We start from the raw sequence: 52,461 nt of genomic DNA, 5'->3' as shown, positions 1-52,461 counted from the left end.
TGACATGATAGTCAAATCCAAGCTACAGACGGATCACCTAGCAGACCTGCGAGAAACCTTCACCACACTCAGGCGGCACCGGGTCATGCTTAACCCAAAGAAATGCGTATTTGGTGTTGAGTCTGGGAAGTTTCTCGGATTCTTGATTGACCAAAGAGGCATCGAAGCTAATCCGGAAAAAATACAGGCGGTAATTGACATGAAGTCTCCCCGCACTGTAAAAGAAGTCCAGAAGTTGACCGGTTGTCTGGCGGCATTGGGGAGGTTCCTCAGCCGGTCAGGTGACAAGTGCCTTTATTTCTTTCAGGCAATCAGGAAGAGGTCAAGGTTTGAATGGGGTGAAGAAGCAGAGGCGGCATTCCAGAGGCTTAAGCAGCACTTGCATTCTTTGCCAAGGCTAGTGAGCCCCCTACCCCGGGAGGTTCTGTACATGTACCTAGCCGTCTCTGATCACGCCCTTAGTGCCGTTCTCCTCGCTGAGAGAGACGGCATTCAGCTGCCGGTGTACTTCATCAGCCATGTCTTAAAAAATGCTGAGCTCCGGTACCCCATGATCGAAAAATTTGGGTTGGCCTTATTCGTAGCAGTCAAGCGGTTGAAGCCTTATTTTTTGGCACATCCGGTTGTGGTATACACAGATCAGCCGCTCAAGCGTACGATGACTGCTATAGAGTCATCCGGTAGAATGATCAAGTGGGCTGTTGAAATACAAGGCCTTGAGATAACTTTTGAACCCAGGCGGGCAGTGAAAGGTCAGGCGTTTGCCGACTTTATTGTCGAGATGACTAGGCCGGTGCACCCGGAAAACCCTGATCAGGTCTGGAAGTTATTTGTAGACGGCAGCTCTACGGTGAACGGCTGTGGTGCAGGTGTTATCTGTCATTCCCCGGAAGGGGATAAGTTTGAATATGCACTACGGTTTAAGTTCCAAGCCTCCAACAATGAGGCAGAGTATGAAGCCCTGCTAGCCGAATTGCGCATGTGTAAGGCAGCCGGTGCAAGAAAGGTCGACGCCTGCTCAGATTCACAGCTGATCGTTAGCCAATACCTCGGTGACTACGAAGCCACCCATCCGGCTATGATCAAATATTTACAGGCGGTCAAAGAGGAGGCTGGGTCCTTCGATGAATTTCATCTGCGACAGGTGCCCCGGTCTGAAAACAATCAGGCGGATGCCCTCTCAAAGTTGGCATCATCAGCCTCCGGTGATGCTCCTAGGACGGTCTTTTGGGAAGTCATTGAAAAACGAAGTATTCAGAATGATCCCATTGGAGTCTTGGACATAACTGCTACCTGGATGGATCCCATCCGGTCCTTTTTGACGGATGGTACCTTGCCGGATGACCCTTCAGAAGCATCAGCGCTCAAGAAGCGTGCTTCAAGTTTTGTTATGCATCAAGGGGAACTCCTCCGGAAGGGATACCTGCAGCCGTTTTTGAAATGTGTAACCCCGGATAGGGGGAGAGAAGTTTTGGAAGATCTGCACGCAGGGTTTTGTGCCTCGCATATTGGCGGCAGGTCCCTGGCTAGAAGAACTAGACGACAAGGGTACTTCTGGCCCACTCTTGAAGCGGATGCCATGGATCTAGTAAGGAGATGCGACAAGTGCCAAAAATTCGCTAAGTTGATACATCAACCGGCAACAGAACTCACGGCAATCCATAGTCCGGTTCCGTTTGCTAAGTGGGGCATGGACATATTGGGACCTTATACGCCTGCGTCAGGCGGCCGCCGCTACATTCTTGTAGCAGTAGACTACTTCACCAAATGGGTTGAGGCAGAGGCGGTAAAAGGGATTAAAACGAAAGACGTGATTTCTTTCATCTGGAGAAACGTCATCACCCGGTTCGGGGTTCCAATGTCCATGGTTTTCGACAACGGACCGCAGTTCGAAACGCCTGTCCTGAAGACCTGGTTGGGAGACCAAGGAATTTCCCATTGTTTTGCATCCGTTGGCCGTCCTCAGGCAAACGGTCAAGTTGAGGCTTTTAACAAGTTGATCTCAGACGGGATAAAGAAGAAAGTAGAAAGAGTCGGTGGACTATGGGCAGAGGAATTATCTCATGTCCTTTGGGCTATCCGGACAACCGAAAAGGGGGCAACCGGTGAGACCCCATTTCTCATGACATACGGCACTGAAGCAGTTCTTCCCATTGAACATTATGAGCCTACTCTACGCATTATGTTATATGATGAGGAGGCTAACTGGGAAGCCATGCGGTTGGCATTAGACGCTCTTCCAGAGCGAAGGGGGAATGCTGCCTTGCGTCATGAGATCTACCGTCTGCGTATGACTAGAGCCTACAACAAGCGGGTTCGTAAAAGACCTTTGAAAGAAGGAGATTTTGTGCTTCGCAAAATGGAGGCAACCGGTAGGGCCAATGAACAAGGCAAATTAACCCCAAATTGGGAGGGACCCTACCGGATCTTTGAAGAAGTACGAGACGGCACTTACCGCCTGGAAACTCCAGACGGAAGAAATTTGCCTAGAACTTGGAATGTAGATAACCTCAAAAAATACTACTTCTAAGCATTGTACATCTTTTGAAAATTTTCAAATGATTAATGAGAATTACATTCAATTTTGTATACAGCCGCCATGTCTTGTGCCTACCACAAGCGGCACCAGTAACTAATTTTTTCATCCGGTGACACCCATACGGGTGAATTCATCGAAGAGAACATCTCCCATTTGGGTGGTAAATTGTTCTAAGCGATCACACAGGCGGACAAATCCGCCTGACGATCCTTCGCACCAAAAAAAGGGCCAGGCTAGCAACCCCAAACTTGCAGCCGGCTCACTTTTTGGAAGGACAGCCGGTACTCAATACCGCCGCCTGACTCTCTAAGAGCAGGCCTAAAAATTTTTCATCCGGTGACACCCATACGGGTGAATTCATCGAAGAGAACATCTCCCATTTGGGTGGTAAATTGTTCTAAGCGATCACACAAGCGGACAACTCCGCCTGACGATCCTTCGTACCAAAAAAGGGCAGGCTAGCAACCCCAAACTTGCAGCCGGCTCACTTTTTGGAAGGACAACCGGTACTCAGTACCGCCGCCTGACTCTCTAAGAGAAGGCCTAAAAACATTTGGTCTAGGCCATAATTCATTCAGGGGTATGCTTGCAAAAGCCCAACCGGTGAATGGACATCCTAATCTGGCGTGATTCTTTTGCGAAGTCCCGACCGGTAATTCAGTATAAACCGACTGGCTCCCGAATCTAATGTTGGCACTTAGTGTATATTCGAGCTATATCATATGGATAGTCGCCTGGCTTGCAAAGACCCAGACCGCTATCCAGGGGCAATAACCCAGACGCCATCTGGTTTGGTTTTGGGTCGAAATTTCTTCGCCTAGTTTGCGAAGACCCAGACGGCAGTGTTACCGGTGGGGTCTTCTTGGCAACCCTTGCAAATTTCTTCGCCCAGTTTGCGAAGACCCAGACGGTAGTGTTACCGGTAGGGTCTTCTTGGCCTAGTTTGCAAATTTCTTCGCCTAGTTTGCGAAGACCCAGACGGCAGTGTTACCGGTGGGGTCTTCTTGGCAACCCTTGCAAATTTCTTCGCCTTGTTTGCGAAGACCCAGACGGCAGTGTTACCGGTGGGGTCTTCTTGGCCTAGTTTGCAAATTTCTTCGCCTAGTTTGCGAAGACCCAGACGGCAGTGTTACCGGTGGGGTCTTCTTGGCAACCCTTGCAAATTTCTTCGCCTTGTTTGCGAAGACCCAGACGGCAGTGTTACCGGTGGGGTCTTCTTGGCCTAGTTTGCAAATTTCTTCGCCTAGTTTGCGAAGACCCAGACGGCAGTGTTCCCGGTGGGGTCTTCTTGGCAACCCTAGTAAATTTCTTCGCCTAGTTGGCGAAGACCCAAGCGGTAGTGTTACCGGCGGGGTTCTTTTGGTTATCCTCGCAGAAATATGTACAAAAAAAATATAACAAGAATTCTAGTATTGAAGTGCAGAAACATAAAAAGCATTCAAAAGCCGGCTCAGCCGGTGAAAATGTTAATATTCAAAAAAAAATTATTACAGCTTAGCCCATCTCATCCGGTGCTATTACAAGATAATACAAGGCGCGCAGGCCGGGAAGTAGTTGCTACTCCAGGCGAACAGTGAACCGGTCCTATTCCGGTTGGTTCTGGGTTGGATCAGGGTGAACGGTTGCGTCGGCTTCAGGAACGACTTCCTCCTCTTCAGCAGCCTCCGCCTGCCGTCGCGCAATCTCCTCCTTAACCCAAGCGTCATAAGGTCCGGGCCCCGGCTCATTCGCCTCCTCGGCCAAAATGGCAAGATCAGAATATTTGAAGGCGAGTTCCCAGACGGTGAAGTCCGCCTCCGGGTGGATGAGGGAAAACGCCTGTTGCATCCGGTTTGCACAGTCATGCTCATTCTCTTCAATGAGCCTCTCCTGCTCCGACTCCAAGGTGGCCTTGAAGTTCTCATTGGCAGCAGCCGCCTCTTTGCGCAGGCGCTCATTCTCTTTGGCAAGGCGGCCATTTTCAGTCTCCGCCTTGCTCAGCCGTTGGAGGGGCTCTGTCTGTTCCTCCAACTTTTTATTGGCATCATCCAGGGACGCCTGCAGTTGATCAACTTGGTTTTTCAGCTGATCAATCTGCTGTTGGAGGGCCTTGGTCTTCTCCGCTTGTTCCATGCGTATAGATTTAGATTCTAAGCCATGCATGTACAAAGAGTAGTCAGCAACATTATGGGCGTCATCAACAGCCCGTTTGCTTCTCCTTACCTCCTCAGACTTGCGGGTATAAGCTCGTTTGAGCCCCTCTACGCGCAGCATAGCCTGCAAAAATACAGCCGGTTAATACTGCATATTTAAAAATGCACGTCAAGAAAATTACCGCATGGTTGTTGGAGCATACGTCGGCCAGGTCGACCAGCACCCGGTCGGCATTAAAAGAGTTGATCCCAGGGATCGCCTCCTTCTCGTCCCTGGGGACGGCTTTCAGCATGGCCCGGGCATATTGTGCCCCGTCCGGCCAGCGGGGAGAATTATCTGCACCAGAAACAGACGGTGAGAAACTCGCATATGCTCTGCCTATAGATTGTCGGCTGATTGGAGAATCCCCCGGCTGCGATCGAGACTGTGAGTAAGACTTGACCCGCATGGGCAGATCAAGCAGTGTAAGGTCGAAGTTACCTTGGCGGCCCGAACGGCCTTCAGAGGGACCGGTTGCGGTCCTCAATGGGATGGCAGAAAGCACATCCGCAGATCCAGGCCCGCTTGGGACCTTTATTGATTTGCCGCCGGTAGTTTGCCGGTCGGCTGTCTTCTGCACCTTGGATGCAGACTCTTGTTGGGTCGGCGGAGGCCTGACCTGTTTTTGAAGGGACCGGGGCATCTGCTTCCCGTCCTGTAAACGAGAAAAATATAAGTTATGGGTTAAAAGGATTGAAATAAACGAGAAGGATCAGACGGTTATACCTTCTTCGCCGCCTGGGCAGCAAGTTTTTTCTCGAGATTGGCTTTCCGGATGTCGGCAGCCGACCTAGCCGGTGTCTTCTCGGTGGGCAGCATTTTCTTGGCTTCTTCTGCAGAGGAAGGCACACGGTTAGAATAATAACTAAGCAAGGAAATAAAAGCATCCGGTTCGAAAGAAACCGGCTGAGTTCCGAATACATACGTTTTTTAAACATGCTGCTTAGACCACAAGCGGACAAGAAGCATTCGTCCCTAAAAAATTCATGTTTGGGCACCCAGTTTCTAGGTACCCTTACTATCTCTCCGGATGAGAGGGTGTCAGGAACTAACTCAAAAAACCCGGAGTCAAGGATGGTCTCTCTATCATCCTCCGGGACAGGGGGCAGGCAGCACTTGGTCCCCAAGAGTTCTGGTTTCCGGTTGTAGATCCGGAATTCTCTGTTCTCTGCCGTAGTTGGGGCCTTAACCAAGTAGAACCGGTGCTTCCAGTCCGACCATTTGGATGGCTTGTCCAAGGTCATAAGGTATTTGGGCTGGGTGGTCAAGGTATACCAGGCTCTCCAGCCGCCTGGGCTCCTACTCAAGTAATGCATGTGGGCAAACGCCTCCCAGCCGGGGTTGAGGCCCTGCATCTCGCAGGCGGCGATATACCCTAAAATATTTACCCATGAGTTGGGGGTTAATTGCCAGAGACCTAGGCCATACCCCCTAAGTATGGCTTTTATTGTGTCGTGGAGAGGGAAGCGGACTCCGGCCACGAAGGTCGCCTCGTAGCACCCGAACCAAGCGTTCGCGTTCGGTTGTCCATCCTCCCACCATATTGTTCCCAGAGCAGCCGGGATTTTTATTGAATAGTCACCCCCCAGCGACCGCCGTTTGATAAAATCTGGCAGCGCAGCCCGCATGAGCTCGCGGTCCTTAGAGGAGACGGCGATCATGAGAGGATCGTTCCTATTGTCCCAAGAAGGCCTCTCCGCCTCCTCGCTATCCTCAGATTCGGTTAAGTAGCTGCTACTGCTACTTTGAACGTGACCGGCATCAGAGCCGGCTGGGGTGTTGGAGACCTCCTCATCAGAGCCTACCTGCTCTCTGGTCTCCTGGAGGGGAGCACTCTCTTCGTTTAAAATGCTATCACCCGGGGTGCTAGGAGCACCCCCGGGTGAGCCTCTCTGCTCTACCTCTCCATGCTCTACTTCACCGCCTGAAGCTGGGACCTCAGGCGGCTGCTCATCTGAGCTCCCACTTCTGTAGTTGGGATCTCTGGCAGTAGACCGGATTCTGGCCATTGTGTCCTGCACAGACACAGAGTCGGTCGATATGGGTGTTGAAAAAGGGTTGTCCCAAAGAACAGAGGCGGCAGACCCAGTTCTAGACTCAGCCGTACTAATAAACCGGCTGAGTTCACAGCTAGGTTCCGGGTATGGGTATAAGGGGTCCATCTACTTATGGGACCAATGAACAAAAATGCGAGTAAAAGACTCAAACGGAAATACATGAAAAAGCTAGAAAGAATAGAGACGGTACCTAGAAGAAAATCTGGAAATTCTCTAGGATGCTTGCGAAGACGCAGGCGGTTCAAAATCCGGCTGGGTTTCTCTGGTTACCCTCTCGAAAACCTTTGGCTAGCTTGCAACGACCCAGACGGTCTGCAGACCGGTTGCTCTCAACGAATCTCAACTCCGAATGCTCTCAACTCTCAAATTGCCGGCTGCTCTCAAATCTTCAGAAATTTGGCAAAGTTTGTAAATGAGAGCTCGGGGAACATCTTCTCCTATTTATAGAATTTGTCCCCAAAGGTGAAAAGTCGTGACTCTTCGCCTTCTGCTTTTCTATCCTAAAAAAAAAAAAAAAAAAAAAAACCTTTCACCGGCGCCACGTGGCACCCTGCCACGTCAGCACCAGTGAGGGGCAAATGTTTGGGGTAAAAATATCCTAAAACACGTGGCCCAATGGCCTAGTGACACGTGGCATCCAGCCGTTGGTCAGCAGTGCTCCAATCCTCTGCTGACACGTGTCCTCTAAACCCTAAAAGGGAAACCATCCCTTCCCCACTATAAATAGTGGAAGGACCCTCATTAATGGGAGGCGGGAACATTTGTTGTTCACATTGAATACTCTTCAAAAAGAGAAACACTTACCCCGAGCAATATTAATTGCAGAATTCTCCCATTACGCGAGAAGTAGCTTCCACATTACGTGCATTCTACCTCCCGTATCTTTACTAACTTGATCGTCTGAGGCGGAGCTCCTACCCCCAGGAGTCTTCGTGATTTTGCAGGCACAAGCGTCGAAGGGCATTCTTGGAATTGTAACTCTCCCGCAGGACACATCAAAAAACCCCGAAACACCTATCATGGAAAGACCAAAAAACGCAAATGTAAGCGCAAATGTAAGAACATGCACAAATAATCTTCCCCATCAGAAATTCTTGCGTGGACCTGGTCCATAATAATATTATTGTGGACCTGAGATTTATATACACGTAGAATTAACGTTATTTGAAACATAGTGACCGTAATTTTAACATAACATCCTTATTTTTTAACGTAGTAACCTTTATTAAAACTTGTGTGACCTTTAATGTTATTTTTATTTACATTCCAAAAATTAACCTCTTATAAAGAAGCTTTTATAACGTCACACTTGCTTTTATTTCAACATAATAACCTTTATTTTACGGCAATTTCATGAAATGCCACTAAGTGATTAAAAAATTCAACAAATGCCATTGAGGTTTAGTACAATATCACCAAATGTCATTTCCTTTTGTTGACCGTCAGTGTCCATTAGTTGACCCAACCACTTGCCTCGTGTCACCTTCTAATTGGTTCGTTTTTTAAAAAAAATATTTTAAAAAAAATTATTTTTTTAAAAAAATAAAGAATTAAAAAAACCAAAAAAAAATAAAAAAATAAAAAAAAAGAAGCGGAGGAGATAGAATGAGGAACAGCCGTCCTTCCTCCACAATCTCCCCCTCCGGTCAGCCTCCTTTCTTCCCCCTCCACGATTTCCAGCCCCCTTCCTCCACAATCTCCGGCAGCCGTCACCTCACTCCGACCACCTTCTCATTCCGTCGACCTTTACATTTTCCTGCTCGCGTCTCTCTCTCTCAGTTCTCCATTGTAGCGCTTCCCCCTCCACGATTTCGAGCCCCCCTTCCTCCACAATCTCCGGCAGCCGTCGCCTCACTCCGACCACCTTGTATCCCCCATTAAGCAGCTTCTGAGGTAAGTTGTTTCTTTTACCATTTCCCAAAACTTAACCGACCCCAAACCCAGATTTCTCATCCCGATTCGCCGCTTCTTCTGCTTCTGTCACTCCTCTGAAGTCGCCGGGGGATTTTGGTAACGGTGCGGCGGATAGAAATTGGTTGGTGTCAATTTGAAATTGGAAATCGGTCTTTGGGTGGAGTGGCTAGAAATCGGAAAGGGAGAGGAAGGGTGATTTCGGGGGTTTTGGGTTGCCAATTTCAGGGGGTTTTAGGGAGGGGTTAAGGTGGTTTAGGGGAAGGGGAGGGTGGTTCGAGGTTGAGGTGGGTGTCGCTGGATCTGGCGCGCGTTTTCAGGGGTAGTACGGCGCCGGCGAGAGGTGGTCACGGAGGGGAGCAGGGTGGCTGGTTTTAATTTTGTGGTTTTTTTTTATTTTTTTAAATATTTTTGGTTTATTTTTTAATTTTAAAAATAATTTTTTTTAATACGGACCAATCAGAAGGTTACACTTGGCAAGTGGTAGGTCAACTAACGGACACTAACGGTCAACTAACGGACATTAACGGTCAATTTACAGAAATGACATTTGGTGATACTGTACTAAACCTCAGTGGCATCTGGTGAATTTTGAAAAACACAATGGCATTTGATGAATTTTCACTGAAATTAACGTTTATTTTAATATAGTGAGCTGGTCTATTTAAGAATTTGTACTTTCCCATTCTACTTTAATATTGTAAAAAATTAAATTTTTCTCATTGCACAAATCTTCAATCTTGGACATTCAACTATTAACAAAAATTATACAGAAATATATTGAAGTTCACTCCACGATCTCCATTGATATTTCTATCCTCCATTGAAGCAGCTTCTCAGGTAAGATGTTTCTATTTCTACTCATCGAATATCAATTTCACATTTTAGGGTTTATCGTTAATTTTATTCTCAGTATACTCATTTTAAGGTTCTCGATTATGGGACTATTGCTTATATAATTACTAACCAGCGAACTTGTTGCTAGAGATAAACATCATTAGCTTAGTTTGATATTTGAATCAAATTTGCCTATAATGTTAGGATGAAACTATGAAATTGGCTAGGATTATGAGCCTAATTTGATATTTGAATCGAATTTGGCTGCTATTTTGTTGCAGAACTCTTTGATGTTAGGATGGAGCTATGAAATTGGAATAGTTGAATTAAATTTGGTTGTTAATTTGTTGCAGAACCCTTTAATGTTAGGACGGAACTATGAAATTTGACCGTTTTTGTCAGTTCTCGAAGGCTGTAGGACGAGGCCTACTGGGCCTTCTTGCTGGTGAGAGATTTCCCAGTTTCTCCAATTTCTATTTCTTCCAGTTACTTTTGCTAGGTTAATCTGTCGTCGTAATATAGTTTGAGAATGTGTTTTATTGATTAGACTGTTTTATGCTTTATTAGCTGCTTTGGTTCTTTAGGCATGCTTGTAATGCTTATCATTCATAGGTTTCGGTGAGAATTGGTTTTCGAGAAACTGGGATGCAGAGGCATGAACGAATAGGGAATATTATTTGGAAGGTGGCATCTTGTCCATTTTAATCTAATGAAATTCACCTCTGACCTAATAATGATGGATGCCAAATTAATCTGTGGCTGCACACTAATCTTAAAATGCCATATGAAAGGGTGTGTCGGATTCAAGGGTGCTTGTCTCACGTGTATTTCTCAGCTTTAGTGAATGCCTCTCCTAAGGAGTAATTTACTTCGTCTCAGGGTTTGGATAAGGGGATCCCATTCATTCTCATTGTTAACTTTCTTGGTAGGATGTTTATGATGCACCCTTTAACCCTAGTAATAATCTACTCACATTCTCAACATATTGAAACTTATAAATACTAGATCTAAGATACAAAGCAAGAATAACAAGATAAATATAGGTTAAACATGAAACAAAACAATTAATAAGAAAAGAGAAATTGAAATATCTCACAAAACTAAGTTGAAGAACTCGAGAACAATCCATGGAAAATTTCCCTTATCCAAACCCTGAGACGAAGTAAATTAGTGGAAGAAAATAAGTGTCAAAAGATGGTCTTTATTGTGTCTCCTCAGACAGTATTTATAAGCCTTAAAACTTATAACTTAAAATAGTAGAAATCATGTGAAAGTGTGAAACCGTGTCCACTAAACCATCGGGCGGCCGCTTGAGCGAACCTGCCTGATCCGGTGTGAATACAAAATTGAAATATGGAGAAAAACTGGAGCAAAGAGCCTTCACCCAATTGGACTTGGCGAGCTCGCCTGATCGGGCGAGTGACGGATCATCAAAACTGCTCATATTTAAAACATCATAACTTTCTTGTTTCTCGTTGAAAATCGGTGTGTTACTGAACGTAGGAAAGCTCTTCAAGTCTACTTTCCAACCCAATTGGAATCACTTAATTGTTATTTGTAGATCAAAAGTTTTGAGCAAAATAGTGAACAAGAGTCAGTTTTGGCACTTCTTTCACAAGCGCTTTGCTTCATTTTAACTCAAATTCATCCCAAAGAGATGTGTTGTTATCCTCGTGCAAGCTATTTTCATTCTCCATGATTATTATACTCAAGTGTTGCCAAACATATTATATTTGCATCGATTTCACCTGAAAATCATTGAAACGCCAAACACACGCAAACGAGGAGTAGTAGAGCATAACTTGAGTAAACCATACAAATATGCACCTAAATGCTCTAATTAAGCTAGAAATGCAACATAAATGTACCTAAACTCCTGAAGTACATATATGAATATGATTCACCAGTGTTACTCATCAATGTGCTTGGGGAGTATGTGGCCTTGGTGAGGTGTGAGATTCAAAATTGGTTTTGCTGTTTGTGAGATTTAGTTCGGAAACATTATGTAAGCAGCATTGGCTTTGTCTTGCCACTTTAGTCCAGAGGAAGCCTCATTTGTTCTGCATTTAGGATAATTTTGGAACCTCCATCTCCATATCACATGTTTTCTTATCCTTTATTGATAGTGCTCTGGTTTCTATGCTCTTTTTACCGTGTTGATGTCATCTGCGACTTGTTTCTTTAACCATACTGCCCATCTCTTGTTTAAGTCAGTAATGCCTATATCTTGTTTGCTGCAGGGGCCTTGGTGTTTGCTCTTGAAGCTATTAGCTTGGGTGCTCCAGTTGGCTCAAAGTATGTGTTACAAGGGTTTCATAATGTTGTCTATAGAATTGTGCAGTGAATGATTGCAGAATTTGACCCCACACTAGTGTTGACCTTGACTTCCACAGTGAAAGCAAGATACCTTATACTGGTTTTTAAAGGTCATCGGCGCTCAGTTTTCAGGCTTAAATCTTTTCAGTACAATTTTAATAATGATCCAAGTATGTCATAATTCAAACTAAAGTGTGTTGTGAGGTGGAAAATGTTAGTACTAGAGCACTGCCACCTACATCCCACCACACAACTTTTTTTTTTTGGTACATTTCCACTATTTTTATATTTTCGAAGTACCCATGAATTTTAAGATTTGGCATTTTGGGGGTCAGTATTAGTCATGACTGCTGTATGAAAACGAGCAAATGCATTCACTGCAAATGAGCAAAGTTATTGTGATTCTTTTCATTTCTCATACAATATGAAGTGGATATGTTGGAATGTATGAGGATCAATGAATAATGCTGTATCTTTTTTTTTTGTGGGCCAGGTATATGCTGAGCACAATTAAATGGTCTCTGCTGATGTCAGCACTTACCGTAAGTGAATGCTGTCTATCTCTTTCTCTTTCACATGCGCTGTTACACTCACTTTAATAGACGCACTTGTTCATTTTTGTTTTGTACATTCCTATTTCTTGTGGTTTATGTGCTCTCGCCTTTGCTTTCATTTTCTTTCTGCTACAATTTTAACATATAAAGAAGAATGAATTTTCCTTATGTTTGGTATGTAGCAAGTTATACAAGAAAATACTCCTTATGAGTTAGCTGGTGAAATGAAGTGATAATCAAGAAAGAAAATAGAAAAAAAAGTTGGAACTCACTACTTATGTATCTTAAAGGTTCCTTGTAATATGAGAACTCCAAGGAGTCAAGGACTACCATTGTCCATGATTGAGAGTGTATTTACTTCACCTTCTTTGACTTATCTGAACATATACGAACTGATTGTGCAGAGTTGTTTTGAACTGAACTTGGGTAGCCTTCTTTTGGAACTTTCATGTGTGTGTGTGTGTGTGCGCGCGTGTGCGTGCGGGTGCGGGTGCGGGTGCGTGTGTATGTGTGTGCGTGCGCGCTAATGAGGAACTATCAAACTAACATGATTGTGCTTAAACGGGTAGCAATGCCTTCCTGTAATATCTACTCGTTGTATGTACTGTTTTTATATTATATTTTATTTTATTTATTACTATTAATTTTAATCTTAAGAAATATTATTGCATCCCTAAAATACCCTGGGTAATGAACCTAGAAGTGAATTGTTCCAAGACAGGAAAGCAATAGTATGTGTATTAAATCAAATCACTTATACTTTGCCTATGTTTTATAGTTCTTGAAGTTGGTAATAGTACTAAATTGATATACTCTGGCAGTTCTTACCGGCTGCTGCTATCTTCGGTGCATCATGGGTAGACTGGCAACGTATATTTGTTAAAACTAGGCAAGTGTTCAGATATTCTTCTCTTTCTATTTTTCCATGGTACTATTGTTGCTTCTTTCCATTTATATGCCGCCCGTCTCTTGTTACTCAGATTATCTGCTCCGTTATGAATTGGCTGTGTGAAAATTTTTATATACATGTTTTGTAAGGCCTCATTAGTCATCAGGTCCTACTGTGTCATCTGGGATAGTTGCGGAGTGCGTGGACTTTTAACTTATCCAAAAAGAAACAAGGAGAGAGACATCTCTTATCCTCATTTTGTCAACTTTTGACCCAGTGCTGTAGTTTGGGGGTGGGCATAGGCGTGTAGCAGTACAAGGGAAAGGCTAGCAGATCCTATCATCTGGAAAGAACTGTAAATTTTTTGGCTTTTATGTTGGAAAGGGCAATGCACCACCCCAGCCCACTGCTTTTCTTATGCATGACTAAAGAAGAACGGTTCTTTCAATTAACACCACATTAGAAAATGATCAATTCAATTATAATGTTTTTTCTTTACCGAAGCAGAGAGCAAGAAGGGAATTTTTGTTAAAAAAGTTAGTCACAAGAGTGAGAGAACAGAACTAGAGTAAATGATAGATAGGGAAGAAGAAAAAGAAGGAATAACCAGAAATATTTACTCTTATGAGAGAGCCATCCTGTAGAATCCTTAGTGCCTGTATTTCCAGTTAGTCTATCAAATATAATTCTCCCTCTCTACAATTCTTGTCCTTCCTTCACTGTGATCACCTTTTCTCTTCTAATCTCTCTCTCTGTAATCCAGTCCTTAGGAAGTTGAACCTGTCTGATACCAAGTCCCTAAGAACTAATCCAGTCCTTAGGAAGTTGAACCTGTCTGATACCAAGTCCCTAAGAACTATACCCTTTTCGCCTTCTAATATAATCTTTTGGTCTTCTTTCACCCAAGCTATACTTATGTTTTCTGCAGGATCTTGATCATTATAATACAAATTCTGTCACAGCTTCTAAATTTTGCAACTTAATAGTTGCTACTTTTTGCAATCTTCCAAGTATTGCACATAACTTTTCTTATTATTTTGCACTTTCAGGCCAACAGGATTTGTTGAGTATATGGTTTGCCTTCCAGCACATGGTGCTATCTTTGGCTCCTGGTTTGGGGCCTGGCCAATGCCACTTGATTGGGAAAGGCCATGGCAGGTAATTATGTACATAATCTGCTTTTTGAATTGTACTATATTGACTTGGCATGTTTGCCAACACATAACTTTGACCAATAATAGCTTTAATTTTTTTTAAGTAAAAAATAAAAAAAGTTGAAATTTTAATAAAGCATATTGAGATGTATCTAATAAGATCCCCCACATGGCTATGGTTTTTCTTATTTAAAAATAACCAAAAATGGTAAAGTGGAGGATGTGAATAGTGCTATAAGTCGATCTGGTACATCAGAAAGAAAAAAAAAAAAAAAAAAGGACAAGGGGAGTATTTCTGTGATACTTTTCTATATTTTCCATGTTTTTTGATTGAAGGTTATCAAAATTGACTCAAGCTTGTTTCTCCAACTATAAATTATTCCTTAGTCACAGTTTGCTAAACTTGGCCTGTTTTGTTGGTTACGATGGCGTTAGAACTCACTAACCAGCCTACATGCTCACATATAGTATAAAGTCATGATGATAACAATGCACCATATAGTTTAGCAACAACATATTTTTATTATACAAGAATCACACGGATTTTCACTGTATGACGGTCCTCAGGAAGTTTATTCCATTGAGGTTGTGGCCCTGTGGATTTATTATATTAAGAACCTGAATAATGTTAGATTTGTGCTTGACTATCCTCTCATTATTAATAGGTCTATTATATCAATCATAATAGCCTATTGCTTTTATTGATTTAGGCTTTAGATATACGAGGCAGCTTAATTTTAAAAGGACAGCTTATGGTTATGGGATTAAAAGGCATCTAGTGATGTGAGAACTTACACGATCACTGCTTAATGATACTCCGTATGCTTTTGACATTGACGTTTTGGAGGAAAATGCTTTGGAAAAGAGGCATGTTGACTAAGGAGTTAGAAAGAAAAGAGTGCTCTCTGGTACTTAAAAAGACTTAATCTTGAAGAAGAGGAGCATGTCATAGAATTCTTATGTGATGGAAATTCCCATAAAGGTAAAACCTTTGATTGGAGCAGATATAGGAAATCTACTACACTAATGAGACTATGAGAGTCCGAGTTGATCTGTCTTCTGGATTATTGTGATATCTGTGAATGTTGAAAGTTTGCTTGCTCCGTCTCATTTTGTAGTGATATTATATATGGTTAATATAACCAGCTCCGTCTCATTTTGCTTGCTCCATTTCCTTTTTGTGGTATCCCCATTTACTTGCCATATATTCTTAAAAAAAAATGTCAATCTACTTTTCTCATGAGTTGGGTCTCACATTCATCCACCCAAATATTTGTCTACTTTTTCTTGCATAAAATCCTTTGCAATGGGGTAGCAGTTCAAGTTGGTTTCGATGGATGGAGGAGGTTTGGTTTGCCATTCACTACATTTTGCATGTTCAGGGTGAGTAGTGCTTTTGTAGACAAGAACAGAAAGCTCTACTGCAAAGAACTTTCTGCTATATTTGGGTTTTAGGTTTAAAGCAAATTATGCTGAATGAAACTTATTGATACTTTGTACTCGTATTAATTTTATAGAATGCATGGCACTCTTTTTGATCTCTCTTTAATTTGGGTTTTTTTTGGACCAATTCAGTTACTACTTGTCCTGTTAGTTGTTAATCATCTTTATTGTACTTATTAAATATTTTAAACCACATTATTTAATAGGACATGATTTACCCTTTTTTCTGGAGAGAAAAACAATGACTGCAGAAGTGATTCCCACTACTGTATGTGGTTGGGAACTTTAAATTTTGCTGCTATTTTGGTATTTCATGGATGCTGGAGAAAGTCATTAGACACTTTGATCTTCTATTTATTTGTTTCATATTCAATTGAATTGTAGGAATGGCCCATATGTGTGACGTATGGAGCGCTCCTTGGCTATGTGATTGGCGTGGTGGCATCTTTTGTGTTATATTTCCATAGCCGTTGGAGACAATGCGTCAAAGTAGACTAGGTTATGTAGCTCTTTTATATCTCATTGTATTTTTAACCTTGCAAAATTTTCTATATATTAATATTTGTGAAGAGTCAAAAGAACAACAGAAAGTAGATGATATTTAACTGGTTTCATGTAATTGACCTGGTGAGGCTTAGATATGGTATGATTAGGTTTTACAATTTTGATATAGCTTGGAACTATGATTTAAATCTGATGTTTAAAATAGTCATCACTTTATATTGCTCTTAAAAGTGGAGGATTGGTGTGTACTTTCTCTGAGTTTTATGTTTCTCACTTTCTCCAATATACTTCGCCAACCTGTTTCTCTTGCCAAGGACAACAGTATCATTAACGAAGGATGGAGCTTCGTCAATGATATTAATTGAAATAATTTTACAACCGAGAAGAAAGTGTAAGGTGTCACAGGTTAATCATGTGTGTCAAACTCTAGACCTCTAATATAGCCCTATATAAGGCAGTTTTAATATTTTCATCAACGTTTAATTTATATCATAGTGGCTTATATACTTATATAGTATACAAATTAAAATATATTAAATCCCTAATAGAAGAAAACAAAAATAATGTATGTAGGATTGTAGGGTGTACAAATGTGTATATTGTAGAAACAAGTTGATATGGACATCTAATCACGGGTTAATAACATTTGATGAGTCGTCTAATCTAAGTTACACCCTGTATCTTGCATTACCATCTTGCTTTCGTAGTTACTTGTCATTCATTAGTACCTTTCCAAGGTACTTTCCCTTTTTTTTTTCCTTCTATTTCTTAATTTTTTTTGGCTTTATTCTTCACGCAAAAGAAACCGACTCAGCAACAAAGACAAGTGGTAGCATACTATGTTTCCTCATAGGATTAGAAGACAGAATCTGGTTCTGTAATTATTCTAGATGGAAGCCTGTGCGATGCACGATTTTTCCATCTAAGATTTTTAATTATTTGATTTATTGTATTTAATAATTTCAAATAAAATTACAAATATTTAATATTTATTTTTTTTTACTATAATTTATAATGAATTTATTAAATATAAACAAATTGTAAATATGATATTTTTTCCGTTATAAAAAATGTTTAATGAAATGATAAATTTTTAATAATTTAAATCCTAAATAATTATTCATTGTTTTACCATATCTTTTATTTCGATAGAATCACCAACTTCGTCCACAACCAACCTACTACATCAATGGATAAATTGAACAATGAAATGTTAGCCAAACTGAAATTGATATAAATTAAATCTTTAAATTTATATAAAATAAATCAATATATTTACCAATAAATGAAAAATTGTTGTGATATAAAATCAAATCTATGCATTGGAATTTTTTCATCATCTCCAAAAATAACCAAAGCCATCCATATATTAAGTATACAACATCTAATCGTAGCCATTACATAAACAAATAATTGTTAAGTATCCTAAATAAATACAATGTAACTAATAATTACAAATATAAATTTAAACATAAGATTTTAAAAATTACTCAGACATTGATGACCTAAAACTAACACAAAATTACTAACACAAAATTCGCTTGATGGGGTTTTGTATTGATACGAAATTTTATTTATGTCATATGATGTGTTAGATCTGCATATAAAAAAACATTTAGTAAATAAAACATAAACATATAATCGTTGAGTATCCCAAATTAATACAATGTAAGTAATAATTAGAAATACTAATTTAAACATTGGATTTTAAAAATTTAGCGAAAAATTACCCGGTCATTGATGACCAAAAATTAACACAAAATTCGCTTAATGTTCGCTTGATGGGGCTTTTTATTGATACGAAATTTTGTTTGTGTCGTATGATGTGTCAATTTATAATGGTAGGTATCATAAATTTTAATTTAATTATAATTAACGAAAAATTTGTATTTCTTATCATAAATACTATCAAAATTTATCTTATAATGATAGGTATCAAACTTTATTATAAGCGTTTATCATTTAAATATTTTTTAGTATATTTTTTTTGGATTTCTTATACTCGTAATATTTAATTATTAAATTTATCTTTTCCTATATTTTTTTCATTAAAATAATATAATTTGTGGATTATAATCTACGTGGCATTAAAATTTTAGATATATCAAATCTAATTCGTTACTTTTATCTAGATGACGACATAAACAAATAATCGTGAAGTATCCTAAATAAATACAATGTAACTAATAATTACAAATATAAATTTAAACATAAGATTTTAAAAATTATCCGGACATTGATGACCTAAAACTAACACAAAATTCGCTTAGTTGGGTTTTGTATTGATACGGAATTTTATTTGTGTCGTATGATGTGTTAGATCTGCATGTAAAAAAATATTTAGTAAATAAAACATAAACATATAATCGTTGAGTATCCCATATTAATACAATGAAAGTAATAATTAGAAATACTAATTTAAACATAGGATTTTAAAAATTAAGCTAAAAATTACCCGTCCATTGATAACAAAAAATTAACACAAAATTACTAACACAAAATTCGCTTGATGGGGTTTTTTACTGATACGAAATTTTGTTAATATGTGTCGTATGATGTGCCAATTTATAATGGCAGGTATCACAAATTTTACAATTTGTATTTCTTATCATATATACTATCAAAATTTATCTTATAATGATAGGTATCAAACTTTATTATAAGCGTTTATCATTTAAATATTTCTTAGTATAATTTTTTTGGATTTCTTATACTCGTAGTATTGAATTAATAAATTTATCTTCTCCTATATTTTTTTCATTAAAATAATTTAATTCGTGCATTATAATCTGCGTGGCATTAAAATTTTAGATTTATCACATCTAATTCGTTACTTTTATCTAGGTGGCGACATAATATTTTAATTCAAAAATAAAATACAAATCTTTCTTCTTATTGGTCGAAATAAGTATATTTTTTACGTGGCGCTCCGAATGCTCTCCAAAAATGCCTACTTTATTTATATAAATATTATTATTACTATTATTTATTATTATTATTATTATTGTTATTATTATTATTATTATTAATTTTTTTATTTATTTTTTATTTTTAAAATTTTTTTTTTATTATTACTAATTTGCATCCCTCTTGTACTATGATAAATGAAATAATAATTATTAAACACAGCTCCTTAACCAGAACAAAACTAGGGGTTTTTTCAAAAAAGAACAAAACTAGGGGTACTTTAATATGAATGTAATCTTCATGATCAAGCCTATAATCTTAGTTAACTTTAGGAGTACTATTTTATTGGCGTTAGATCAAGCTACAAAGCTAATCCTTAAATATTATGTACTTATCGTCCTAGAGTATATTAAATTTAACTTCTTTTCTTGCATATACAAACTAGTTTCTAAATTTTTTTTTAAGGATCCTTCTGAACTAGAAAGTAGAGGGGGGAGGTAAGGTAATCCACCAACTCCAAAGCATATGTAGATGGTGGGACTCGAATTTCACTAATACAAAACTAACCCAAGTAACACCCAAAAAGTGTTACATAAAGTGGTAAAAATGTTATTATAGACAATAGGTAGCACTTTAGTGGGTGATTCATCTGCCCGTGTTACCTAAGGTCTTATGTAACTCTTTGGATAACGTATGGTAACACTTTTAAAAGTGTTACTATATAACCTCTTATGTAACACTTTTTTATATCTTTAGTATTATTTTTAAAGTGATACTTTTTCTGAACTGCTATTCGTCGTTCGCAAATTACTGGGTGACGTTCACATTTTTAATTGAAATGACATTTTTGCCCTTGTGGGTATTTTATCTATTTAAGGGTCCACCATGGGTAAATTTAGTTACCGACAACATTAAAAACATTACCGACCCACCACTTGTGTTAAAAAAATCCCGAGCATTAAAAAATCCCGGTTCCACCATTGTACGGTAATCCCGAGGAATTTAAAAATCCCGGGCCAGAAAAGGAAAGTGTACAGAGTGATGTTTTACGATGGACGACGACAACGATCACACGCCGGAGGGTTCGACGGAAGAATCTGTAAGTATTTCGGATTTTTTTTTTATGTAAATAGGACATCCGCTTGATTTTTCCGGAAATATGGGGGTGATCCGCCCAAAATTTCCGGATGTCCCCAATAACATCCGGAAATTTCAGGCGGATGTACACATCCGGATGAAATTTCCGGATGTAATTAGGGACATCCGGAAATTTTGGGCGGGTCTCCCCCAGATTTCCGGAAAAAAACAAGCGGATGTCCTTTTTTTTTGTTTTTTTGTTTTTTTTACGTAATTGTTATTGTTATTATTATTACTATTATTATTATTATTATGGTTATTAATATTAGTTTTGTTAATTTTGTAAATTTCTGTTATGATTACGATTATTATTAATATTATTACTACTATTATTATTACTATTGTTGTTATTATTATTATATTAGTTATTATTTGTTAATGTTACGTAGTTATTGTTGTTATTATTATTAGTATTATTATTGTTATTGTTATTATCATTAGTATTATTATTGTTATTATTATTATTATTATCATTAGTATTATTATTGTTATTGTTATTATTATTATTATTATTATTATTATTATTACTATTAATACTATTAATATTATTATTGTTATTATTGTTATTTTTATTATTATTATGATTATTTGTATTATTATTGTTAAATTTAAAATAGTAATCCTTGCGTGTTTTATTTGTTTGTATTGTTATTTTGATAGGATTCGGAGGTTGAAGACGACGGTGACGTTGTGAATTACAGTGCACATTTTGTGACAGACACGGTTTTTCTAACGTTTGACGATGTAGTTACATGGGCGGATGCTGTTGCAATAAATCTGGGATTTATTTTGGTGAAATTGTCTTTCAACAAACAGAGGGATGGTCGACCAGTTCAATATTTAAGATGTGACCGGGGACGCAGGAGTAAGCCGAGAGATCTTGAGAACGTAATTCGAAAGGACACCAAAACCAAGGGCATTGGTTGTCCTTTCTACATCAAGATATGTTACGAGTTCGTCACCAATACTTGGTTTATCCGGGCGAAAGATGATGTAACTGGGACCCACAACCATCCAATGATTGCGTATCCAGAGGGTCATCGTAAAATTAGTGGGTTGAGCCCGAATGCGAAGCAGGTTGTGCGTGACATGACGAAGTCTAAGGTTGCACCGCGTAACATCATGGCGACTATTGCGGAGCAATTTCCTGATGATCATCCAAACATCAGACACATCTACAACTGTCGGAATGACTTCAGAGAGGAGATGTCTGATGGGAGAGGAGTTGTTCAGCAATTTCTACATTTGGCGAGACAAAGTCAGTATGTTTACTGGGTCATGTCCGATGATGAAGGCGTTTTACAGCACGCCTTTATGGCGCATCCAGTCATGGTAGACATCCTACGGACGTACCCCTATGTGATCGGTATGGATTCCACTTACAAGACTAACCGATACGGGATGCCGTTCTTTGAGATAGTTAGCGTGACACCGACAAATCAGAATTTTCTCGTCGCTTACGTGTTCATGCGCAATGAGAGCACGGCAAGCTATCGATGGGTTTTGCAGAGGTTGAGAGACGTGATTGGGTATAATAAGGAGCCGTCGGTTTTCTTGACAGACCGTGAGCTTGGGCTATGTGCTGCATTGAGGGAAGTGTTTCCAGGAACCTCGCACTTACTTTGTCGATGGCACATTAACAAAGATGTGGAGGCTCGGGTCACTGCTATGTTCAAAAGCAAGAAAATCGGTGCGTCTTTCAAAAACGGAAAATGGAAACGTATCATGGACGCTGCAACCGAGGAAGATTATGAGGCCGCTGTAGAAAACATGAAATATAAGTGGGCAAGTTTTCCAGCAGTGATACAATATGTAGAGAACACATGGCTTTGTCATAAAACGAAGTTCGTGACATTTTGGACAAACCAAGTTCTACATTATGGCAACACCAGCACTTGCAGAGTTGAGAGCCAACATTCGGCCGTGAAGATGTGGTTTGATTCCTCGACAGGTTTGGTGTAAGATTATTGAACTTCATGTATGTACTTTATTTTAGGAATTTGAGTTACAAATCATAACGGTTTTTCTTTGTAATGTGCAGGTTCTTTAGATACCGTATGGGCTCGAGTTCATAGCCACATTGGTAATCAAATCATCGCAATTCGTAATGGTTTGGATGCTTCTAGGTCGAAGATAGGTCAAAAGTACCGACAGTTGCCACTGTCACGTATAAACGGGAAGGTGTCTCGTCATTGTTTGAAGGTTCTCGATGAGGAGACAAGGAGGATGAGGGAGCTGAGTTATCAAGTGCACGAACGATGTGGATGTGCAATGCGTGTGACCCACGGGTTTCCCTGTGCATGCCAGATACATGATTCGCTAGCTGCTGGGACAGGATTGTACATAAGGCAAATTCACCCGTTTTGGAGGACCTTGGTTATTGGTTCTGGAGATGGTGGGACGGTGCCTGGCAATGACTCAACCGAGGATGCCGCACATTTTCGTTCTCTGATGGAGGAGGTGTTTGATAGTGATCCTGCTGTTCTTCGAAACGTGTCTCGCATCATTGAAGAGGAGCTGCATCCGGATCATTCCGATCTCAGAGAGCCTGCTGTAAACCACCGGGTTCGTGGTCGACCAAGAAACAATGATACAAGACGTGATCGTTCTTATTTTGAACATGTAAACCGCCAACACACTGAACGTGGCGCACGACAAACAGGTACGATTGAGTGTTGTGTTTTTCACATAAATCAGCGTTCACTAAACTATTAACTGAAACCTACATTTGTGCAGGAGATGTAAACGACATTAGCCAAAGCCGTTATAGACACATGCTTCCAGGGCCGATGTTGCCTTACATCACAGGATGGAAGGATGTCATTGGCGATGGGAACTGTGGGTTTCGTGTGTGGCCGAGTTCTTCTTCGGTGATCAAGGCCGATGGTATGACGCTCGAGAGACAATAGCGAATGTGGTCCTCGGTTATCGAGCCCTATATGAGAGGATTTATGGGCTTAGAAGACTTGAGATCAATGTGCAGCGTATTCGATGGGACGGTGGGGCGGTTGATTCCCGTCATTGGATGGTTGCAATACAAGATTTATTTCCTATTGCGACTTGGTTCAACGCAGCGGTTATTATTCTTGGTGTAGGCCAAACACCAACTTGCTACTACCCATGCCTCACGATATTGCCGTTGCGGGCAAGAAGGGGGGTCACAGCACCGGAGCGAGAGTTTGTCATCGCTACAGTTGGGGCCTCACATTTTATTTGTATTGAAGTTGCACCTGATTCGCCACTTCCCCCGGTTGCAGGTTGGTGGACCGAGCACCACGACCCAAGTGTTGATGGTTGGGATCAGCGTTACGAAGCTAGAAGGAACATGTGGGATGCCTTAATTAGATAGTGAACATGTTGTTGTACTTTAATTTATGTTAAATAGTTGTCGTTATGTAATTTGCAACGAATTGAACTTAATTAAACAAAATATTTACAAAACCACCAAAACAGTTGTTCAATACTTAAAGTACATGATGAATAAATAGTACATAAACGAAATGCGTACAAGGGAAATAAAAAAAAAAACAGGAAGTTCACAACCCCATCATCGCCCTCCAATCAGCTCGTAGCGCCTCAGCCATTGCTCTTGTATCACGCGATAGGCTCGGATACTCCTCCAGGGTCCTGTTGATGACCTCCATAGACCGACCCATCCACTTCAATTAAAAAAACAATATATTAAATAAATCACAAGTTTTTTTTTTAAAAAAACAACATATTAAAAACAACATATTAAAAAAATCGGATTTTAAAAACAACATATTATAAACAACATATTAAAATAGCAACTTATTAAATTATACCAAAAAATACAACTACTTACGTAATCCGTGTTAGTTCTCTCTGGCAGTGTGCGACTCTCATGTGATGACGCAACTGGAGAAACACGTGGATGAGAAAATCGGTACAGCCACTGCATGTAACCAGGACCGACTGTAGGAGCACCACCACCAAGTCTGCTGAGGGCACCTACCACGACACTAAAAGACATACCAGGGACAAACCGAGTCCACATCACATATGTCATCTCTGGCGGAAAGTCAACCCGATACATCTTCAAGTTCGTCGGTCTCTTAGCCTTCTCAGGCCTGATAATGGCTGGTGGAATGCCCTGGACGTATCCAAGTTGCCGAACCACTCGATCAGGCATGTATGGCTCAATGATGCTACGATACTGGATGCAGCCAATGAAAAGAGTAGCAGGCACGCGTCGTGCTGGATCAACTCCGTACGGTAGCCAGTTAACTTCATTGTCAGTCAAATGATCCAACCTAGCCCGAAAAGCGAGAAGGCGCTCCATGCTCTTGTTAGGGCACCCCGATCCAACATCCTAGGCGGACGCACGAGGAATAGCAAGCTCTCTGGTCAAGGTCCCTTGCTGAGGCCGGAAACACGGAAAGTACTCGTAGATCCACGCCTGCAGAAGCGTAAGGCAGCCAGCGATAGAATCAGCATCTCTTCGTGATGCTGTACCCAATTGCCGGTACATGTATGCTAGCACAGCAGAACCCCAGGAGTACTTACTAATATGAACATCCTCAACAAACAGCTCGTTGAGGAAGGAAGGATGAGTACGGTTTCCACTCTTGTCCAAAAACAAACAACCGCCGAGTACTAACCACAGGTACGCCCTGTAATGGAAACTGAAGGGCCTCTGCGCCTCCAAGGTCGACTCCACTATCCTCTCAGTCAGGACCCCACTACCCTGCCATACGGTTTTGGTACCGCACTTCTCATTCAGCTCTTCCTCAGTCATATCCAAGGTAACCGAGCACGCGTCCCGTAAAACATCCGTGCTAGGAGTAGTGGAAACCATGGAACCGTCGACACGAAGCCCTAGAATATGATACACATCATGCAGCATGATCGTGATCTCCCCAAAAGGCATGTGAAACGTGTTCGTGTCTGGCTGCCATCTCTCAACAAAAGCAGAAATTAAGGGCCAGTCAAATCGCCGGAACATGATCCCGGGTAAATGAGATAGACCAGTGCCATCAATCGGTTCCAGGTGCTCCGGCGGAAGACGAGCGCGCCAGTTACCCAATTCAGAACACAACTGTGTCCTGCTCAAATACCGCAGCACGTTTCGCTCCTGCCCACCCCATATGTAGGCAGACACATGACCCCCAAAACTCGGAATAACGGTACCATCCTCAGGCCCACCTGGCATCGGCTCCTGCACTACCCATGACTCTGACGAGCTGGTAGAAGCTTGACCTGGTTCACTACTGCTAACATATCTCCCATGGTCACCCCTATACACAGTACGGTAATCCTGAGGGTCGTACTGTGCATCTCCAGTAGATTGACTTCCTCGATCTTCATCCTCATCCTCATCCTCATCTGATGAAGGCACTCCAGTAGACGAATACATGGGGGCGCTCCCCTGTGACTGGTGCTCCCCCGACCAAGCACCAGCAGTCCCATACTGCTGCTCATGCTGAAACGGTGCATGTGAAGGTCCTGCACCACCTAACTCCCTCCTAACAGACGCATTCAAACGTCTTGATCTTGCATGACGAGGACCAGAACCCTCAATCTGCATTAAAAAAAATAAGTACAGAATCATATTTCAATAATAATTCATAGTCAAAAAAATCAAATCAAAACTATAATAAATCAAATCAAATAAACAATAATAACAACATTACAAATAATAACAATAATATTATTCTTACAATACTAATACACTACTAACAATAACAACACACTAACACACTACAAATAATTTCAACACAATAACAGACCAAATCAAAACTATAATTAACCACAAAACTGCCAAAATTTAAACGCAACAACGACAACCCAATAAAAAAAACAATTACAATAACAATAACAACAATTTAAGTAAACAACCATAATACATTACAACAACAGCAGCAAAAACCAATACAAACCAAACAAAATTTACATAACAATAACATTACATAGCAACAACAAACTTACTTTAATGCTAAACTATAATTATTGTAAAACTATAATTATTGTAAAACTATAATTATTGTAAAACTAAATCAACAAAAATTACATATCAATAACTATTGCAAAACTAAATCAAGAAAAAAAAATTATTTTAATGCCACAAATGAAGGACACAAATTACTTCAAAAAAAAAATGAAGGACACAAATATTTTCAAATTAAAACATGCACCAAATCAACAAAATCGAGGACAAAAAAAAAATAAGAAAAACATAAATTAAAAAACAAAGGAAAAACAGAAAACAAAAAAAAAGGTGGAAAAACAGAAAAACAAAAAAACCAAAAAAAAAAGGGAAAAACAGAAAAAAAAAATAAAATAAAAAGGGGGAATAACAGAAAAATAAAAAAAAATAAAAAAACCTGGAAACTGGACTTCCGCCCAGAAATTCTGGAAGTCCAGGGGAACTTCCGGAAATTTCAGGCGGAAACCCCACTTCCGCCTGAAATTTCCGGAAGTTCCCCTGGACTTCCGGAATTTCTGGGCGGAAGTCCCCTTGTCCAGAATTTTTTTTTTTCAAAATTCAAAAATTTAAAACAAAAAAAAAAAACTCACCGGCTCGCCGCCGCTAACGCCGCCACCACGACCACCAAACGTCAGCCTAATTCTCCGTCGGTCTGCCATTGTCGGATTCAACGTTTGATTGCAAGATTTGCTTGTGTTTGAGTAGCCTTCAACTATTTTGGTTTTTTTTTTTTAAAAAAAAATTTCTGATTTTTTTTTTTTTTTTTTCAAAATTTCAGATTTTTTGGAAGGTTTTAGAGAGAGAAAGTGTCAAAGAGTGATTTTGTGAGATGGGAAATGTCTCGTAAAGCGCTAACTTACTTTATCGAGTATTTATATACGGAGGGCAATTTAGGAAATTCATGTAAAAAATGTGAACGTCACCTAGTAAAATGCGAACGACGTTTAACAACACCCTACTTTTTATTTCTTATGTAACACTTACTTATCTTTAGTAACATTTTTCAATCATATAGTATCACTTTATCCGACATTATGTATCACTTTTTTGAACTAATGTAACACTTTGTTGATTATTAGGTAACATTTTTCAATCATGTTTTGATACATAGTAGCACTTTATTCAACATTATGTATCACTTTTTTCAAAGTAATGTAACACTTTATAGATTAATAGGTAACATTTATCATTATTATTATTATTATTATTATTATTATTATTATTATTATTATTATTATTATTATTATTATTATTATTATTATTATTATTATTATTATTATTATTATAACATTTAGTATTTTTTTTAAATATAAAAAAAATTATTTATACAACAACTATATGAATAGAAATCAACACATGATAGAAAACAATTTGGATTGAAATACTTTCATAATTCTTACAAAAAAAAATCCATAAACACCAATTTTAATGTTTGGCCAAACAATATAATAATCCAAACACAGAAAATTAAATTCGATCTCTAGCTTGGAAAAAGTAAGGTAAAACAAAAAACTTCCAAATTTCAAAAAAGTCAGCGATAACAGTAAATAGCATTAACAACAGCGTATAGCAGCAGCTACACAGCTAGCTAGTAGAATGGCAGCAGCTACGCAGCTAGCAAAATGGCGGAAGCAGTAACAGAAGCTGCTAGCCGCAGTCTTTAGCAGCAACCAGCAGTAGCAGACAAGAGTGGCACTTCCAGTAATAGCAGACAACAGTTGGCAGCAACCAGCAGTAACAGAGAGCAGTGGCAGCAAATCGAAGTAGCAAGAGTCAGCAACAATAGCAGCGAAAAAACAGCAGTAACAGTAAAAAACAGCAGCAAAACAGCGGTAGCAACAGCAAAACAGCGGTAAGAGTAAGTTCTTGTAGTATCATCAATTGCCATCCTAATTCTTCATCTTGATCCAATTAATCCTATGTGTGAAAGCATCACATATCAAACAACTAGAACAAAAATGGAATAACGCAATAATAAGAGTTAGTGCTTTTTAAAAGATTATATATTAACCATTACCTCATTTCGCTGTTGTTCATTAGAGTGTACAATGGGAATATGATCTGTAAGTTCTGGATTGGATGACACATTTTCAAGTGATCGAGTCAAAGTATCCAACACTTTAGGATCAATTTGCTTGAGCGTCATTCATTAATTCTGCTACAATTTCTTTCACAATTTGGTCTTTATAGGGCTTTAAGAACCCATATGATTCTCGTAATTTTCCTGTAAGTCATGTCCAAATCTTTGTGCTTGTGAAAAACTTTGTGCTTGTGAACTCCCTAAATGCACTTGTGAACTAGCCATGTTAATAGGTTGTAGTTGTCATCGTAGTAATAAATCACTTTCCTCTCAATGCCACAACTAATAGTCTGAGGTAGATATTAATCTTGCTAATACTCAGACTCAGATTGTTAGCAAGATTAATTTACCTCACACGCAGCTTTATAAATATTGCAAAAGTCTGAGGCAAATTAATCTTGCTAGAGCTAAAGTCTGATCAGCTATAATCATGCAATGCAAAGACAAAAGTTCATTGAAACTATGTCAATAGTAGAAACTACCTCAGTGAAGCCGACACAACTCACCTACTGTCCGAGCACAAAGATACCACACAGCTCAAAACCGCCAAATGTAAACACTATCACTATAATATCAGACCTCAAATAAATTTAACAATTAAATAAAGGTTAAGAGTAAATTCTGTAGCACGACACTAAATTTAACCACTGACTTATGACAACTAATAAATATAAAGCTCGTTATTTCACTATTCATGACCTTGTTAGATATTCACATCAATGTATGAAATAATTTGTGGACTATTTAGCAGATTTTACTCCAGGCTGCAATTAAGAAACTAATAAAACAGTCTGCAAATTTAACACCACATGATTTTTTTATGGTAAAATGAAGACTCCAAGGAGAAAAAGAGGTGAGAATTGAAATATACTCATAAACATTATTGATTAACATGGAACATGAAAGAACCGTGCTAGTGCTAGATGTTTGGGATTAGATTCTGCCCGATTTGAAGTTTGATGAAAGAGTACAAGGGACTAAGGAAGACATAAGACATGATGTGTTTGCTGTTCTTTGAACATAAAGCATGACATAACAGAAAGAGTAGGATAGCATGACATAAGCTTTCCTATACAAGCAAGATATTTACTAGGCTTGGGAGGTACTGTTGGGACTTTGGAAACAACAAGAATGGGCTTCTCACCCAATATCAAATTTCAGGCCAGATTAACTAATTTATTGTATGAAGGAGTGTGATCTTTAACTGTAAGTAATAGGGACCTAGCAACCTGCTGCTAAGAAAATTTCTTGTGTCAAAATTGAGAAACAATCGTTCATTTATTATCTAGAAAATTAAATGAGGCATTGACCAACTAAGAGTTGGAGATGTGTTCTAAAAGAACAAAAGAGAACACAATCAATGATAATGTAGCAATAATGTAGCCAATAAAGCAACAGATGAATAACTACTATTGATAATATCTTGATTTCCGAAGGGAGTAATTTGATACGTAGTATTGGAATAATGTCATGTTAATTTCCTCAACCTTTTTGAGTAACATTCAAATTAAGGAAACTGCTAATTTCCTCCACTCAATAAACCACTTAAATTATTATGGTTCTAAGTAGGATCAATTAAATTAACTAGAATAATCAACTATCATGCTAAATAAATTAGTTTGCCGAATTTTTATTGCCAATCTTCAAGTTGAGAATACTATAGAGAGTCCAAGACAACTTAACAAACTCAATCAACTTTTCATTACAAAACCACTGCTATACCGAGTTTATCAACTATCTGCTAGACCGAGTTTATCATTGACAAGCTTCTTAAGGAAAAGTACTCAATAGTCATTACATGACCAAAAGTCAATCAATGAGCTAGGTTGACAACAAACAAAGCTATATCTTAAACTAAACAAAGTCCACAATAATTGTCTTGTTTTTCTCTCATACAAGTCATATTAACAAGATACCAGGTTTAATATAAAGTAGCATCTAGAATGCCAATTCATCCAGTTCATATATTTAGATTTAGGAATTGAATCAACTAATTGTGTTAAATTCACAACTTCACGTCATTCTTTAAGAATTGATGATTTTTAGGAAAATTAGTAAAACCTAAGATCAATAATACGAAGTATATAACATCGTTTAAATAAGAAAATCCATTAATATACAAAAAAAAAAAAAAAATTGCATGAAATCGTGAATAACAACAGGTGCAGATTTCAATTGAAATAATATAGAATCCAATAAAAAACAAACCCTATAAACTAGATTGTGATAATTCACATGAATATTAATGATTACATAACCAAAAACATCAAAAATCCACCAAAAAAATAACAAGATACCTGATTGGAAGCGCGAATTGATGGAACCCCAGATGACGATCGAGTCGACGACTGATGTTGTGATGAAATTCGCGCGAATTGAACTTGAATAATTGAGAGATTGGGTTTTTTGTGATAACGTAAGATTGTCGTTGCTGATTGAGGAAAATAAACTTGAATTGAGTGATTGGTTTTTTTTTTTTTTTCTTAATTTTTCTGGCGGTTTAAGCTAATTGAGGCCCATTTTTTTTTTTTAATTGCTTTGGCGGTAATCCTAAACTTTTTTAATAAATTGGTAATTAAATTTGAGGATTAATACTGACTTTTATTTTTTTATAAATGTTTAATTCAACTTAAAATAATGTAACACCTCTTAGTGTTACCATAAAATGTTACTTATTTTAAAAGTGTTACTTTGGAGGGTTACTTATGTTAAAAGTGTTACATTGAGTGTTACATTCTAATAAAGTGTTACCAAAGTGTTACCTATAAATCTAATATTTTGCATTTCAAGAAGTGTTACCAATTACATGTTACATAATGCCAATTATGTACTAGTGTTTGTGACTTAAAGGTCCAAATTAAATATGTTATTGATATTTTTTGACATGCATTTATTTAGAAAATATTTTAAAGGGAAAATAATAATTGAATAAGAGTATTTCTTATTTTTAACCGGTATATATACAAACTTTTTCCCAAAAAAAACTATACATTATATATAAAGAATTTAGGCAAGAATTGATTTAGAAGAAAAAACCATGAGCTCAAATGATATTGAATATGAAACTTCACATCATTGTTTTTTATAAAGTTATTATCGCTTTTGAGTATAAAGAGGATTTCAAATTCAAAATAACCATTTTATCAACCAAAACAAATGAAAAAGAGTGACAATGTAAAGAAACTTACTTGAAGCCAACAATAGAAACAAGTAAATTGACTTTGTGGAACTGTGGGCAAGTAAATTCACACAATATAAGCCATAACATTATGACCCACCTACATTTCTAGACAAAAAAAAAAAAAAAAAAAAAAAGACAAAAAAAAAAAAAGAATATAGGATCAGTTTTGTAGAATCTTTACTTCATAAGTGCCTCATCATTGAGCCTTTATTTCACCAAGTACTCACTTTATCGTAATTTATATTAGTGCCATGTACTAAACTTGGTTAGATTATTGATTAGATTTTTACAGTTTACACAGTACTTTTTACTTACTATTTTGGTTAAAAAAAAAAAACCTGAGACATAAACCTTTTAAAAATGGGATTGTCACAATTACTAATGTAGAGGATCGAAACTATTATTGGTTTCTAGTTATCTACACTTCTAGTTGTAAACTTGTAATCTAATTATTGTCTAGTTGTTTAAATTTTAAACTATGAGCTTGTTCTTCTTAAAAAAACGCGACTATGAGCTTGTTGATTAGGTAAATAGTATTTGATTAAATAAATAGTTTTGAGAGAAACATTCTACAAAGTTATTAGGTAATTATTGATCAATCTTTTCAAATCTAGAGAGAATTGAGAGATCCGTAAATTTGTCATTACATGTCTTATTAAATTGTTAATTTGTTATTGTCATATTACCTTAACTTGTTTCTCAGTTTTCGACGCTTTGAATCTCGTGTTTTGTTACTACCACATCATTCTTGTTCAACAAACACAAGTGTGAATATTAGTATATATATTATTCTAGTTTTGAAATGAATTTTTTTTCTTGATGAAAGATGGAAAAAAAAAACCGTTGAAAGAAGAAAAACATGTAAAACTAATCATTGAGCCCATAATTTTAATTACCATATATATTGAAATATAACAAAAATATGCCTCAAATTTACAAGCTTACACCAATTAAAAGACCCAAAAATTAAAACAAGTGTGAAATAATAATCAATAATATTTGCTTAGCTTTCACTCATGACTCTTGGCCAAAATATATAATCAAGTACAAGATAATTATGGCAAGAATATTAAGAATATTATCTAGTTAACATATAACTTATCTTTGCCAACTAAGAATCCTAACCAAATCATATCAAAACGTTATCATATATCGTAACACCCCCCTCAAGTTGGAGCATGGTGAGGATCGAAAATGCCCAACTTGGACAAGAGAAAATCAAATTGTCGCTTGCCAAGAGCCTTTGTAAAAATATCCGCCAACTGGGAACTTGTAGACACATAAGAAGGGGCAATAATACCATCCGTAATGGCATCTCTCACAAAATAACAGTCAACCTCGATGTGTTTGGTTCGTTCATGAAAAATCGTATTTTTAGCGATATGTAAAGCGGACTGACTATCACAAAACAATGGTATAGCTTTGGGATGATGTACTCCCAAGCTCAATAACAAACCTTTTAACCACTTCAGTTCGCAAGTTACTGCATCCATAGAACGATATTCGGCCTCTGACGATGACGTAGAAACTGTAGGTTGTTTCTTTGTATTCCATGAAATAGGAGATTGGCCTAAGAACACTAGCCAACCTGTTAAAGAACGTCGAGTGAGTGGACAAGCATCCCAATCCGAGTCACACCACCCCTGAAGTGTCGAATTACTATCTGCCCGTAGAAAAATCCCTTGCCCGAGTGTACCCTTCAAGTACCGGACCACACGCAAGGCAGTCTCCCAATGCTCTACTCGAGGGGATTGCATGAACTGGGATAGAATATGCACGGAATAGGTAAGATCTGGCCATGTCACAGCAAGATAGACCAAACGGCCAATGAGGCGACGGTATGGCTCCGGATCCGCAAGGTAATCACCCGTCGCGTGACCCAATCTATGATGTTGCTGTATAGGAAAATCACTAGGCTTTGCACCTGTCAAGCCTGCCTCAGAAATAATGTCTAGCGTATATTTACGCCGACACAGAAATAAACTTGTCGCACTCCGTGCCACCTCAATGCCAAGAAAATATTTCAAGGGCCCTAAATCTTTCATTTTAAAACAATCACCCAAATAGGCTTTTAAAGCCAACAACGCAGCGGAATCATTCCCATAAATAATCAAATCATCATCATAAACTAACACATTTATTTGAACCTGCCCTTGAGTGAATGTAAATAGTGAATAATCAGAGTAAGATTGAAGGAACCCATACCCCTTCAAAGCTGTAACAAGCTTTGCAAACCAACAACGTGGAGCTTGCTTCAAACCATACAATGACTTTCGCAACCGACACACCAATTTTGAATTATCACTCTCGAACCCGGGGGGCAATTTCATGTACACCTCTTTGGCAAGAACACCATGTAAAAAGCCATTATGCACATCCATCTGATGTAATTGCAGTTTTTGCAGGCAGCTATTGCTAAGAAAGCTCGGATAGTAGTCATCTTTTCCACCGGAGCAAAAGTTTCATTGTAGTCGATGCCCTCGGTCTGATGATTGCCAAAAATTACCAATCTTGTTTTCGATCATTCAACATCACCATTGGATAAATATTTGGGCTTATAGACCCATTGGCTACCAAGCACGTTTGCCAGGGGGCAACTCCTCCAATGTCCAAGTCCCATTATCTTCCAAGGCTCGGATCTCTTCTTACATTGAATTTCGCCAGCCTTCATGCCTCATTGCTTCCTTAAAAGATTTTGGATCATTACTCGAAATGATAGCTGCCATAATCGAGGGTAATTGACGGAAAAATTATCACATATAATGCAGTGTGCTATAGGATACGGGGTACCTGATTTTTGCTGTGGAAGCGGTGTAGGCAAAGATGGACTTTTGGCAAATACAGTGTGAGTCACATAATCTCGTAAGAGAACTGACGGAGTTTTAACACGCAAACCCCTACCTAATGCATTTGGATCTACTGAGTCAATGAGCACATCTGACTGCTGGCTGCCTTCAGGGTCGGTCTGTGCGAGTGTAGGGGCTGTGCTAGCTGCTGTGGTTGGCCTTGCTGCCTCGGCTGTGCAGGCTGCATCTGTGGTTGGCCCTGCTGCGTCGCCTGTTGCTGCTGCTCAGGAACTGGTCGGCCAGTGGGCTGGACAGTGGAAGAGCCCTGCTGGTCGACTAGGCATTCATCACCCGAAGAAGACCCTAGTTGTGTCGTATCCCCTGTACTTGCATCATCAATAAAATCATCGTCTACCACTACATCATCATACATAGGGACAACCCTCTCTGGCTCAATATTCACTTTGTTTGCATCATTAAACGGGAAGACATTCTCAAAAAATTTCATATCCCTTGACACTAAAAATTCCTGCTTTTCAAGATCATATAAGGTCCACTCTTTCTTACCAAATGGATACCCCAAGAAAACATACTTTCTACTATGACTCTCAAACTTATCCCCTTCGTTTTTTGGTTGTGAGCAAAACATAAGAAACCAAAAGTGCAGATGACATTATACGATGGAGGAAAGCCAAATAGAATTTCAAAGGGTGTCATATTTTGTAGCAAAGGAGTTGGGGTCCAGTTAATTAAATGTGTAGCGGCAAGAACACATTCACCCCAAAAATAAATTGGTAAGTGAGCTTGGAAACGTAAGGCACGGGCTACATTTAAAATGTGTTTGTGTTTTCGCTCAACTCTACCGTTTTGTTGTGGTGTCCCAACACATGAAGTATAAAATAAAATGCCGGTAGTGAAAAAATAATCATGTAACCAATTAAGTTCCGTACCATTATCACTTTGCACAATTTTTATAGATTGTGAGAATTGACAGTCAACCATGGCAATAAAATTCATAAAAATACGGAAAACTTCCGTTTTATCATCAAACAAATAAACCCATACGACACAAGAATATAATCATCAACTATAGTTAAAAAATAACGAGCTATGCAAGACGAAGATGCCTATAGGAACCCCACAAATCACAATGTACCTTTTCAAAAATACGACTTGCTCTATTATCACTAACCGGAAACTTGTCCCTAGGTTGCTTAGCCTTGAAAAAGACCTCACAATTTTTATTTAAACTACCCCTAATATCAACTACAGGGGGAAGTAACTTTACTACATGTTCTGAAGGATGCCCCATCCTTTTGTACCATAGCTCCAACAACGAGATTGCTCCATTCAAAGAAATATGTTGTACCGAGTCAGCTTCTCCGAAGTATTAAAGTCCATCTTGCCTAACTCTCGTTCCAACTAGCATCCCCGTTTGGTCCTGTATAGCACAGAAAGATGAATTAAATTTTACATCACAATTTAAATATTCAATTAATTGTGGAACCAAAAGCAAATTGCAACTCAATTACGGAACATATAACACATTTTTAAGGGTTAGAGAGGGTGACAATCGAATCGACCCATCCTTCTTTGCAAGCACGGTTCCTCCATTGGGAAGACCAACTGGAATTTGCATAATCTCGGTTATATCAAATAACCAAGTCTCATCGCCAGTGACATGATGCATTGCTCCGGTATCAATAATCCACTTTTTGGTATTAAACTTACCATTCAAGATTGTCGGGAACTTTTGTGTTACCAAAGAAACCCGCAATTGCTTTCCACTGATCAGGGGTGAATATTTGATTAGGAGAGTTCGACTCCGAGGCACCACCACTGCTCGAAGCCCCAATGCTGCTGCTGCTTGCGGCATTAGCCTTCACTGAGCCACGACCTCTACCATATGCGCTCCCCCTTTCGCGGTCAGCACCATCTGTCTTAGGGTGATCAAACCAGCCCTCTGGATACCCATGTATCTCATAGCAGCCACTTACATCATGGCCACGCTTCTTGCAATGTGAACACACCGGTTTACTCCAGCAATTCGAGGCGTCATGACCGGGTTTCTGACACTTGGAGCACACTAGACTGTCGCTTCCTCTCCCACGCCCACGGCCAGTCCCCGTGCTGGCTTTGAGAGCGAATCCCACTACCTCCGTAAACTTCTCATCAGGGATGGCTTTGGCGAGACGAACTCGCTCCTCTTGAACTACCAATTGATATGCTGTATCAATAGAAGGCAGGGGATCTTGTGCAAGGATAGTGGCACGTAATTGAGCATATGGTACTCAGAGTATAACCCCATTAAGAATTCATGAAGTTTAGCCGTCTCTCGTCTTTGGACGTGTAATTCACCGACGTTGCAACTAGAACAACATGAACATGAGATAATAGGTTCATGGCGAAAAAGCTCTTCCCACAGGGCATTCAGTTGACCGTAGTATGTTGACACAGAAATTGACTTCGTCTGTTCGCACCTCGCAATAGAGGATTTTAATTGATGAATTTGCGTACCATTAACCAAAGTAAAGCGTTGTTGGAGATGATCCCAGAGCTTCTTGGCTTCTCGGTATTTAGTCAAGGTGGACTTGACCTCCGGATCAATGGTGTTAGTTATCCAAGATACTAACATGGCATTAATGGTATTCCAATCCAACTGAGTACAAGGAGGAATCGGACCAGGTATCGTGCCATCCAAGAACTCATATTTCCGCCGTGCCTCCAATGCCATACGAATATCGGCAGCCCAATCATCGTAGTTATCACCCTTAAAACGAGTCGGGGGTAATAAAATCACCTGGACGATCCTGCGAACCTAGGTAAAACGGGGAGTTTGGTTCGATTTTTAATTGTGGTGGAGGCGGTGGTGGCGGTGTATCACCTACCATTGCTATAGATTACGGTTGAAGGAAAAATCTTGCTCTTGATACTTGATACCATGTGAAATAATAATCAATAATATTTGCTTAGCTTTCATTCATGACTCTTGGCCAAAATATATAATCAAGTACAAGATAATTATGGCAAGAATATTAAGAATATTATCTACTTTACATATAACTTATCTTTGCCAACTAAGAATCCTAACCAAATCATATCAAAACGTTATCATATATCGTAACAACAAGGCATATATTGAAAAAAAAAAAAAAAATTCTTATACACTTGTAGAGAGAAAAAAAAAAAAAAGTAACTAAAAAGCCATGAAATATTAACAAAGTCTAGTTGGTCTATTGTATGTAGGGGAGCTAAATGATTTGTTATGCTTCACCATTTTGGACATTTGACTCTTCATTTCCTTACACAAATTCTCCAATTCTAAAACTCTCCATTGCATTCTTTGCATGTTCAACTTCATTTCTTCACTTCCTTGTGATATACATTCATCATCATCATCATCTTCGACACCATCGTCGTGATATCGTTGTGTTGTTGCTCCTTCCGATCCATATACAACAATTTGTTTGTTGTTGCTCTTGTTTATACTAGGGCTCTCACAATAATATTCCAATTGATTTGCTTTAGTAGGGGGTTCATAATTTGCATGTTTTTGAGAAGCAAGTGCTTGAACTGCAACCCTAGGAGGAATCCTCGGGTTCTTTGCTAGGTCCTTGCATGCTTCTAAGGATAGTTTTTCGTAGTTTAGACATCGACATAACCTTGATCGTTCTTCGAATGAGAGGGTCGGATGAGACTGCAATTAAAAAAAAAACACTTGACTTTCTTATCATATCGTATTATTCATTTCATTATCAAACTCACATTTAATTGAAAATATAGAACAAATAAAGTAAAAAGTAACCAGTACTATGCTAATGCTAAATTTTGATATCGAAACCACTTGTAAGTTGTATATGAAATTATTGAACATATGATGTATTAAACACAATACATCCATGTAGTAGCTCTTTAACAACTAATAATAGATGTATCTAAATCTTGTTCATATTTTGTATTTTTGCTATAATATCCTTGCTATTAATTTTAGTAGCTACTCAAAGCTCATTTATTAGCCACAAATTATTTTCGTGATTGTTCTTTTCCGTTGAGCAGGAGTGCAGTGGGTGTATGGGGGTCCACATGAGGGTAATGGTGCAATCTAGGTATAGTTACTAAATCAGTCAACTATGGCCCACATATTGATTTAATTCTTGTCCCAAGAGTAAAGGCAAGAATCTTCATTGATTGAATAAGCAAAAATGTTACTCCGTATGTGATTGTTCATTGATTGAATGAATGAATTCATAAGGCATATGCAATAAGAAAAGTTAAACATACATTGGCGGAACTAGAATTTTTTTTTATTAAGATAAGTATTTATTGGCTTCTTTTTCGCTAATTAAGTTAACATCTATTTTATCTAGCTAGCATATTATATTGCGAAGTTTATGGTAATTGGGAATTTTTTTTTACCAAAGACCACAATCTTGTTTGTCACGCACACGCACCCTTTGTTCTGTCTCGTAATGATGATTAAGTTAAATGTTATTGATGATAATATATTAAGAAAGTGAAATATGAAAAGGGTTAAAAAAAAAAGAAGTTTGTAATTGGTCAATTATGATTTTATATGTAGACAATTTAGAAAAACATCTCCATCTATCAACTATGAGCCATGTAATAAAGAAAGAGCATGGACCATTTCCTCCCTGATTTTAAAGAAATCTTACCTAAAATTATGATCTTTGGAGTATGAGACATCACTATGCGTCCATTAAGATATTCAACTACCGGAGAAGTATTTGCTTCTATTATTGCTTTCACTCTTTACTTTATTTATTGTGTAACATGCTCTGCTCCTAAACATAATTTCAAGTGAATGTGACGTATTATTTAAGAACAAATAGAGAATTTACGGAATCTAAAACCATCACATCATTTATAGCAGTAAAAATATGACAACTGAAGCAATCAAGACACTAAAATGTAAATACATGTGATTGGTCTACAAATATAAAATGGTGGCGCTAAACCATAATGTAATTCAATACACGTCTCATTTTAATGTTTCAAGCTCTATCTTTTATTTTAAATGTAAATTTATCTTTTTTTTTTAGTAAAGGGTGGAACATATGTCACTCAGAGCTCCTACTAGATCCGCTTATACACATAGTAACATTGTATGTAGTACTAACTAAAACATTATAAGAAGTAGCCACCAAGGATGAGTAGGGAAGGACGGTGGGGAAGAGAAAAGCCATGTAACAACTAACAAGAGGAAAATGTCATGCTCATAGCTAATAGGCAGGGAATCCTTTGTCTTATTTTCTCACCTTGTCTCCTTTGTATTAAGTCTTTTTGTAGTCCTTAAAGTTTTAGTCCAAAACTACACCTATCACCCCAACTCATCAATGGATAAGAAACAAACTTTAACACCAACAAAAATAAGATGTCCCCAAAATGAAAAGAATCAATTTCAAATCCGATCATTTTTTACAAGACAATATTCACCACAGGAAACACAATCATAGTCCGTAACAAAATACAAAATATTATTTTTTTCCCTGGCACCCATAAATAAAAAGAAATCTCTTGAAAAAAAAAAAAAATCGCCACCCATGACAAAGTTAATATAGGGTTACTTCTGCGGCTTAGTTTTACTGAGCCTACTATTTCTACTAAACTCGTGTTTTTAACTTATCTTTACTTAGTTTAGTTACGCATGCTTATTTTAATAAGTTGAAGAGAACAAAGCCGAAGTAAAGATGGTGGCTTGCAGACGAAAAGTAAACATAAATAGTAATAAGAACATGTTTTAGTTACCTCAAGGTAGATATCAATTGCTCTGTAGACTCCATCAAAGCAATCCCTAGCAGAATCTGGTAAACTTTGAGCAACACCTATGAATTTGGAGATTTTCAGGTTCTGATCAGGTGAAATTTCTGCCAAATACTGATCTACCAACCACCCCACTTTCTTTAACCTTGCTATTGACACACCTTCACAATGTACAAACACTCTAATCAATCTTATTACAAGATTAACATCGTAAACACCTCCAACATGATTCCCTTCAATACTATGTCCTGATACTAATAGATCATCGAGTTTCGCCAAATCGAGCATACTGCCAATTAATCTCTCCAATCCACTTCTGCAGACTCTGCTGAGTCCAAATCCTGTTACCAGCCTCATTACCCAAAACAATGCTCTGCAAGAAAATGCAGTCCTTCCCATCAGAATCACTCCATAAACCGCGGTATCTGCAACCCCACTGTAATCCGCTTTCGAGTATACAGAGCAGTTCTTCTTGCTCTGAAGCGCGGTTTTAAGGTAATGAAGCGCGAATTTGGTAAGCAATAAGCTGTTATTATCACTCCCAAAAGCACCTAAACTCCGAATTACCCTCTCTATTACCATTGGAGATAGTGTAGCCAAATCATCAAACCACCATGCCTTTGTGTTACTGCTAGTAGGATTGCTAGTAGTATTATTGGTGCTTGAAGATGACAGTGGTTTGCTCAAATCTGGTGTATTAGTCTTAATTGATGAATTCGAAAGGCGAATTCTACGAGACATTGTGTTATCAGGAGAAGATGAGGAGGAAGAATTCGACGAAAAGATGAGGGAAATATCAGAGTTTTGAGCAATTTTTGCAAGCAAAGTAGTAATAAGTTTATCAATGAGGTTACTTGAATCGGCTAATGTGAAAAAGGGTTCACAAGTTCTTAAACATTCAAGCACATCACCCCAAGACCAATGAAACATTTCATCAAGAAAAGTTTCGGATTGTTGCAAAAGATTGTAACTTGAGAATTTATCAGTCATACTCAGAAAAATCGAAGCGCAATAGAGCTGACAGACATTATGAACTGTGATTGGAATTCGACCATTGTTGTAACAGAATCTTGAAATTAGCTCAAACCCATCTGAACCTCCAGGAAAATCTTCAAGGGTAAAGCTTAATTTCTTGATTTGAGTTCTTTTCTTTTCTTGTTTGATCAATTTCCTGAGTTTCCCTGAGAAAGCTGAGACAATTTTCTGCAGGAAAGTTTGAGCAAATAAATTAATTTTACTATTGAAATATTGCTTCCCAATTAATAAGATATGATTTCTTTTTATAGAACAACAGTGATGTCAAAGCATTAATCCCGAAAAGATGAGGTTGGCTACATGAACCAAGATTTTATCCAGAGTGGCGGTCTTTTGGGTAGATGATAGAATTGATGATAAGAAATAAATGTGTTACATATCATACATACCTGATTGAGAAAGAATGTTTGTTGGCCATTGATATGGATTTGAAGATCACATTGGTCTGCCATAATTTGATGGTTATTTACATTGAATGAAGCTTCAAATAGAAAAATGAGTTAAAGAGAGACAGAAGAAAAGGGTGATATTCTGTTATCTGAGAGTTGGCAGGAGGTGAAGTAGACAGTGTGGTTTGGGTTATAGAAATTAGGATAGCATGTGTGCAGTGTGTTGGCAGATAAACAGGAAAATATTGCTGTCTTTACTAATACCTTTGCCACAATATTATATTATATTACATTATTATATGGTGTTTATTTTATATATATATTCCGTCCGTTTTATAATTTTTATGATAGTGTGTAACATACTAACATACACACTTATGGATGCATAACTTTGATCATTAATATATGAAATATTGAGATTTTTTAAAATGAGAAATGAGAAAAACCAATCAATAACTATATACTAAAAGACACACCAGCAATGACACGTGTCATTTTCTGGTGTGTAAAAAAAAAAAAAAACTATTTAGGAAACAAATCTTATATATAAATAGAAGTTTAAAAAGATTTAATGTGTCCTTCCACTATATATATTGATACCATAAGCTAAAGTTAAAAAAATGAAAATCAAATTCTAACATAATTTGTGACGTACATAGTGCTATATACTACTCTTACATTTTTACAACAAGGATTTTTTTTTTAAATATTTTTGTATTTAATTATGTTTGAAAAGCTTGCTAAGAAAGATATGAATTTTTTTCTAATCCAGTTGATTATTGAGAAGAAAAATAAATACCGCGTAAGAGGGAATGGATTAATAGTGTGTAAAAAATAAATCTATTTACGAATTAGATTCATAGTTGTAAGATACTCTCTCTTCGCCAGTGAAATATATATAAATATACATATATGTGTATTTTAAATTATCTATATTGCTAATAATAGACTCTTTTATAATTAATTCATTTTACAAAGTAGTAACTTAAATAATTTTTTTTTTATAATTAAATATAGTGTTAATAACTATAGAGTAGTTATTGAAAATTACCGTGCATGACATGGGACCTAACCTAGTATAAAGGTATTTCGGGGTTTTTTGGAATCCCTCGGGATACTGGTCTTGAACACGGTCAGATGGACACGGACACCTGCAAAATAACGAATATTCCGGTTGACGGAATATTCGCCTCTGAGGATCAAGTTAGTGACCGGAAACGGAATAAATTTAGAGAGAGAAAGTAGAGAGAAGTTGGAGCTTTCAATGCTTTTAGAATGATATGTCTTAATCCACCCCTCCCATCATAAATGATTGGGGTATTTATAGGGGTGGAAAAGTATACCCTCTAGGGTTTGATGATAACCTAGGATGGCGCGCTATAATTGGTGGTGTAATTAGGTGAAGGCATGTGTCCATAGGGGGCGCTGTTTTGCGGCTTTCTCGGGATTTGGGCCTCCTGATGTAAGGAGGCCCTTTTATCTCATTTCAGGTGCTCTTCATGCTTGATACGTGTCATCTTCCAATAGGGACACGTGTCGCCCTTTTATTAGGCCACGTGTCACTATGGGATTGGGCCACGTATTGGGGGTAATTTTTACCCTAAACATTTGCTTCTCAAAGGGGGTGACTCGTACCATACGGGCTGCTTCCTCTGATCTTTTACTCTTCCTGTGTCGTCCGAGTGTCGGGCTGATAGAGCATTATCTTTAATGGAGGACGGACAGTACTGTCCGTCTGTTAGAGGGGGATTTTTCCTTTGGGCTGTCTGCCTTGTTTTGTCCACCTGATTTCACTTAATGGGCATTGAGTCTTAAAATCGAACGAACGGGTTGTGCCGACTGGCTTGAGGGGGGGACACCTGTCATCCTTATTTGGCGGAATGAAGGTTCGAATTCCGCTGTCCTGGCCATCTATTTTAACATGCCTTAAGTGTGTCCGTACCTCTTCCCGTTTTATATGACATAGCGGTTTTTTAACCGTTCAATTTCTAGGTTAACCTTTTTTCAAAAGTTACCATTCGAACTTCTGGGGGGGAAAGATGGTTTTACCATTTTACCCTCATAAATTCAGCCTATAAATAGGACTGGCTTGACTTCATTTTGGTACTTTGGAAATTTGAGTGTTCTAGAGAGAAGTTAGAGCTTTTAGAGAGAGAATTCAACTTTCCTCCAAAATCTTCGAGAGCTTCGCCGTGTTCCTTGAGTTTTCCGCTCAGGTTTTTGAGTTTTTCGGTCAACCCTCAAGATTTTCAAAGACTTTCAAAGTTTTCTACACGTACAGAGGTAACCACCTGCTCTTCTTTACTTCCTCCTTTATCCTTTTCTTTGCTTGTTTTATTTTTATAGATACGAATTGGCACAACACTCGGCTTCGTCCGTTTCTCCTCATGAGGCCGGCCGTTTGCCTGGGACTGGGGAGTCTAGAGCGGACAAGGGACGATTTCTCCTCTCTATGGAGTGGGTCCATTTATAGTGTGTACCAACTCACCCCCACCTATTCTTCTCTGTTCCTACAGAAGAACATGGCACGTACAAGAAAGATGTACGAAAAAGATGCCGCTAGGAACCCAGACGGCAGTATGGTAGACCCTTTAGTCACCTACGATCTGAGTAACACGGACGTGGAGGACACAAATACAACCACTGCTAGTGGTAGTGCATGCTCCGTGGTCGAAGTGACCACTTCTTTTAAAGAGTGCTAAAATCGGCAAGACACTTCTTCTACTAGGGAAGCGTCCGGGCAAAATCCGGGACCACGCTTCTCACAATACACCAGCTCGGTCTTGATGTCGTCTGAGCTACCATCTTCTGGAAGGCATCCTTCCTCTTCTCAAGCGGACGCTGGGGCGTCCGTCTAAAATCCACAACAACCCCAAATCCAAACTATCAGGTCAGCCAGACCTAAAACTGGCATCCATATTGCTGAACCGGCCCACCTGCCCCCTCGCGGCGCTCCTCCTTCTAAAAATCAAGTGGACGCTAGAGGAAGGAAAGATAAGGGCAAAAGGCCCTTGGTGTTTGAAGGCACCGTTGTTTCTGAAGGCGGCCAGGGCTCCAGGGGAGGGAGCTCGGCCGAGATGGACACAGTGTTGTCCTCTGAATTTGGGGCCGCTCCTTAAGCTTCTTAAGAAGAGGCTGAAAACCCGGACGCCAATCAGGCGGCCAAGGAACCCAATGCTGATAATTTCAAGGATCCATACGCTTGTACGGTTGGCGACACTGCCTTAGCCTTTCTGCACTTAAAGTTTGAGGAGTTCAAAGAGGTCCTCTGCCTGGGAGAAGGCTACAAAATCGTAGCGCCAACCCGCTCTTACACAGTGGCCGCCTGGGAGAGCAAGAGGCAGCAAAGAAAATGCTTCAGCGTCTACCGCGATGCTTTGGAAGTGGGCCTTCGTTTCCCTCTTAATTTGTTCGTCCAAGAGCTCTTGGACGAATACAACATTTCTATCTTCTAGATGGTGCTGAACAACTGGTTAAACATTTTTGGGTATCTGGTGACGTGCCTTCAACAAGGCTTCAAGCCGGACGTCCCATTTTTTTGTGAGATGCATTCCATGGTCCGCCTGGATGCTGGCATGGACGGCTGGTTAATTTTGAGCACCCAGAAAGATTATATGGTGATGATGGATAGACCGTCCAAGTGGCGAGACTGGAAGCATCGATTCTACCGCATTAAGACAAAGGATGAAGAGTTTAACTTACGGATGAATCAGTTCAATGTCGATCCAACTCATCTCGGCTGCGGGCAGCACAGACCCAGCAAGCCTCCCGTCCACCCTGACTACATGCACCAACTGGACTACTTCAGAGTCAGAATGGTAGTCAGGGATGAAAAGATAGTGGTCATGCCGCTCAATTGGATTCCTCTGGCCGCGTGGCTTAGGAACACAGTTTTCATGTCGGCTTGTGGCCTGTACCAAAACTATCCTCAAGGTGGAACCTTGTGACTTAGCCGTTCGAATGCTATTTGTAACATAAAAATATTCTAACACTTTATCCTCTTTTTTCTTCCTCAGACGTAGCTCTTGAAATGCTGGACCCAGAGCAAAAAGGGGAGGTTGACATGTCTGAGCTGGACTTAGTGCGGTACAAACTCTACCAAAAGCAGCACGACCAGGCTTAGGAGGTACTGACAATCCGTTCTTCTCTCTCTCTCTCTTTTTTTTTTTTGCCAAGCTGGTGTGAGAGGAAGAATTCTTCCCCATTTCACTCGGACGCAATTCGACTTGCCTTCACGCCGAGTTGATATGCTGGGAAGAATATCCTATCTGATTTCACTCGGACACCACTTTTCTTTATGTTTGCCGAGTCGATAGGTTGGGAAGGGATTCCTTCTCAACTTTTCTCGGACGCTTGCTTCATTTAATCTGACTTTAACTCGTTTCTTTCAAGCGGCCACTCCTACTCTTCGGTCGAAGAGAAAGCAGCCGACTTCTGCTTCTAAGGATGACCAGTTGTCCAAAGCCTAGAAAACAACAGCCACAATGGCTAAGTCTTCCACCAAGGCAGCCATGGTCACGCCGCAGACTGCTTTAAAGCAGTCTAAGGAGAGCCACCCCATCTATCACCTAGTGAGGTCTCCAAACCCGCAGATCCGCAAAATGAGGCGGTCCACGATGAGTCCGTCCATGTGGACGATGGGGGTAAGTCGTCCCCGGAAAAAATGACCGAAAACTTGGCCTCGAATCCGCATGTCAAGGTAGTAGATAAATCTGAGTGGCAGAAAGCTGCTTCTTAGTCGGCCAGAGAACAACGCAGCCGCACACAAAAGGAAAGGGATAAACAAATGCCCCCTCCTTCATTCAACCTTCCATCTCCTCCATCTTTCTCGGACGGTATGTTGAACATTCGTACGACTTTTACTTGTGTCTTTATGAACTTGCTTGTTCACTCTTAATACTTTTCCTTACTTTGTGCAGACATTGCCGAGGAGATGCACACAAAGCTACCCAACCAGTCGCTCACAGGCACTGACCGGAAATCTATTAGGGAGGTCATGCAACCGGTCGTCCCTAAGGAGTAGCGGGATAAGTTCCGTGACATTAATGAGGGCTTCCTTGGCCCAATGATCAACTGCATCGCTGAGGTAACGTCTCTTAACAGCACTTGGCTTATTTTTGCTTTCATACTTAGATTTTTTTCTTAGTTTGCTTTTTCTGACGTGTTTCCGTCCGAATGCAGATCTTCCTTAGGCTCAGTGCCTTCTTGGATTGGAAGGATAAGGAGAATGAGAAGATCAAGGCGGCCTGGGCCACCATCAACCGGTTACAAGACGAGAACACCAGCACCTTGGCCCTGTAGAAGATCCATTATGAAACGACCCTTAAGGCTCTCTCCGAGAAGTCGGCTCGGCAAAATAAGGACATCGTCAAGATTGGCGATGCACTCCAACAGGAGTAGTTGGCCAGGCAGACGCTTCAGCTGGATCGAGACGAGGCGGTTGCAAATGCCTCTCAGTGGAAGGAGGGCTTAGAAGCCTCTGAGAAATTGAAGAATGAGTTGACCTAATCCCAAGAATCTCTTTAGACGGCCTTGGATCAAGTAGACTCCCTTAAACTTGAGGTTGAGCGCTTTAACAAGTCCATTGCGGACTTGTCCGAGCAGTTAAAGGCCCCTCGATCAATAAATCCCATGAAGGTCATCCGTATAGAGCATAGGGCCGAGGAAAAGCTGAAGAGCCGTTTCTACGAGGCCTTCTCCCTAATGGTCGAGGAGGGCGCGACAGCCTACTGTAAGGAGCGCTACACGAAACGCCTCAACTATGTCTGCCTCAAGGAAGAGGCCGAGGCTGTCAGCAAACCCCCTCCTGTTCTTGATGAGATTTCTTCTTACTCTGAAGTCGAGGAAGATGATGAGGAGGAGGAGCAGAAGCCGACTGATGAGGAGAAGTCGGCCGAGGAGAAGCCTGCTGACGCTACGACCAGCGATGGGAAGCCAGCCGAGGAGCTGCCTACCAAATATGATAAGCCAGCTAAGTGAAGAGCTCAGGTCCTCCAGCAGCTATTTTGAAGCTTTCTGTACTTCAATTTTATTTTCTTGTTTATGAACAATCTTATTTCTGGCCGCCTGTTTTGAGAGGTCTTGTAATATACTCTATATTTCACCGTCTATTTTGTACAACTTTTCTTTATAAAGTTCTTCTTTTTCATCCATACTTAACATTTTTGAGCAATTTTTCATGCTTTTATATGCTTTTGCGTACGAATGCTTGCTTTTTCCTAGGGGATCCCCCTTTATTCGGCATTTGCCTAGTCCATATTCTAAGAGGTTTGATTAACTTAGTAGATTTTATACCTCAAAGGGTATGACAACTAGTAAGTTAATCATATCATAATAATAATTACCCTTGGACTAGGTGAATTCCAAGTCAATCTTAATTAGATGACCAATTTATGGGCTAGTGCTGAGTCGTCCTTTGATGCTATCTCTCAGACGCACTCATGAAATTTCAAGTGTTTTTCCAACTTGATTGTATCTAAGTGTTTATTAGGCTTAGACGCCTAGGCATGCCTTTGCCCTTTTGGGTAAAAATACCTTAGGCAATTTTGGGGCTGCCTCATATTTCCTCCGTCCGACCGTTTTAGGGCCGAATGAGGTGATTAGCCATTTTGACTCTTATGACCGAGTTGCCTAACTAGGGGATGCCCTTGCTAGACATTTTACTCGGCCATCTGATCATGCCCCTTCAGTGGTCATGCTGTATGTTGCAAGCAGCTTCGATTCTCTTTTTAGGAGGCATTACTTATGCAGTTCTACTCTCTTCAAGGGCTGAGCTGCTATCTTGCAAGGCACCCTTGTTTTTGTTTTTAGTCGGCATTTCTACTTATCAATAAGTAAATGTACGAAATAACTTGCAAGAATTTAATAACAATGTTTGACTTTTTCATTAATATTGTCAATATTACATTGTTTTTTGGCCGTACGGTTTTAATTACATAGCTCGGTCGTTCAGGCCTAGTTGTATATACAACTTTTGGCTAAGTACAAAAATTTATACATAATACTTTTTCAGATTGTCCGTATTCCACGTACGGGGAATAGGATGACCATCCAAGGCTTCAAGACGGTATGTACCATCTTGGACTTCTTCTCTGATTTGGTAGGGCCCATCCTAGTTTGGGGTTAACTTGCCATCCTCATTGGCCCGGTCTACCGGTTCCATCTTCCTTAAGACCAAGTCTCCAATCTTAAGTGGTCGCCTAGATACTTTACAATTATATGTCCTTGTCATCCTTAGACAATTTAATTTCGTGTCTAAGCATTGCATTGCCCCTAGCTTCTGGAAGAAAGTCTAGGGTGGTCTTCATGGCCTCCCAATTAGCCGATTTTATCAGTTAGCATCACTCGTAGAGTGGGCTCGTACATCTCAATTAGGAGCACGACCTCAACGCCATAGACCAGAAAAAATGGGGTCTCCCTTGTTGAACTTTTTGCTTTCGTACGAATGGACCATAACACATTGACCAACTCATCTGCCCATAGGCCGCTTGCTTTCTCAAGCTTGCGCTTGATGCCACTGGAGATCAACTTGTTGTATGCTTCAACTTGGCCATTTGCTTTTAGGAGTTCAACCGAGGCAAAACAATGTGTTATGCCCTGGTCGCTTAGCCAATCTTTGAGTTGGCCGATCTCAAATTGCGGTCCATTATCGAACACCATTGATTGCGGCACACCAAAGCGTGTGATAATGTTGTTCCAGATGAAGACAGATACATATCTCCATTTGATCCCTCGGATGGCCTCAGCTTCAACCCACTTTGTGAAGTAGTCAACAGCTACTAACACATATTGCCTCTGTCCGAATGCTGGAGTATACAACCCCAAGATATCCATGCCCCATTTTGCAAAGGGAAGTGGACTACTTATGGCCGACAAGCTGTTTGTCAGGCGGTAAATTAGGGTTGCAAATCTCTGGCACTTGTCACATTTTTTCACCATTTCCATGGCGTCTGAATTCATACTCGGCCAGTAATACCCCAGATGGGTAACTTTTTCAGCTAAAGCTCGTTCGCCTATGTGTGATCCGCAATGCCCCGGGTGAAGGTCGTCAACACCTCATGCCCCTCTCGGGCGTAATACATTTCAAGTAGGGCTTCACAAAGGCTTTTTTGAACAAGTCCTCCCCCTTCATCTCAAACCATGCCGCCTTCTTCTTCATCAGCTAGCTCTCTTTAGGGTCGTCTAGAAGAACTCCATCCTTGAGATAGGAGATAATTTTGTCCCTCCATGTGGAGCTTCTGTCAATGATTTTTACAGGCTCGGTATCGATACTCCTCTTTTCCTTGACTTCCCATAACACATATCTTGGAGTATCACATGATGCCGAGGAAGCTAGCTTGGAGAGGGCGTCCGCATGATGATTCTCGGACTAGGGAACTTGTTACAGTGTGAAGTGCTATAGGCTCTCGGCCTCATCCTTCACCATCTGAAGATACTTCATCATGGCCGGCTCCTTGGCCTCGTAGTCACCATTCACTTGGTTGCTTATAAGCTAAGAGTCCGAGCTAGCATCAATTTTTGTTGCCCCGGCCGCCTTACATATTCTTAGGCCGGCCAGAAGGGCTTCATACTCGGCCTCGTTATTAGAGGCTTGAAACTGAAATCTCAACGCATATTCAAACTTGTCTCCTATCGGAGATTGACATATAATACCACTGCCACATCCGGTCGTTGTTGCACTTCCATCCACAAAAACTTTCCAGATCTGATCCCCTGCTAGCCGTAAGTCCGGCCGTGTCATTTTGGCCAAGAAATTTGCAAAGGCTTAGCCCTTGATTGCTTTTCTGGGTTCGAATGTGATATTAATTCCTCTAAATTCTAAGGCCCATTTAAGCATTCGGTCACTGGCCTCCATTGTTGTGAACAGGAGTTTCAACTGTTGGTCCGTGTAGACCACAATTGAGTGAGCAAGAAAGTATGGCCTTAGCTTCTTTGATGCCATGAACAATGACAGGCCGAACTTTTCAATGGGTGGATACCTAAGCTCGGCATTGTGTAGAACGTGGCTAATGAAATACACAAGGATCTGATGGTCGTCCCTTTCAGCAAGCAGGACGACACTTAAGGAATGATCTGAAATTGCAAGATACATGTATAGCTTCTTATCTTTGAGTAGGCTGACGAGCCGAGGGAGGGTATGCAAATGAATTTTCAATTGTACGAAGGCTTCCTATGCCTCCTCTGTCCACTCGAACATTGCTTTCTTCTTGATAGTCTGAAAAAAATAACGGCACTTATCCCCTGATCTTGACAAAAATTGTCCGAGTGCAGCTAAACAACCGGTCAACCTTTGAACTTATTTTATGGTTCTGGGCGATTTCATGTCTAAGACCGCCTGGATCTTCTCAGGGTTAGCCTCAATGACGCACTGATCAATTAAAAATCCGAGAAATTTGTCGGACTCAACACCAAAGACACACTTTTTTGGATTTAACATCATCTTATGCCGCTTGAGTTCGATAATGTTTTCCGGAGGTCCTTCAGATGGTCAGCTGACCTCTTTGATTTAAGAATCATATCATCAATATAACTCTCCATGTTCCGGCCAATCTGATCTCTGAAGAACGTATTCACAAGTCTCTGAAATGTAGCAGGGGCATTCTTCAGGCCGAATGGCATAACCTTGTAGCAATAAAGCCCCTGCTCGATCACAAATGCGGTTTTCTCTTGATCTTCTTCCCACAAAGGAATCTGGTGGAATCCAGAATATGCGTCCATAAAGCTCATCAGGGCATGCCACTGTTGAATCAACCAGACGGTCAATTTTTGGCAAGGGAAAACTATCCTTTGGGGATGCCTTGTTGAGGTCAGTGTAGTCTACGCACATTCTCCAAGTTCCATTCGACTTCTTCACAAGAACTACATTGGCTACCTAATCAGGGTAGTGACATTATCGAATGAAACCGGCGTCCAGCAGCTTTTTGCACAACAAGAAAACAGCTGGATTCCGACGGAATTTTTCCGTCGGAAACATCGAAAAATCCTTCGGAAAACGGCCTTCCGACGGAATTCCGTCGGAATCGGTTTGTCGCAATACCCTTCGTAGGAAATTGGACGTTTTCCAAGGGAAATTCCGTCGGAAGCCACTTTTCCAACGGAAATTCCGACGGAATCCATTCTGTCGGAGCTGGATTTAACTTTAAACGGGAGTCTGTCTCAATTTTCCAACGAAAACGTTTCCGTCGGAAAAGGACATGTTTCGACGGAATTTTTTGTCAGAATCTCCCCCCTTTTGACGGAATTTTCTGTTGGAAAAGAATATATTTCTATAGAAAATTCCGTCGGAAGGAGGGAGATTCCGATGGAAAATTCCATCGGAAAGTGGGGAGATTCTGACGATAAATTTCGTCGGAAGGGGGGGGGGAGATTCCGACGAAAATATCCATCAGAAGAGGAGAAGATTTCGACGAAAAAATACGTCGAAAAGTAAGAGCTTTCGACGGATTTTTCCATCGGAATTAGCCCTGCTTATTTAGCAAATTAAACGATTTAATTTGGATTTCGTCACCTATATATCCTGCACCTAATTTAAGATAAATTTAAATTTATGATTTAATTACGAAAATATTTTTATATATTTATTTATAATAATGTATACATTGTGTGCAACTATACAACATAATCTAAATCTAAATACATGTACATACTATATACACAAAAAATTCTAAGCTACAACCGGAGTACCTTGCCCTGCACCGCTGCTACCTGGGTCGTTCGTGGGGTCTCAACGCTGATGTGGAATGTTGGAACATGGGTCGTTGCTGGAGAATCGACGCATCATCTATTCATACCTCTCTTGGTTTCTCCTTTTTATTTCGGCCAATCGAGCCTCCATCTCGACTT

At 39.5% G+C, this 52,461-nt stretch overlaps 6 protein-coding genes across 9 annotated transcripts; 2 read left to right on the top strand and 4 right to left on the bottom strand.

The window, feature by feature from the left end:
- Window positions 1-4,123: 4,123 nt before the first annotated feature.
- On the bottom strand, window positions 4,124-4,792 carry LOC110687560 (tropomyosin-2-like). The gene has a single exon (XM_021864217.1). The coding sequence runs from the start codon at window positions 4,790-4,792 to the stop codon at window positions 4,124-4,126; it is 669 nt and encodes a 222-aa protein (XP_021719909.1).
- A 3,386-nt stretch (window positions 4,793-8,178) lies between these two features.
- LOC110687507 (phosphatidylinositol-glycan biosynthesis class F protein-like) lies at window positions 8,179-16,624 on the top strand. Of its 4 annotated transcripts, none has more exons than XM_021864164.1 (8): window positions 8,179-9,519; window positions 9,870-9,961; window positions 11,757-11,811; window positions 12,326-12,374; window positions 13,208-13,275; window positions 14,325-14,433; window positions 15,748-15,812; window positions 16,257-16,405. In XM_021864164.1, the coding sequence occupies exons 2-8, from the start codon at window positions 9,895-9,897 to the stop codon at window positions 16,273-16,275; spliced, it is 432 nt and encodes a 143-aa protein (XP_021719856.1). In that variant the 5' UTR covers window positions 8,179-9,519; window positions 9,870-9,894; the 3' UTR covers window positions 16,276-16,405. The 4 variants fall into 4 exon arrangements, with proteins under 4 accessions (XP_021719856.1, XP_021719857.1, XP_021719855.1 ...); XM_021864163.1 differs by lacking the exon at window positions 15,748-15,812 and having other exon boundaries at window positions 8,212-8,661; window positions 9,453-9,519; window positions 16,257-16,624; XM_021864165.1 differs by lacking the exons at window positions 15,748-15,812; window positions 16,257-16,405 and adding an exon at window positions 15,140-15,740 and having other exon boundaries at window positions 8,180-9,519.
- A 3,710-nt stretch (window positions 16,625-20,334) lies between these two features.
- Window positions 20,335-23,769, top strand: LOC110687559 (PKS-NRPS hybrid synthetase CHGG_01239-like). The gene is made up of 5 exons (XM_021864216.1): window positions 20,335-20,382; window positions 21,081-22,371; window positions 22,462-23,082; window positions 23,157-23,306; window positions 23,495-23,769. Exons 1-5 carry the CDS (start codon window positions 20,335-20,337, stop codon window positions 23,767-23,769), a joined length of 2,385 nt encoding a protein of 794 aa, XP_021719908.1.
- On the bottom strand, window positions 23,733-24,748 carry LOC110687109. The gene is made up of 2 exons (XM_021863730.1): window positions 24,247-24,748; window positions 23,733-24,079 (listed from the first exon to the last, which is right to left on the bottom strand). Exons 1-2 carry the CDS (start codon window positions 24,721-24,723, stop codon window positions 23,957-23,959), a joined length of 600 nt encoding a protein of 199 aa, XP_021719422.1. The 5' UTR covers window positions 24,724-24,748; the 3' UTR covers window positions 23,733-23,956.
- A 5-nt stretch (window positions 24,749-24,753) lies between these two features.
- LOC110687558 (protein MAIN-LIKE 1-like) lies at window positions 24,754-27,122 on the bottom strand. Its single transcript, XM_021864215.1, has 2 exons — window positions 26,958-27,122; window positions 24,754-25,962 (listed from the first exon to the last, which is right to left on the bottom strand). Exons 1-2 carry the CDS (start codon window positions 27,024-27,026, stop codon window positions 24,754-24,756), a joined length of 1,278 nt encoding a protein of 425 aa, XP_021719907.1. The 5' UTR covers window positions 27,027-27,122.
- A 10,248-nt stretch (window positions 27,123-37,370) lies between these two features.
- On the bottom strand, window positions 37,371-41,899 carry LOC110687506 (BTB/POZ domain-containing protein At3g19850-like). The gene is made up of 3 exons (XM_021864161.1): window positions 41,620-41,899; window positions 40,181-41,398; window positions 37,371-38,111 (listed from the first exon to the last, which is right to left on the bottom strand). The coding sequence occupies exons 1-3, from the start codon at window positions 41,680-41,682 to the stop codon at window positions 37,629-37,631; spliced, it is 1,764 nt and encodes a 587-aa protein (XP_021719853.1). The 5' UTR covers window positions 41,683-41,899; the 3' UTR covers window positions 37,371-37,628.
- Between the last annotated feature and the right edge of the window lie 10,562 nt (window positions 41,900-52,461).

This window comes from Chenopodium quinoa, unplaced genomic scaffold (genome assembly GCF_001683475.1).
Source record: "Chenopodium quinoa cultivar QQ74 unplaced genomic scaffold, ASM168347v1, whole genome shotgun sequence".
Classification (NCBI taxonomy): Eukaryota; Viridiplantae; Streptophyta; class Magnoliopsida; order Caryophyllales; family Amaranthaceae; genus Chenopodium; species Chenopodium quinoa.
This window is presented reverse-complemented; position numbering and strand designations above follow the sequence as displayed.

Coding starts and splice junctions, on each gene's coding strand:
- LOC110687506 (XM_021864161.1), bottom strand. CDS start 41,682: ATGGCAGACCAATGTGATCTTCAAATCCATATCAATGGCCAACAAACA. Junction 41,399..41,619: donor AAACATTCTTTCTCAATCAG/GTATGTATGATA, acceptor ACTTTCCTGCAG/AAAATTGTCTCAGCTTTCTC. Junction 38,112..40,180: donor CAATTGATATCTACCTTGAG/GTAACTAAAACA, acceptor TTTTAATTGCAG/TCTCATCCGACCCTCTCATT.
- LOC110687109 (XM_021863730.1), bottom strand. CDS start 24,723: ATGGAGCGCCTTCTCGCTTTTCGGGCTAGGTTGGATCATTTGACTGAC. Junction 24,080..24,246: donor AGAGAACTAACACGGATTAC/GTAAGTAGTTGT, acceptor TTTTAATTGAAG/TGGATGGGTCGGTCTATGGA.
- LOC110687507 (XM_021864163.1), top strand. CDS start 9,895: ATGAAATTTGACCGTTTTTGTCAGTTCTCGAAGGCTGTAGGACGAGGC. Junction 11,812..12,325: donor GGTGCTCCAGTTGGCTCAAA/GTATGTGTTACA, acceptor TTTGTGGGCCAG/GTATATGCTGAGCACAATTA. Junction 14,434..16,256: donor ATTGGGAAAGGCCATGGCAG/GTAATTATGTAC, acceptor ATTGAATTGTAG/GAATGGCCCATATGTGTGAC.
- LOC110687558 (XM_021864215.1), bottom strand. CDS start 27,026: ATGGCAGACCGACGGAGAATTAGGCTGACGTTTGGTGGTCGTGGTGGC. Junction 25,963..26,957: donor GCGTTAGCGGCGGCGAGCCG/GTGAGTTTTTTT, acceptor TTTTTAATGCAG/ATTGAGGGTTCTGGTCCTCG.
- LOC110687560 (XM_021864217.1), bottom strand. CDS start 4,792: ATGCTGCGCGTAGAGGGGCTCAAACGAGCTTATACCCGCAAGTCTGAG.
- LOC110687559 (XM_021864216.1), top strand. CDS start 20,335: ATGGACGACGACAACGATCACACGCCGGAGGGTTCGACGGAAGAATCT. Junction 20,383..21,080: donor AGGGTTCGACGGAAGAATCT/GTAAGTATTTCG, acceptor TTATTTTGATAG/GATTCGGAGGTTGAAGACGA. Junction 23,307..23,494: donor TTCGGTGATCAAGGCCGATG/GTATGACGCTCG, acceptor GGTTCAACGCAG/CGGTTATTATTCTTGGTGTA.